This window comes from Gracilinanus agilis, chromosome 1 (genome assembly GCF_016433145.1).
Source record: "Gracilinanus agilis isolate LMUSP501 chromosome 1, AgileGrace, whole genome shotgun sequence".
Taxonomy (NCBI): domain Eukaryota; kingdom Metazoa; phylum Chordata; class Mammalia; order Didelphimorphia; family Didelphidae; genus Gracilinanus; species Gracilinanus agilis.
The window spans coordinates 753,654,296-753,709,100 of record NC_058130.1 but is presented as its reverse complement, the minus strand read 5'-3'; the positions used below and the strand labels follow the sequence as shown (position 1 = coordinate 753,709,100).

Here is a 54,805-nt window from a genome sequence, read left to right as displayed (position 1 = left end):
CTTCCTCCCTTCCTCCCTCCTTCCCTCCCTCCCTCCCTGCCTTCCTTCCTCCCTTCCTTCCTTTCTTCCTTCCTCCCCTCCTTCCTTCCTTCCCTCCTTTCTTTCTTCCTTCCTTCCTCCCTCCCTCCCTTCCTTCTTTCCTCTTTCCCTCCTCCCTCCCTTTTTTCCCCTCTTCCCCTTTCTCCCTTCTTTAAAAAAAAAAAAAAAACATCCCCAGCTCCCTTCAGCCTCCACAAGGACCTCCTCTATGCAGGACAAAAAATGAAGCAGTCCCTGCCCTCAAGGAGTTCGAGTTCTATGGGGGGAGACACCATGTTCAGCATTACAGAAATCTGCCCCAAATCAGCATAAGGCATTTGGGGACAGAAATGAAGGCTTCTCAGAGGTGGCAGAACAACCCAGGTAGAGGGAACCAACTCCACAAAGGCCCAGAGATGGGAGAACGGAGGTTAGGCGTGATGAATAGCAAAAAGGCCATCTGGACTGGGCTGGACTAGACTGGACCGCCGTGTTCAGGAAGAGGAATGATGTATAATGAGGCTGGGAGGCTGGCTTAGAGATTGAGGTTGTAAAAGGCTTTAGAGGCCAAATAGAGGAGTTTAGATCGGATCCTCGAGGTCACAAGGGAGCCAGTGCAGGTGACTGAGCAAAGGAGTGACCTGCCCCCCTTCCTTCTCTTTCCAGCTTCCCAAACTGGGATGTCTCCCCCAAAGAGAGTCCTGGTTTCCCCAGACGGTAGTTGGTGATCTCTCCTTCCTTCTCCAATTTCTGAGAGTTGTTTTGGCTTTTCCGAGGAGTTGGGGTTTGATTGTTGAAAACAAGATCACGCATAGACCTAATTTACTTGGTGTAGTTCCTCTGTGAATATATGGGATAGCTCTCTGGAAGAGGGAAGAGAAAGGATCCTGGGGAAAATTAGGGCGATGTTTTAAAAAAAGACATTAATAAGAATTTAGTTTAAGAATTGGTCCATGCCTTTGGGGTTTGTTAGAGTTCATCGGCTGCCAAGATGGTTGGGGGAGGACGTGACCCTGCAGTGGTAGAGTGGGCTGAGGTGTAGGGTTTAGACCCAGGAGATCCGGGTTCTAATCTTGCGTCAGATACTTGGTGACCCCCAGGCTGATCACTTCATGTGTCTGCCCCAGTTTCCTCCTTTGAAAAAGGAGAATAACAGCACACCACAGAACTAGCAGGGTTGTTTGTGAAGAAAGCACATTATTCACCCAACAGTCAGTGTGGCCACAGAGGAAAGCCCTGGGCTCTGGGCCTGGCTTGGCCACTTACAACTTGGGGGCCTTCGAGCAAGGTACTTCTCTGGGTTAGAATAATTCGCATTGACAGAGATTTCAAGTTTGCATAGCATTTTACAGATATTTATTCCATTTTATCCTTGTACTCTGGGAGGTAAGTGCGCTTATTGTCCCCATTTTACAGTTGAGGAAACTGAGGCAAGGTCTCGGATGAGATTTGAACTTGGATTTTTCCACTGAGCTCCCAGCCATCTCTGGGTAAAATGATGGAAGTGGACGAGATGGCTTCTGGGGTTTCTTCCAAACTCTTAACTCAGACCTGAGGGAATTGTCTAAGCTAGTGTTCTTTTTGGCCAGCTCCCCTGAGGATTATTTTAAAGGGAAGAAAAACCAAGATAGCATTCTGAGGTCATAGCTGAAAAGTTGGAAGGCCGCTCGAGCCGTCTGGGCCAACCCTCCCATTTTAGAGATGATGAAACTGAGGCTGAAAGGGGTTCAGGGACTTGGCTCTGACGAAAGCCCTGGCTCTATTGGGATGAAATAATGAGGCTACTTTTATGCCAGAGAGGGAAAAGGCAGCTTGATTCCCTCCTGTGTGCCTGATGATAATTGCTCACATTCTCTATGGCCTTCAAGGCTAAAGGAGGCATTTAAAGGAGGCAGTGGTGGGCAGCTGGGCAGGCTTTTGGGGACCCTGGCAGGGCCTTGAATTTGGATATCCTTTTCTTTTAAACCCTGATTTTTTTGCTTAGTGACAACTCTGGGAAAGAAGGACAAGGGCTAGGCAATAGGGTTAAGTAACTTGCCCAAGGTCACACAGCTAGGAGGTGTCTGAGGCAGATTTGAATCTAAGCCCTGCTGACTTCAGGCCTGGTGCTTGCTTCCTTCCTTCCTTCCTTCCTTCCTCTCTTCCTCCCTCCCTTCCTCCTTTCTTCCTCTCTCCCTTCCTCCTTCCCAGGGAGGAATGTCAACCCTAGGAAGGAGGTGGCCAGAGCTTTTGTCCATGACCTCCCCATTGCCTATAGCACGCAATGGTCTGCTTAAGGGGATGCTTAAAGGGATTCGCAGTGCTCTTGAGCGAGGGCTTTTCATGCTAAAATACATGGGAGAGGAAAAGACAGCTGGGCTGGAATTGGGCTCAGCCTAGGCCCAGAGAAGGAGAGGGAGTCCGGGGGTTCTAGGTCCTAGCTGGTCCCCAAAATAGCTTGGAAATGAGTATCAGTCTCTCTCTCCCTCTCCCTCTCCTCTCTATCTGTCTCTCTCCCTCCCTCCCTCTCTTTTTCTCTCTCTCTCCCCTCCACCCATTTGTCTGTCTCTCCCTGTCTGTCTTTCTCTCTCTCAGAGACAGAGAGCAGGAAAAAAGGAGAGTTTTATCCTTCTCATTGCCAGAATCAAGTTATTTTTAGAGGAAGTTAAAAAATATTTTAAGTACATTTTGAATAATAGCTAATTAAGTTAACCAGTTTTTTTGCTTTTATTTCTTTTTACCTTTAAGAACTTCTCTGTTATTTGGACTTGGTGGACCCATTTCCCTGCTTAAATATTTAATCAACTGCTATTATTGACAACTACTTAGCCTGGACCAAGATGGGTGGATGGGTCTAGTGTGAAGCAGGGCTGGATTTTGAGTCCAAGGATCTGGGTTCAGATGCCAGCTTATGACTTATGACCTTTATGATCTTAGGCAAACGACCTTACCCAGTATCCGTTTCCCCTTTTGCAAAATGGAGGGTTTGGACTAAAGGACCTCTGAAGTCCCAGCTCTAAAATAAGATCCTAAGATCCTGTGTAGGACAGCTAGGGGGCACGAGAGTGTACACAGCACCAGGCTCAGAGTCAGGAAGACTCCTTCTCCAGTTCAAATCTGGCCTCCGACACTTCCTAGCTGTGTGACCCTAGGTGAGTCATTTCACCCTGTCTGCCTCCCTTTGCTCATCTCACTAATGAGCTAGATTTTGCCAAGAAAACCCCAAAAGGGTTAGATGCTACTTCAGTGACTGAACAACCCAATCCTACTTGCGATCAGCACAAACCTCATTGTTCTCTAGATTTATCTAATGGGAGGCATCCATTCTCCAGAACGGATAGTTTGGGGGGGGTGAGGCATTAGGTAGTTCAATGGTTTGGGAGGTCCTGGGATCGAATGTGGCCTCAGATATGTCCTCGCTGGGTGACCTTGGGCAAGTCACTTAGCCCCCATTGCCCAGCCCTTACCACTCTTCTGCCTTGGGATGATGGATACATGGTATAAATCCTAAGGCAGAAGGTGAGGGTGTAAAAAAATGTAATTGGAAAATGTTAAAGCAACAAGATACAGTAAAACACAGATAATGCTAATTTGTGATTTTCTGGGTCAGTATGTTGGGGGTTTGTTTCTATTTGAATTCAATATTACTATTCTCTAGGAATTGATATTGCTTCGAAGCTTTGAGCCTTCATTGGTTAGAGGAATAGTATTTTCCAGAGGGTTTCCTATATCAAATAAGCCACAGTTCCATTGGATAGAGCACTGGTTGGCCTGGAATGAGGAAAACCTGAATTCAAATATGACCTTCGTATTTATGTGACCCTGAGCAAGTCACCCAGCCTCTGTTTACCCAACTGTAAAATGGGGTTAATAATAATATCTACATCCTGAGGTTGTGAGAAACCAATGAAACGATGTTTCTAAAAGCATTTAGCGCAGGGCCAGGTATACAGCAGACATCTAATAAATGCACGTTGAATTGATTTGAAATGCTGACAAAGCGGTGGGGGGGGTCTTCCTCTGTCTCTTTTTGCACTGAGTTTGCCCTTCGGTTTCACTGCAAGACCTGGATTCAAATCCCCATTTGAGATACACTGTAGATGGGCTCACTTCAGATGGCATATACCCTATTAGCCTTCATTTCCTCATCTCTAAAATGGGGACGATAACAGCACTTACATTGTCTGTAAGGAACATGTGAGATAAGGCAGCTCCAGCCTCCCAGCTTCCTCTAAGACTTTCTCAGAATTAGCCCCGGGCTAATTTATTCTACTCGTGTGTTGACATTGTTTAGTCAGACTCTTTGGGACCCTATTTGGGGGTTTCTTGCCAGAGATCCTGGAATGGTTTCATGAAGTGGAGAAGTATCTGTGGTGGGATTTGAACACCCACCCTCCTGACCCCAAGTCCAGCACTCCATCCATGGGGCTGCCCCTCGGGGGAATCTTGTATAGAACCTCTTGCCAGGGGCTCCAAAAAACCCTGGCAGCCACACCTGGACAAACCCCTCAGAGAGAGTAACCCACAGGCAGGAAGAGGTCTGCCCCAGGCATAGGGAGACATCTGGGGGAATGGATGGAGGAGGCTTTTTCTCTCAATGGCCTCGAAGGTGGTGGTGGAGCGAAGACACCAAAGCCATCCATCCCCTGCATCCTGTCGCCATCTTGGCTTTTGTCCTTCCCCTGGATTTCCAGGACTGGAAGAGAGAACGAGGCTGGTGACTGCCTCCCTTAGATCCACCTCACCAGCCAGGACGTCCCCCACAATGCCATTGGTACCCCTTAGATGTCATCGGTCCCTTTCGATGTCATCGTTGGATGTCAACCATTCCCCCATGATGTCATTGGTCCATTTGGATGTCATTATTGGACATCATTGGTCCCCTTCAATGTCATTGGTCCCCTTGGATGTCAGCCATTCCCCCATGATGTCATTGGTCCATTTGGATGTCATTGTTGGACATCATTGGTCCCTTCGATGTCATTGGTCCCCTTGGACGTCAGCCATTCCCCCATGATGTCATTGGTCCATTTTGATGTCATTGTTGGACGTCATTGGTCCCCTTGGATGTCATTGGTTCATTTGGATGTCATGTCATTGGTCCCCTTCAGTGTTATTGGTCCCCTCCCAAACCGCCTGTAGCTAGCACTTCCCTCTGTTGTCTCTCTCCTTAGAATGTAAAGTCCTTGAAGGCTGTTTGGAGATTCTCCAGGGTGAGCACCAGCCTGCAAGGCTCCTCTGATGGATTGATTAAATCAGTGTCACCTCTGCCCCCCCCCCCACCCTGGGCCTCCTGAGCATCTCAGGGCGTGGGGAAGGGAGTGAGCCAGGGAGTGTTTGGAGCCCAGGGGCTGGCCCAGCCTGCACGCCTTTCTGGAAGGGGAGGGAAGGGAATAGGGAAAAGGAATGAGCGTGAGATGCCTACTATGTGCCACCGGGCCCTGGGACTGCTGCTAGCTTTACAACATGGCACATCCAATCCTCACGACCCTTTGAGGCCGGCGCTCTTATCATCCCCATTTTCATAGGAGTGTAGAATCATTGCTGTAAAGCTGGAAGGAACCCCAGTGGCCCACAAGTTTACAGATGAGGAAACTGAGGCCCACAAGCTTATGGGACTCGTCCAAGGCCTCTGAGCCAGAATTTTATCCAGAAGCCTTTATTACAAATGCAGCATTCTTCCGGATGCCTCCCTCTGCAAACAATAGATTGAATTGGAGGCACACACAGATGGGTCTGTGTTCTATCAGCGGCACCTCCCCATGCTGTGAGATTTGGGGACCTGCCTCTCTGCCCTCCTTCATGGAGAATCCAGGCCACCTTCTGCTGGGTCTCTGGGAGCCCTGGGTATTATCCATGCACGTCTGACCTGAGAGGGCCATGAATAATCTAGAATGAAGACAGGAAGAGGGTTGGGGGGGGGGACCCATTAGCGTGTTGCTTTCCCCTCCAGCTCCCCTTTATCCATCTGAGGCCCCTGCCCTTAAGCCAAGAAGTCTAGGTTGAGTTTCCCTTTCAGAAGGCATCAGCATCAATACCAAGGCGGCCCTCGGGTGCACCCAAGCATAGCTCCCTCTCTTCCCTCTCTCCCTCCCTCCCTCCCTCTCTCCCTCTCCCTTTCTCCCTCTCTCTCTGTCTCTCCATCTCTCTCCTCTGTCGTCCCCTCTCTATCCCTGTCTCCTCTCTCTCCCTCTCTGTCTTCTCTCTCCTTCTTTCTGTCGCCCCCTCTCTTCCTTTATCTCTCTCTCTCTTTCCCCCACCCCCTCTCCCTTCTCCCATTTTTCCCTCCTTCCCACCATCTCTTTCTCTCCGTGTATCTTTTCCTTTTTCTCTTCTCCTGTCTGCCTTCTCTCTTTTTCTCCTCCCCCTCCTCTTCCTTTTGTGCTCCTCAGGGCAGTTTGCTATCTCTGCAGCAGCTTGTGCCGGCCCTCCCTACCCCAAAAAGCTCACTAGCCGGGTTCCTCAGCCATTGGAGACGTCTGCTGGGTGAATTGCCCTTGGCAAAGTTCCTGCCCAAATGAAAAACGAAAGTGGGTCGAGCTGGGCCTGGTTAAAGACCATCTCTGCCAGAGCATCACCATGGGCATGGCGCCCGGCGCCTTCTGCCTTCCCATGACCCAGATAAGGGATCCCAGGGTCTCTGTGGCAGGGGGATGGCCTGTTCCCCTCAGTCACGTGCCGTGGTCCGGTGGGAAGACGGCTAGAATTGGGGTCACAATCCTAACAATCACGGGGCCTTTAAATAGTGTTCGAAGGCTTGCAGCGTGCTTTACAAAATGTATTTGAACCTCACCACGGCGGGAGGTGGGCGCCATGATTATCCCCAATTTATGGATGAGGAAAACAGAGGCAGGCAGAGAGGAAGTGATTTGCCCAGTATCAAACCCGTAAATGTCTGAAGCTAGATCTGAGTCTGTCTTCCTGAGTCCAAGTCCAGTGGGCTGCCCCAGAGGACCACTCGTGTCATTTGGGGCTGGTCGCTTTAACCTCTCTGGGCCTTCATTTCTTAATCTTTAAGTTGAGGCAGAATCGGACCAGACCCAAGCCGGGGACTGTTGGGAGAGTTGGACTGGAAAGCTCCTCTCTTCTGCCATCTTGGCTCTGCCCCCGAAGGCCCTGCCAGCTGTAACTCCAGGCTCCTCGTTGTCTCTTGCCTGGACGCTCATTATTTTTTTAAGATAAAATTTTAGTGATAATTGTCATTTTTCCTTTTTCCTTTACCCAGATTTCTCTCTGTATCCCTCCCCACCCCCTTAGCATCATCCCTGGCGTTTTCTTCTATTGTCGTCATTGTATCTGATTCAGTTTCCTGCTGTTATTCTCATTTGTTCTTTGACCCACTAATTCTTTAAGATTAAATTATTGGTTCTTTTTTAAAATTAATTTTAATAGATTTTAATTTTTTGGTTTTTCATCACCTAAATCCCCCCCTCAAGAGCCACCCATCCCTTACCTTAGAACACGGGCAGGAGATAAGCTAATGTGCTCTGCACACTTAGATGCCAGGTGCCCGTTGTATAACAAAGACATTTTTTAAGGGGGAAAAAACTCAGCAATAGTGATCAAGGTGGGCTGCTAGGTGGCTCAGTGGATTGAGAATCAGGCCCAGAGTGAAAAGCAGGAGGTCCTGGATTCAAAACTGGCCTCAGACACTTCCTAGCTGGGTGACCTTGGGCAAGTCACTTCACCCTGTTTGCCCAGTGCTTGCCCTTTTGCCTTTGAATTGTAACTAAAACAAAGTTTTAAGAAAAATTCCGGGTGTCTCCCAAAGGATGCCTTCCATGTTTCTGCTTATCGTTCTTTAGAGGTGGACGTGGACAAGTTATTCCTCAGACGCTATTTCTGTCGCTGGTTCTGCTCGTTTCATGCTCCATAATTTCATGGGGCTCTTTCCCTGTTTTTTGTTGTTTTTAATGAGCCTGCTGGTCATTTCTTACGGCACCGTCGGGGAGGGAGGTTCTATGTGTCGCCGGCTCTGGCCAGAGGACCCCCCAAATAATCAGGATCTCTTTGTCCTCCACAGGGAGAAGAAATGGGTGACTGTAGGTGACACGTCCCTACGGATCTACAAGTGGGTCCCCGTTACAGAGCCGAAGGTAGATGACGTGAGTATGACTGGCTGTCGTCCTTCAGTAAACACATCTATTTAAGAGCCTGATTGCTGCGAGGTTCTGTGCTTGGCCCCGGGGATGATCTAAAACGATTGTTAATAAAAACAATAACAGCTAACATTTATAGAGAGCTTACTCTGTGCTCAGCTCTGCCTTTTACAAATATTATCTCATTGGGGGAGAGGGTTGGTGCATTTGTAATGTTTCCCATTTTACAGATGAAGAAAGAGAGGCACACAGGTTAAATGACTTGCCTAGGGTCACCCAGCAAGTACATGTCTGAAGCTGGGTTTGAATTTGGGGTTTCCTGACTATTCTTGACACCTCTTAAGACAAAGACCGATAACTAAGATATATGATGTTATATAAATAACTTTGCAGAAAGTTATAAAACAGCTAGGTATGTGGGGAGCTAGGTTGGCCCTGTAGATAGAATACCAAGCTCAGAGTTAGGACCCAAGTTCAAATCCAGCCTCGGTTGTGTACTAGCTTTGTGATCCTGGGCAAGTCACTTCACCCTGCTTGCCTCAGTTTCCTCATCTGTCAGATGAGCTGGAGAAGGAAATGGTAAACTAGCTGTGTGTCCCTGGACAAGTCACTTCACCCTGTTTGCCCTGCAACTGTTCCCTTCCTCTCTCCCAGGCAGCCAGCCACCTCATATAATGAAGTTGTGGAGTTTTTTGTTTGTTTGGGGGTCAGGGAATTGGCAAAACCAATCAATACATTGAAAAAAAATCTGACAGCATGAAATATCTCACCCTGGCAGATGTCTCCCATCTCTGAAGAAGAGGGAGCAGCTGTCTTCTCGTGTCTCCTCTCTGGAGCTATTTTGTAGCCCTCCTTTAGGACCGGTTGGGGTAGTAATTCTTGCCATTTTCATGGCTGTAGCTCTTTGGCGGTGCAGGGACATCTTCCAGGGTTTCTCTGTTTCCATCCCCTCCAGGCTTTGTCCCAGCCCAAGAACATCCCCTTTGCCATACGTCCATTCATAGCCCACTCCTGCTCTGGGGCTCTGCTGTGTTTCCTGGTCTTTGCTGCCATGAGAGGGACCTGTAAACGCTTTGGTGTATAAATGGAGTTTCTTTTGGTCAGTGACTTCACCCAAGCTTTGATTGAGTGCTTGTCACACCCCAGGCACTCGGCTAGGTGCTGGGGATTCAAAGGCAAGACCTAGACAGCTTCTGCCCTCATGGAGCTTCCACTCGAGTTGGTCACATTTCACAACAGTCCATTCTCCATCTCTACTTGGTAGCCACAGCCTGATTTTGACTTGGATGCCTGTCACTGGGGGCCTTTTTCCTGTATTTCTCTTTCTTTTTCTTTCTTTCTTTCTTTCTTTTTTTTTAAACTTTTACTTTCTGTCCTAGAAATATCTCTAAAATAGAAGGGCAAGGGTTAGACAAACAGAGGTTTGTGACTTGCCCAGGGTCTACACAGCTAGCTTTTTTTTTTTTAACCATTACCTTTTGTCTTAGAATCAGTGTTTAAATAATAATAAAAATCTTAAATATCAATTTCAAGGCAGAAGAGTGGTAAGGGCTGGGCAATTGGGGTTAAGTGACTCGTTCAGGGTCATACAGCTAGCTTTTTTTAAAACTCTTACCTTCTGTCTTAGAATTAGCATCTAAGTAATAATAATAATAATAAGCAATTATAATAATATGTAATCTTAAATATAATTTCTAGGGCAGAAGAGTGGTAAGGGCCAGGCAAAAGTGTGACTTGCCCAGGGCCACAGCTAGCTTTTTTTTTTAAACCTTTACCTTCTGTCTTAGAATCAGTATCTAAGTAATAAAGAATAATAATAAAAAGTAATTATAATAATAACTAATCTCAGTGTCATTTCCAAGGTTGAAAGTGGTAAGAGCTGGGCAGTTGGAGTTAAGTGACTCACTCAGGGTCACACAACTAGCTTTCTGAAAAAACCTTCTGTCTTAGAATTGGTGTTTAAGTAATAATAATAATAATAAATACTCTAAGTATCAGTTCCAAGGAGGACCAGGAGGGCAGAGCCTTTTCCCCCAGAAGGTTTGCCATAGGATAGGTTGGGGTCAGCTTGTCAGCAGCTATCCCATATAACAAATTTTATTTTATTTTTTAAACCCTCACCTTCCGACTCAGAATAAATTCTGTGTATTTGTTCCAAGGCCAAAGAGAGGTAAGGGCTAGGCAATGGGGGTTAAGGGACTTGCCCAGGGTCACCCAGCTAGAAAGTGTCTTGAGACCAGATTCGAACCCTGGACCTCCTGGCTCTCAGTCCAGTGAGCCACCTAGCTGCCCCTGTTTTATTTTTTTAAAGAAAATGGGGTGGGGTGGAATCAGTAAAACCAATCGATCCATTGAAGACAAATCCCTGAAGAAGGGGGAGGAGGCGTCTTCTCGTGTCTCCCCTCCAGGGCCATTTTCCCTGATATTACGACACTGACACCCCTCAGGCTCTCCCCCATCTCTCCCCTCCACCCCTTTCCACTACTAGACGTAGTCCCAAGAGGATCGGGGCTGCTCTCTTTCTTTTTTGACTGGGAAGGGAGAAATTCTCAGTAGGTAAATCAGGACAGACGTAGAAGCAGCAGTCCCTGCCTTCCCTGCAGGACTAAATAGCGGCTGGTGTTCGTAGAATGCTGCCCTGTGAGAAAGCAGCGAGCTCCCCACCCCAAAGGGTGCTGTCCCCATAAGACAGAGGAGGAAACTGAGGCGGGTGATCAGGGGGGACCTCCTTCCAGCCCGGGTGGCCCCCCTCTGTCTGTACAGACCATGTAGGGACACAGACATTCCTCGGGGCAGGAGCTCGCCCCCCTTTCTCTAGTGCCTGGAGCATAGTAAATGCTCCATGGTTGATTCATTAAAGAATCAGTTACCCAGCCTGGTCTGCCCCCGGCCCACAGGCTAAGTGGGAGGGGCTTCCCTTGCAGGGGGGGGGAAGGGGGGGCGAAATAGACCCGACTTGTAATTGAGGTCTTCCAGGCTCCGACGTGTTCCCACCTTGTGATTCTGACTGGAGGGGGATGCTAAGTGACAACAACAATAATCATTTTTGTTGTTCAGTCCCACTTTCCATGACCTCATTTGTGCTTTTCTCCTCAAAGATGCTGGAACGTTTGGGCATTTCCTCATCCAGCTCATTTGACAGATGAGGAAACTGAGGCAGAGCAAAGTGACTCAGCCAGGAAGAGAAGCTTCCGGGGCTAGATTTGAACTTCGTGACTCCAGGCCCTGTGCTGTGTCTGCTGCTGCTTTACCAAAAGAATAACCAGCACTTAGAGAGAGAGCTAAGGTTTGCAGGCCGAGGGCTGATCCCTCAGACGCTTGTTTGCTGGGTGACCCTGGGTGAGTCACTTCGCCTTGTTTGCCTCAGTTTCTTCATCTGAAAAGTGAGCTGAAGGAAGGAAAAGTCAGACTAGCTGGATGACCCTGGACAAGTCACTTTACCCCGTTTGCCTCAGTTTCCTCATTTTGAAAAATGAGCTGGAAAAGGTATGGCAAACTAGCTGTGTGACCCTGGGCAAGTCTCTTTACCCTGTTTGCCTCTGTTTCCTCATCCAAAAAATGAGCTGAAGAAGGAAAAGTCAAACTATCTGGATGACCCTGGACAAGTCTCTTTACCCTGTTTGCCTCTGTTTCCTCATCTGAAAAGTGAGCCAGAGAAGGAATGACAAACCACTCCATTCTCTTTGCCAAGAAAACCCTAAATGGAGTCATGAAAAATCGGACACGACGGAACAGCAGCAACAATAACTAGTATTTCTAGAGCACTTTTAAAGTTTGCAGAGTGAGCCGAGGACACGGGCTCTCGTTCCATCCTGAGGCTGGAGGAGTTCAATGGCTCCCTGGGCTCACCCATGTCAATGACCGTGTAAGTGTCCGAGGCCGGAGCCCCACTTGGGTCTGAGACTGACCACAAGGCCACCTGCTGCCCACACCTGGAGGGCACATTCTTGTTGACTCGGGCGCACTCCTCCAGGCTCTGGCCATTCTCTCGCACCTCACGGTCTCCCAGGAGCCTTTTCCAGGCTGTCCTATGTCCGGAGCTGGGCGCTTTGCTAACTGACGCCTGCAGATACATCCAAAGAGAAGCAGAGGGCCGTCCCTCCCCGCTCCCCGTCTGGTGGAACAGAACTTAGAGGCATATTTGTATAAACGAGCCCGATACAGAATACGTGGAGGTGATCCACGGAGGGTTGGGAGGTGGACCTGGAGCTGAGAATTGAAGGGAGCCTGGGGGTGGGGGGAGAGCCCCTGGAGGCCAAGATTGGAGGCAGCTGGAGCAGCTAGGGGGAGCCACACATGATGGAGGGCTTTCAGTGCTAGCCTGGAGAATTTTGCCTTGCATCCTCGAGGCAGTAGGGAGCCAAGGAGAGTGTCTGGGAGAGGCACCGAGTAGAATCTACATCAGAGGACTTGGTAGTTTGTGACCTGGAGTGGATGTGCCAGGGAGTCAAGCGTGTCCAGGTTGGAGACAAGGGAACAGGAAGGGAGCCCGGCAGAGAGAGAGCCAGGTGGGACAAAGGATGGACCCTGTTCTCGAAGAGGTGAGCTCGTGGGGAGACAGCATCCAACATGTACAAAGCAGCTCTACGTAGGATAAATAGGAAGCACCCCGTGGTGCCTGGCTCTGTGCCAAACAGAAAGGGACAGACGACAGCCCTTGCCCTCTGGGAGCTCACCCACAGCTGGGAAAGGCGGCCTGCAGACCCAGGAGAAATAGCCAAGAATCAGCAGAAGGAAGGAACCAGAGGTGAGAGGGGCCCGGGAAGGCTTCCTGTACAAGGCGGGATTTCAGTCGGGACTGGAAGGAAGCCGGAGAGCTTGGTAGTTGGAATGGAGGAGGGAAAGGGCGGCCATTGGCCAGAGTGAATGCCTGCAACTTCTTGTAGCCAGTAGGCCACTGCCACAGAGGCGGCCTGGAGAGAGCAGCAGCAGTGTGGGTTAGGAGGAAGACCCGAGTGCAAGTCCTGACTCTTACACTGAATTGCTAGATAACCCTGAACAAGTCACCGTCACCTCTTTCTCCAGGCCTCAATTTCCTCATCTGTAAAATGGGGATGATAATCACAAAAGATAGATTAGTAAAGTGGGAAAGAGCTCTTGGTTTAAGGTCTGGCTCCATCCGACTCTTCATCTCTCCAGCTGCAGTTACCTCCTCTGTAAAGTGAAAGGGCTTTAAAGAAGTGACTTTCTGATTCTTTTCTAGCCTTGTTGAGATCCATGAAGCTAATAAAACTCTGATTAGGGCTGTTGTGAATGCCAGAGAGAGGATGTGTGGAAAGGGCTCTGGGGAGGCCACTGGGAGGCTCAGTGGATGGAGAGCCAGGCCTAGAGATGGGAGGTCCTAGGTTCAAATCTAGCCTCAGACACTTCCTAGCTGTGTGACCCTGGGTAAGTCACCTAACCCGCATTGCTTAGCCCTTATAGCTCTCCTACCTTGGGAACCAATACACAGTAGTGATTCTAAGATGGAAGGTAAAGATGAAAGAAAGAAAGGAACAAAGGAACAAAGGAAAGAGAAGAAAAAGAAGGAAGGAAGAGCTAGCTCTGTAAGAGCAAGATATTGTGCTGTGGACATATCAGCTGTTAGTAATGTTGTTCCTGTTCTCCCTCACTTTTTCCATGGAATTCAGGTAGAGCCAGGCCTTTGTCCTGGGATGAGCCGCTGGCTTGAGAGTCATTTCCCTCTAGACAGGGCAGCAGACAGAACTCTGGGTCTGGACTCCAGCCCTGCTGATTGCCCTTGGGGAAGTCACTTCCCCACTCTCTGCCTCTGTTTCCCTAACTGTAAACAGGGGAGGCAGCCCCTGGGGTGCTATGGAAGGGCTCCTTATTACAACTTCATGCTCACGGTACAGGTAGATGAGAACAACTGCTTTGTGCCATCAGATGAGAGCAGCGAGCTGGACTGGAGGAGTGGCCTTGGGGTCTGGGGGTGTGGGTGTGTGTACACACTGCACCACTTTTGTTTCTTCTGCAGGGATATTATTTTGGGGAAGCTTTTCATTGTTAGTATTTATTAAATCCAAGCCCAGGGATTCAGAAAAAGGTAAAGAAAGGCAGTCCCTGCCCTCAAGGAGCTCACAGTCAGAGGAGTGATGGCAGGCCAACAAGCACTTCTGCAGGATAAAGAGGAAACTGCTAGGAGAAGGGAAGCACCAGCATGCGGAAGGGTTGGGAAATGCTTCCGCAAAGGAGGAGAGTTTTTGGGGGGCTGCAGGAGGCAGAGCGGAGCAGGGAGGAGTGCCCACGCCGGCCGTGAGGCCAGTGCCAACAAATGGAGGAGAATGTGTTGGGCCGTGAGGCGTGAGACCCTGGAAAGGTAGGAGGCGGCAGGCTAGGGAGGGTTTTGTCGTTGATCCTGGGGCACTAGGGAGCCATGATGGTGGATTGAGTCTCGGGGGTGATGCGGTCAGATTTGTGCTTTAGGGCATCACGTTGGTGGCCGCCGGGAGGCTCCATTGGAGTGGGGAGAGTTTCGAGGTGGGCAGACCCTCCCCAGCATCCAGGAATGACATGATGAGTGTCTGTGCCAGGGAGTCAGAGGAGAGGACGAGGCATAGGAGGGAGATGCTGGAAAATGCAGTCCCCAGGCCTCGGCAAGCACTTGGATGGGGAGTGAGAGGGAAGGAGGAGGCCAAGATGCCTCCTGGCTTAGGAGTCTGGGGCCTGGGAGAAGGGTGCTGCCTCTACAGCAATAGGAAAGGGAGGAGGCTGGGAGGGTTTAGGGAGAAAGAAAAGGAGTCTGTTTGGGGCCTGTTGAGTGTAAGGCGTGTGCCGGACATCCAGGTGGAGGTGTCTGTCTGTCAGGCAGTTGGAGAGGCCAGATGGGAGGCCAGGAGGAGGAGATGGGAGAAGCGTGAGGATAGAAGAGATGGTCATTAAATCTGGGTGGGCCAATGAAATCCCCAGGGGAAGCAGGAGGGAGGGAGAAGAGAGGAAGGCCCAGCTCAGCCCCCTGACGGACACCTGTGTCTGGCACCTTCTCAGCTCTGCCTCCTGGCTTCCCTCAAGCCTCAGATAGGTAGGAGGGGATCCCAGGAAAGGGGGGTGTCCTCAAAACCCAGAAATCCGAGTGTCGGGGAAGAGAGGGACCGAGCGTCAGAGGCTGCCCTTCTAGGCAAGGACAATGCGGGGATTTCCAGTTAGCGGTTCATGGGTCCAAGGTCCGGCTGGACATAACGGGTGATGGGCTGAGGGGCCGGGCCTTCAGAGGACGGTGGAGAGTCGAGCTGGTTCAGCAAGGGGACGAGGCGGGGAGCGGGGGAGTGTGTGGTTATGGCAGGGGTGACATCGGGGAGAGAACCAGGGGCTCTAGAGAAGAGAGCTGGAATGCTGACAGACGGCGGTCAGAGCAGGGTAAGGGGGCACGTGATTGGGGGCTCCGAATTCAGGAGAGACCCGTGTAGGGCTGAATCAGTCAAGATGGGGAGAAGAGGAGAGGGTGACTAATACAGGGGAGAGCGCTGAGGGGCCACATGGGGCTGAAGAGTGAGGTTCTAGGAGGGATGGGGTGGGAGGGGAAGATTAAGGTCAGAGAAGAGGATTTTGGAATTCTTGAATGGGGAGGCGTCTGTGGGTCAAGGCAAGACCAAGCGGAGAACCCTCTGCGTGTGGGGTTGGTGTGGGGTGGAAGAGGACGTCATAGGAGAACCTGAGGGGTTCAGGTGTTCCAGGGAGATGCAGGTTGTCTTTTGAAGTCCCTTCGTATGAGGTCAGGAGTTGGGGAGGAGAGAGAGATTGTGAACCAGGTGAGGGACTCGCTGAGGAAGGAAGGAGAGTGGCCGGAGGGCTACCAGGCTTCTGATGGGGGGAAGAGAGGAAGAGCTCGAGCCAAGGAGGAGGACGACGACGACAACGAGGAGAGGTTCCTGAGAGAGAGAGAACCCTGCAAGTGGCCCTGGGGAACAAGGAGGGTTCCGGCGCCCCATCTTGAACACTGAGCCGAGGGCAAGTTGGGAAGGGTGGCCGAGGAGACGGCGGGCATCCAGCCTGCGGAGAGCGGTCATCGCGGGGGGCTGGCCTCAGGGCCAAGAAGAGCTCTGTGGGCACGGCTCCCCTCGGACTTGGGAGCGGCTAGCGTTGGGCCCTGGGCAGCTCTCTGCGCCTGCGTAGTCACGACGATAAGGATGCTTTAGGGTTTCCCAGGTTCTTCTAGGCTCGCCACCCTGGTAGATGGGTGTTCCTGGGATGTCCGCTTTACCAAAAAGGAAACCGAGGCAGGCAGGGTTTGAGTGACTTGCCCAAAGCCTCGTGGCTAGTTTTGGATGTGATTTCAGGGCTCCCGACTCTAGATCCGCCAGTTTATCCATCGTATTCCCCAGCCTCTTCGGTGTGGGCGGGAGGAAGGATGGATGGATGGATGAGCAGATGGATGGGTTTATTAAGCAGAAACTGTGTACTAATAATAGGCACAGGCAGGTGCTGTGATCTCTCTGGCTGAAGGGAGTTTCCTCCTCTGGGTGAAATCACAGGTCCAGCCTGGCTCCTCTGGCCAGCAGAACATGTCACTGGAGGGTGGCGAGTATCCAGGAAGGCCAAGTCCAGTAAAAGTGTCCCCTAAATTGAGTCGCTGCTGTGTCTGGAAGTTTGCGGGTGACTGTCCTCCCGCCTTCCGTACTAGTCCCGTTGGGTGTGTTGAATTCTCAAGGATGTTTCATGGTCAGAATCTGCCGCCCGGTGCCCTGCGGTCTTTCTGCAGGTTTGTGGGCACCTGCTGTGATATTCTGGCTGTTATTATCATCATTCTAGCCGTCCTGGCTCTCCCTGGTCCGAGGGGGCCCACCCTGCCCCCCTCACCTCCAGACTTCCCCTGGGATCAGTTCCTTCCTTGGTTCTCTCCGGCTCGATTCCTCCTTCCCTGGGGAGAATGTGGACAGGCTGCATTCCTTGTACCTCACCTGGCCCACGTCTGAACTTGCTCGAGACAGACAGGAGAGCCAGTCGCTTCCCCTCAAGTCGCCTAAAATAAACAAAAGCAGAATTCCTCAGGCGTCTAGGTGCCCCGTGAGGCAGCGGCCGTGCCCTGGACCCCTCTCTACACATCTTGCCTTTCTCCTCAGGGGGCATCCAAGTGGGGTGTGGGGGAGAAGGGAGGGGACCCCAGAAGAGAACAATGAAACCCCTCCAGAGACAATCTGGGAAGGAGATGGTAGACAGAATAAATCCTCTCTCTGTGCCATCTCCCCCCTGCCCCCGGGGTATTCCCTCACACAGTCCACACAGAGTTTGGTGACGCGGCCTGTCTTTGTTTTTCCTTCAGAAAAATAAAAGCAAGAAGAAGGGTAAAGATGAGAAGTGCGGGTCCGAGGTGACCACCCCAGAGAACAGTTCATCCCCAGGAATGATGGACATGCATGGTGAGTGCCCGTACTATGGGGGCCTTGGGAGTGGGCTTTTCCACATTCCACAGAGCGGGCTTGGACACTGGGCAAGACCTGGAGTGGACAGGGAGGGAAGGAGGGGGCAGGAGGCTCCTCTGCTAAGGACACAGAGAGTCTGACCCACCTGGACACTGCCAGAGAGATGGGAAGGAGGATCACAGATGAAATCGCCTTATTTCCTTCCTCCCTCTCTCTCTCCCTCCCTCCTTTCCTTCCTTCCTTCCTTCCTCCCTCTCTCTCTCCCTTCCTCCTTTCCTTCCTTCTTTTCTTCCTTCCTTCCTTCCTTCCTTCCTTCCTTCCTTCCTTCCTTCCTTCCTTCCTTCCTTCCTTCCCTCCTTCCTCCCTCCTTCCTTCCTCCCTCCCTCCCTTTTTCCCTCCCTCCCTCCTTCCTTCCCTCCCTCCCTCCTTCCCTCCCTCCCTCCGCATTCAGAGAGTGCTTTGTGTTTGCAAAGCATTTTACAGATCTCTCATTTTGTCCTCACGACAACCTTGGAAGGGAGGCATGACAACATCTCTGGAGGTGGGTGCTATGATCATCCCCAATTTTCCAGTTGAGGAAACTGAGATAGATGAAAATGAACCACCTTCCCCAGGGTTACTGAGCTAGTAAGGGTCCAAGGCCGGATTTGAACTCCCATCTTTCTGACCGCCGGGCCACCTGGCCGCTTCATTTAGAGCTGGAAGGGGCCAGAAAGGTCATTGAGTCTAACGTCTTCATTTTACAGAGGAGTAAACAGAGGCCTAGAGTGTTTAAGTGACTTCCCCAGGATGGCCGACCTAGTGGCTCTCTTCCCTCACCCTTTGCAAGAGACCCTCGAGGGGAGGGAGAGGGATGTGCTCTGAAGCGCTGACTTGGCAAAGTCTAGGCACAATCCTTTCCTCAGTTTGTGTGGTGCCACCAAAAAGGGTTTCATCAGGCTAACAGAGCAAGGTACCTTGGCCAAGGGCACAGCATTGGCTGCTGGAGGAGACCTGGGTTCCAGTTTTTCTTCTGCTATCTGCTCCTGTAAATGGCAGCCCTTGGGCAAGTCACTTCACTTTTCTGGGTCCACGTTTCCTCCCGCCTAGAGGAGGCAGCACAGCAGGGGATAAGGGATAGTCTCTCTGACACACAATGCCTCTGTTACCCTGGGCAAGTCCCTTCTCTGGACCTCCATCTCCTCCCTTGTAAAATAAAAGGAGCAAACTCAGTGAAGAACCTGTGTGGTTCCTTCTGGCTCAAAATCTAGGATCTCATGAAGTGAGAGAACAAGCCCTGAAGCGACTTGCTCAAACTCGAAATGGTAGGAAGGAGAGGAATCAAGATTTGAACCCAAGGGGGCAGCTGGGTAGCTCAGTGGATTGAGAGTCAGGCCTAGAGACGGGAGGTCCTAGGTTCAAATCTGGCCTCAGACACTTCCCAGCTGTGTGACCCTGGGCAAGTCACTTGACCCCCATTGCCTACCCTTACCACTCTTCCACCTATAAGTCAATACACAGAAGTTAAGGGTTTAAAAAAAAAAAAGATTAAAAAAATTAAAAAAAATTAAAAAAAAGATTTGAACCCAAAGCCAGCCACAGGGTTGGCCTCTTTGGTCTCTAGGGCCCCTTGATCCATCAGGCCTGAGTTTCACTCCAGGGACTTTCTTGGAAGTCTGACCCCCAAAATTCCTTCCTTCCCTTGGGGGGGAGCCCTTGTGTAGCCTGGGATGCGGGCTCTAGCTCAAGCCTTCTCAACCAAGGAATGGCAGATTGGCAAGTCAATTGGGGGTTGATTATTCGCTCTACACGAGTGCCAGGCGCAGCAGGCTTCTTTTCCCTAATGAGCTCCCCGTTGTGCTCGTAAAATGGGATTCCATTTCAGAGACTAGGACAGATGGGCGCCTTTTCGGCAAGGAGCCTCTGCTATAAACGGAGGCACACCTGGCCCCCCGGGAGGCTCCCCAGCGCAGCAGGAAGCTCCAGCCCGTGAAACCTCCCCAGAAGCCAGGTGTTGGGTGTGACCCTGAGCACGTGCTGGGCCTCCGCTGGAAAGAAACAGTCGTGCTAAGGTGACTCCTGAGGTCCTTTCTGGCTCTCCCATCTTAAAGCATCCTCTGGTGCTTGGGGGTCTTGCAGAGAGAATTTGAGGAAGCAGCCGTCCTCCATTGGAAAATCTTCCCTTTGTCTCAACCCCACATCTTAGAGGTGTCTAGAGGCCAAAGGGGTCAGAGGGCTAGACTTTGAGTCAAAAGACTCGAGTTCAAATTCAACCTTGGACATTTACTTGTGACTTGGGGTGAGTCGTGTAACCTGTCTTCCTCAGTTTTCTCAGCTATAAAAATGGGGATAATAATAGCTCCTGCCTCCCAGGGTTGTTAAGAAATGATATCTGTTTTGATGGGGATATGATCGGGGGTGTAGACTCTAAAACAGTGGTTCCCAAACTTTTTTGGCCTACCGCCCCCTTTCCAGAAAAAATATTACTTAGCCCCCTGGAAATTAAATGTTTTTCAATTTTAAAAGCAATTAATAGGAAAGATAAATGCACCTGTGGCCATCACCACCTCCCTGGATCGCTGCAGCACCCACCAGGGGGTGGTGGCGCCCACTTTGGGAATCACTGCAGTCTAAACGATCACTCTATTACAAATATTAATAATATGGAACTATCTTGATTAATGATATGTGTAAAAACCAGTGGAATTGCTTGTTGGGTATGGGAGTGGGGAGGAAGGAGGGGAAGGAAAGAACATGAATGATGTAATCGTGGAAAACTACCCTAAACCAATTAATTAACTAATTAATTAGAAATTTTTGATTAAAAAATTAAATAAAAAGAAGAAATGAGATCTTTGTGGATCTCTCTGCCAACCCTAAACACACTAGATAAAGGCCAGCTATTATTCTTGTGGGAGGCACCATACTCTAGGGAAAGAGCCCTGGCTTTGGAGTCAGAGGAACTAGGCCCAAACTCCAGTTCTGACATTTAATACCTGGGAGACCTTGGTCAAGTCACTTCATTAACTTGGTCTTCCCTGGCCCCGTTTCCTTGTCATCTTCACCATACAATGGTCAGACTAGACAACCTCTTCGCTATTTCCTAGATCTTAAGTCTGTGAACCTGTGAGCTTCCGCCACAACAAGGTTTCCATTCTAGAGTGGCAGAGATGGGGGAAGCTTCCGAGCGCACCTCCCTTTTCAGGCTGAGCCCCGCGGGGCAGGGCCTCTCTCTGAATCGGTCCCTCTCTACCCCTCTCCCCACTGCCCAGGCCCTAGACAAAGGCTAGGAGGTCGGAGCCTGGTGCTTCCTTCCCTTGGAGTGGCGGGAAACCCCGGGGAGACCGTCTGTCCTCCCTGGGCCGCTCAGCTCCCAGCAAGCATGGGGGGGACGGGGAGATCCCCAGGGGATTCCGCCTTTGCCCCAAGAATCTTCCTCATCCCTCCGTTTCCCCCACAGATGACAACAGCAATCAGAGCTCCATAGCGGATGCATCACCGATCAAGCAGGAAAACAGCAGTAACTCGAGCCCGGTGCCTGAGCCCAACTCGGCAGGGCAGGGGGATGGCCCTGAAGCAAAGTCCGATGAGGTCCATGCGGAGCCCAAGGAGCAACCTGGATCAGAAGGTAGATGGCACATGCTTGGGAGGGGGGCGTCTGCGACCCGTCTCCTCCTCCAGGCTTCCCTCCGTACTTCCCTCGCCCCTGGCCCAGGCATCCCACCTTCCTGTTCTAATAGTCTCATGCTCAGGGTTTGATTTGTAGTCGGGTTGGACCGAGAGGCATCTGTGTGTCTCTTGGGGAGGGGGGTAGAGTCGGCCTGCAGGCAGAGCTCCCCTGCGTTCCGTTCAGGAGTGACATGGTTTTATTTTTCCTAGCAGAGCCATAGTGGTGGTTACCGAAGTGACCCAGGGGGCTCCGTGCCAAAACCTGGGATGCTTGTCTCCTCCAGAAATGTCTATTGGGATTCCGCCTTTGGATTGTTGGGGGTCCTGCTGAGGGGCCGAGCAGTCGGCGGGCATCAGGCAGTGGCCCCAGAAGCCTCCCCTTCTAGGGGCTTTTAGCTTGCCTGGCTCTCTGCCTGCTCATGCATTAAACTCGCCTCGGGCAAGCATCATTCTTTGATGAGGAGAAGATTTTGTTCAGTCCGGTTGGAATTCTGAGGTGGTGGAGCGATGCCACAGAGACTAGTGATGTCATTGCTGAAATGAGCTTTTTTTGAAAAGCAAATTAAATTTCTTTCTTTTCTTTTTTTAAAACCCTTAACTTCTGTGTATTGGCTCCTAGGTGGAAGAGTGGTAAGGGTGGGCAATGGGGGTCCAGTGACTTGCCCAGAGTCACACAGCCAAATTAAATTTCTGAGAGTATTTTGTGATGGAGCGTGGTGAGGGATGGGAAGAGAGCATGTTCTGGGGGGAGAGGGTCCACTTGAGGACTGGCTTGAGTGGGGAGGGATCAGGGCTGCACACAGCGCCATGGGATCTTTTCAGGCAGGGCCTTTTAGCATGGTAGGGAGACTTTACCTCTTAAGAGGGCTACCTGTACCGTCACAGAAGAATCCCCGGCTTTCTCTCCCATATGCCAGCAAAGACCTGACGTTGCCTCAGACAGAAAAACAATCCAGGAAACCAAAGAGAAACTACAGTAAGCCCCTTCCTCTATCCCCAGGCTGCACAAAAAGCAGCCAGAAGTCTATGGGCAATGAGAAAGGGGTCCCACCACAAAAGCCAGTTCTGGGCCAGAAAATAAATGAGCTCAAAGCCTGCCAGCACAAATCAGAGGCCCGCCAGGGCCACCTGAAACCCATCAAGCTCCATAGCCAGGAGCAGGAAGAGCGTAGTGCCCAAACGAGGAAATTCTGACATAGTGAGAAATACAATGAGCTCTGACCCAGGAGGCAAGCCAGGAGCCAGCAGGATGTGGGCCAGCACGTCTAGGGGGCTGGAGACTTGTAGCTTCTAAGCTGAGACTCGGGAACCCTGAAGATGGCTGGGCTCTTAGTGCAGACACTCTCTTGGAGGCAGAATTAGCAGCAAGTACCCGGACCTCTACATAGGGACCAAACATCGCATCCCAGAGGGCAAGGGGGACAGACCCTGACCCTGGCACAAAGTCTCAGTTCAGATGTTGGAGCTAAAGATACGATTGAGCAGAGGAAGTTGGCAAATACTTGGAAGAAATGTTAGGGATTCAGAGGTGTCCAGGAGACAAACCTAGGCTCTGCTTTTTAAAAATGACTCAGCCACAAAAACAAGAGAAGCTTGATGTATTGAAGCAATGGCTAAAAAGTAAGGTTAGAGGGGGCAGCTGGGTAGCTCAATGGCTTGAGAGCCAGGCCTAGAGACAGGAGGTCCTGGGTTCAAATCTGGCCTCAGATACTTCGCAGCTGTGTGACCCTGGGCAAGTCACTTGACCCCCATTGCCTACCCTTACCACTCTTCTGCCTTGGAGCTAATACACAGTATTGACTCCAAGATGGAAGGTAAGGGTTTAAAAAAAAAAAAAAAAGTAAGGTTAGAAGTGAAATAAGAGCTCTGGAGGAAAGAATTGTAAGGAAAATAAATAGCTTAGAACAGAGAGTGGGGAACTATCCAAGTAGCTGATTCTCAGAAAATCCAAATGGAGCAAAACAGAACTCATTAATTCTGTGAGACAACAAGAAATATTAGAGCAAAATCAAGAGAGTGATAAAGCAGGAGAAAGTGAAAAGAATCTCATTAAAAACAATGGACCTGGAAAATTTTTGACCAGGCCAAGGAGAAATAATTTAAGAATCCTTTGCCTCCTAGAAAACTTTTACATCTCCCCCCCAAAATGCCTGGACAACATATTTCAATAAGTCATCGCTGAGAACTTCCCAGTCTGCTAGAACCAGAGGGCAAAGTAAAAATGGAAAGAATCCACGGGTCCCCTCCTGAAATAAACTAAAATGAGTGGCAGCAGGTTGTCATAGAAAGATCTTTGAATATGTGACTGGACATTTATGTCTCTGATCCTCAGTTTCCTAGCTTTGAAGTGAGCATAATAATACCATCCAAATGGGACTTGTGAATGGCTGCGGTCGACGGGATTGAAGTGAACAGGCTGAGCTTCACAGATTCTAGGAGATCAGGGAAGGAAATATTAGGTGCTTCATAATAGAGCATTTATATCGTGCTTATTTTGTACTAGGTACTTCACAAATATGATGTATTTTGAGTCTCACAATCACCCTATGAGATAGACACTTTTATTATCTATTTTATAGTTAAAGAAATGGAGGCAGACAGCAGTTCTGTGACCTGCCCGAGGTCCTCTAGAGCTAGTAAGTGCCAGCTCCAGCATCGTCTCTACCAGGTCACCAGCTTCATTACTGTGTGCCAGGATCTGTGCCAGACTCAGAGCTGGGTAGACACGCGAGCTGCCACCAGTGCTATTGTTACCGTCGCCATAGAGGCCGGGATGCTGGTGCCCCAGTGTCTGGGGCAGGCCTGGGCACACCTCCTGGACCGTCCCACTCTGGTGTAACTTCACAGGGGCAACAGAAGAAGCTAGCTGGCAGCCTCCGGCATCCTGAAACAGCATCCAGGTGTGCTGTTTTCTGAGAGGGCAGGGCAGGAAGGGAAGAGGCCAGGCTGCTGCTGTGAATCTGAGTCCCCCCCCAGGCTGGGCTTCCCCTGCAGCACAGACCCGCCTGGGATCGAATTCTTTTTTGCTTGATTTGATCTCCTGGTGAAGGCAGGTAGGATCTGAAGGCTTTTGCCTCTAGCAGCCTCTTCTGGAGGCTTTTCCATGAAGGGAAACATTGATGGATCAGGGAATGGAGGGAGAAGCTGCAACAGCAGGAATAAACACGGTCCCAGAGCAGGGTGCAGTTTTTCTGCAGAGATGCCTCCCTGCGTTCTGATTTCTTTTAGGTCATGGCCCAGTTTCTTTCAAGTACTAGACTCTGTTTTTATTTGTCATGAGGTGTTAGAGAGACAAACTGCCTATGGTAAAGTAGAGCCAGGTCCTGGGCTTGAATCTGCCTCTGTCACTTTCTACATGATCTACCTTGGGCAAGTCAGGCCCATGAAGCCTCAGTTTCCTCATCTGGAAGATGAGGCATTTAGACTAGATCTGAGGGGTACAAATCTGGCCTCAGACACTTCCCAGCTGTGTGACCCTGGGCAAGTCCCTTCACCCCTGTCGCCTAGCCCTTACCACTCTTCTGCCTTGGAACCGATACACAGTATTGATTCTAAGGCAGAAGGTTTTGTTTTGTTTTTAATGGGTTTTTTTTTTTTACATTTAGCGTTTAACAAAATTTTTATTTAAATATTTCTATTGCAGTCTTTTTATTTAAAAATACAGTAAAATAGATTCATAGAAGGAGTTGGGCCTCAAGCCTTCCTGACGCCCCCTGTGCACTAAAGCCACGCTGCTTCTCTGTGACAAGAATTAGGGTCCTTATTTACCAGGGAGGGGTGAGGAATTTTTCAGGGCACCTTCAGAGCATCCTCACCGCTGAGCAGACCCACGGCCACATGGTGACCTTGCCTAGCTTGTTTACTGGTGAGTTCAGTGAATGACAGAACGTCCATGTAACTGAGAACTAAATTTAGGTTTCAGGAAAGTAATTTGCTCTGGGCGAGTTCCAGAGTTAGGCCAGCAAAGCTAAAGGGAGAGGCCTGCCAGCGCGCAGGCCGCAGTCGAGGCTCTGCTGAACCCTTTTGGATGCTGGGTCTTGAGCAAGCCTTCAGATATAATCTTTGAATCCGGAGGCCCTGTTCTGGGAGAGACCTTTAAAGCCTGGATTGACGTACTGGACTGACTTGTTTCATTCAGGTCATTCTTTCTCTTTCATTCCCCACATCAGGCCAAAGTGATAGGGGCTCTGGTGTTTCCTCTCGTTAGAAATTTCTTTGAGAAAGCCAGACCTTCACCAGTTAACAGAATATTTCTGTTTGTAGTAGAATTCAATAAACAGATTTTAGGTGAAACTGCTCCTATCCATTTCGTGTTGTCTATCAAAAACATTTCTTAAGCTCTTCCCACGTGCCAGGCTAAGGGAATGGAGAGAAAAAGAAAGGTAAGAAGCAGTCCGTGGCCTCAGGGAGCTTACATGTAAGCAGCTGTGTACAAACAAGCTACGGACAGGTGTGTAAGAGAGGACACCCCGGGGTCGTCTGACCTGCATCCCTGTGCTCTACGACTGGACGCCACGTGAATGCACAGGCGAAGCGTCTGGGCCAAAAGAAAGGCTGAAAGGGGCTGCGCTCTCTCTGTTTCCTTGGACGGCAGCATTGTAGGACACAGGCTGGGAGCAATGAGGCAGAGCACCACGTGGCAAAATTAGAATTAGATTAGAAATAGGCTTTGATCTCTATTTATCTGCTTTCTCTATTTCAAGTAAATAGCAATGAACTCTGTGGAAACTAAAAACCAGGAATTTTAAATTTAACTTTAATATAGGATAACTGGGAGATAATCAACAGGGAGAATACTTTAAGATAAAGAGGAATGGGAGGCAGCTAGGTGGCTCAGGGGATAGAAAGGCAGGCCTGGAGAGATGGGAGGACCTGAGTTCAACTCTGACCTCAGACACTTTCTGGCTGTGACCCTGGGCAAGTCACTTAACCCCCATTGCCTAGCCCATACTGCTCTTCTGTTTTGTGGAACCAATACTTAGTATTGCTTCTAAGGTAGAAGGTAAGGTAGATTTGTTTTAAAAACACAAATAATTTTGTTTGTCTGGTCTTCTTTCTGAGGGAAGAATCTGAATTTCTGAAGAAGAATCCTTCTGTGTGTTTTTTGTTTTTTTAAAAAATTAATTGCTATGATTTAAAAAAATACATTCCTTTCCGCCACCCCCACTCAAAAATGAAGGCAAATCTTTGTAACACATCGACATAAATTGAGCAAAACAAATTCCCACATCTAAAAATTCGTGTCTCCTTCCTCACCTGCAGTCTGTCACCTCTTTTTCAGGAGTGCTTCATCACAGTCTTCTGGAATCCTTTATTTTTAAAAAAATATTTTGTGAAATCCCTATTACTAACTCCTTCTCTCCCCTATCCTATTTAAGAATGAGGAGGAAAAGCTCCTTTTTACTCAGAGTCGACCAAAATTAATCCACACATTGACCTGTAAGAGGGAAAAAGGGGCTTGGGGTTGAATGTAGTAAAAGGTTTGGTTGCCAGGGGATTGAACAATTATCGGTCCCCAATTAAAGAGTAACCTCAAGTTAAAATGGCTTTTATGGAAATTTATTCACAAATGAGAAGAGGGAGAAGAAATAAGAATCTAACACAGTAGGTAATTTGCTCAGTCCCCTAGTTAATCCAGGTAGATCTAATTAACCCTCAGCTGAGGGAAACTCGGAGGCCCAGAGGTGAATGAAGCAAAAGCTTCAGTCACAGAGTCTCTTTGAAAGGGAAGTTCCTTAAGAGAAGTTCAGGAAGATTCAGTCTTAACATTCACCACATGGAAGTCTGGTCATGAACCAGAAGAGCTCCTTCAGGTCCTGTTCACAAACCAGAAGATCGAGCCCAGCTGACTGAGGTCTCTTTTTAAAGGGGCCTCTTTTGCATCACTTCCTGTAGCCTCCTCTTAGTTTATGTGTCCAATCACAACAGACGTTTTTCTTAGGACTGCCCACAAGGCAGTCAGTAAATTCTGATTTGTTACTCTAGCACACATGGGTTAAATGGAGATGTTTTCACCTTTGGTGATTAAAGATGGGCAGTGTAGGTTTAATCTAATTATCACAGACCAGAGCCAAAAATATATGGATCTTTCCCAGGTCCTTTTCCTAACAACTATGCACTCACATATAAGCTAAGAGCTTCCTTCTTAGCCTCCCCTGGGGGGAAAAAGGTATCCCCAAAAGATGCCCATATAAAACCTGACCATGTGGCTGAGCGGGGGATAGCTCAGATTACTGTCAATAATCAGAGCAGGGAAGCCACACAAAAAGAGGAAAGATAGACTTCCTCTCCTCCTTGATGAACCCCAGCTTGGGAAGCCAATGATTATTATAATGATTAGATAGTCATACCCACCCTTGTCCAAGGATACCCACCTGTTTGGTAAGAAATTGTCCCCATGTAGAAAACTCAACCATCCCGTCGAATTGGGCAGAAGCGCTTTGTTTTGATGATAATAATAATAAAGAGCCCAGCACATGATCCAATGGAAGGCATCTTTTAAAATTTTATTTTTATTATCCTGCAAAACACATTTCCATATTGGTCATTGTTTTAAGAGACACTCATACAAAACCAAAACCCCAAAATAAAACTGTAAATACACCGATGTGAAAGAGAGTATGCTTTGTTCCACATCCATCTGATTCAACAGTTCTTTCTCTGGGATAGCATTCCTCCTCATAAGTTTTTCAGGATTGTCCTAGATCAGTGATGGGCAAACTACAGCCTGCGGGCCAGATGCGGCCCCCTGAAATGTTTTATCCAGCCTTGTGACATTATTTGTAATCTGACAAATACAATGAGTAGGATACAATACAATGAAACTTCCAAAGAGTTGCCTTAGAAACAGACTGACAGAGGAGCATTTCCTTTCCTTTGGCCCCCACTTTTAAAAAGTTTGCCCATCACTGGCCTAGATGATTGCAAAGGCATTATTTCCTAGAGGACCTTCCAAAGCATTTAGGTGGAAGATCGAATGGGAAAGAAGGTGCCAGACTTCTCAAGAAGTCCAAGACAGATAAAGGAAGCAAAACCCTTGCTTGCCACCCCCAGTTAGTATGAGATTCACTGTATCCTGGTATAGATAGGGCTATTTTAAAAAAAATTTTTTTTTCTTTCTGCCTTAGAATTGGTACTATGTATTGGCTGAAAAGTAGTTAAAAGCTAGGCAATTGGGGGTAAGTCACTTGCCTGGGGTCATATAGTTAGGAAGTGTCTGGGGCCAAATTTGAACCCAGGACCTCCTGACCTGGACCTACTGAGCTACCTAGTTACCCCCTTCAAAATATTTTTTAAGGAAACATTTTACTGCTGCCTTTTGTTTTGTCTTACGAACCATAATTTCTCAGTATATTAGCTTCCACTTCCAATACATTCTCAAAAAAACTAAGAAAAACAGGCAAAGCCGCAGGGCCCAGGTGACAGCATGTGTGCCACAATTTGGGTACCTGGAGTCCCTCATCCCCCTACCTCGAATGGGGAAATGTGCTTCTTAGATAAGAGATTCTTAACCCCCTCTGCATTATGGCCTCCTTGAGTAGTCTGGCGAAAGCTGTAGGCCCCTTTCCAAAAGAATGTTTTTACTTTTCTATTTTTCTTTTTAGAATAATGTTTTTAAATGAAAAAAAAAAAACAAGACTTAGAATTACTAGGGAAACCAATGATACTAAAATAATGCCGCCATTTTTTCCCCATCAAAGTACATGGTCTCCCTTGAAATCCAACCACAACTCCTGGCTCAGAATCATCATTCTAGATAGAAACATTTTACTCCGGTTTCATTCTTTTAGGAAATATTTACTTTGTGTCTGATATGTGCAAAGTAATGTGCTACACAGTATGCCAGGGAGGAGATACAAAGTTCAGCTAGAATGAGGCTCGAGGAAAACAATACTGACTCTGGAGTCTAGGCTAGCCTCTGAGGCTTTCTGCTGTCGTTTCTAACAGGGGCCTCAGTTTCCTCATCCATAAAACGGAAGTCTCTGAATCCGATCTGCCATCCCTATTGTTTCTGTCATTTTGCTCCTTCAATGGCCCCAAAGCCCTTTCCTGCTCCAAACCTATCATCTTGTCTCAAGAGCATAATTGGCCAGAAGGAGGGAGGAGAGAGGGAACAAAACACAGCGAGATGAATTATAATCCACAATCTCACGTGTCAAGAGTGTGTCAGGAAGTCTCAGAGCACTTTGGGGTTGTTTTTTAAAATATACATTTTATTTTCCCAATAAATTGCAACAACAATTTCTAACATACCTTTTCTAAAATTATAAGATTCAAATTCTCTCCCTTTATCGCTTCCCTCCTCCTTTTTGGAGATGGTAAACAATCTGATGTGGGTTATACATGGATTATCTTGCAAAACTTCCATATTGGTCATTGTAAGAGAATAATTGTCTAAAACCAAAACTCCTTGATAATCCATGTATAACCCAGTGGAATTGCTTGTCGACTCCAGGAGGGAGAGAAGAGGGGAGTGAGGCAACATGAATCATGGAACCATGGGAAAAATTTTTTAAATTGTGGCACAGTGGATGGAGAGCCAGGCCTAGAGATGGGAGGTCCTGGGTTCAAATGTGGCCACACACACTTCCTAGTGTGTGACTAGGCAAGTCACTTCACTCCCACTACCTTTACCACTCTTCTGCCTTAGAACCAATACACAGTTTGATTCTAAGGCGAAAGATAAGGCCTAAATAAATAAATGAATGAATGAATGAATAAAACCCAAACTCTAAAATCCCAGAGCACTTTGGGTGGTTTTGCAGAATATAGACAAGTTTCCCAGGATAGGCCAGCATGGATGGGTTGTGATCTGCCAGAAGGCAAAACCCCTGTCAGTAAGGTCATAGATTCACCAGCATGCCAGAGAAATTCCCTTAGAAAGTTACAAAGCCAAGTGCTCTAAAAGAATGGCAGGGAGAGATGAGGTTGCTGACCAGAGGTGTAGGTCTGGGGATCATGGAAGGTTTCTCATAAGAGGCTTTAAGGATGGGTAGGATTTCACTCCAGTGAAGTAATGACAATCAGGGTAAACCACACGCCTCATAACTGTTAGTCATTTTTTCACTCGTGTCTGACTCTTTGTGACCCCTTTTGAGGTTTTCTTGGCAGAGATGCTGGAGTGGTTTGCCATTTCCTTCTCCAGCTCGTTTGACAGATGAGGAGACTGAGGCAAACAGTTAAGTGACTTGCTCAGGATCACACAGCTAGTTTGCCATTTCCTTATCTAGCTCATTTTATAGATGACAAAACTGAGGCCAACAGGGTTGAGTGACTTGCCCAAGGTCTTACAACTAGGTTGCCATTTCCTTCTCCAGCTCATTTGACAAAGGAGGAAACTGAGTCAGTTGTAAAGTGACTTGTCCAAGAGGGCCATAGCTAATAAGTATTCATTTGACCTCGTCTTCCTGATTTCAGGCCCGGTGCTCTGCCCACCTCCCCACCTAGTGGTCACACCATTCCTCCTGTAGAGAATTATTTATTAAGTAAGAGTTCATTAGGAAATAGAGAAAGTAGCCTAAGTTATTGATAAATGCATAAGAGATTTTTGGCTAGGTCTCTTTAAAATTTGTTTTTTGTTTTTGTTTTTGTTTTTGTTTTTTTTTAAACCCTTGTACTTCGGTGTATTGTCTCATAGGTGGAAGACAGTGGTAAGGGTGGGCAATGGGGGTCAAGTGACTTGCCCAGGGTCACACAGCTGGGAAGTGGCTGAGGCCAGGTTTGAACCTAGGACCTCCTGTCTCTAGGCCTGACTCTCACTCCACTGAGCTACCCAGCTGCCCGTCTCTTTAAAATTTGAATGGAATCTCAGATGGGCTTATGGGTAAGAGAGAATTTTCCCAGAGTGCCTTGGGAGATGGTTACCCAACTGATTTTGCACTCTGTGGGCTAATCCTATCCCAGAAAGAGATCCAAAGAGCCACTCTGTGAGATTTGAAAAATCTCAGTGTTTTCCCATCAAATATTTATGTAAAAGATCTGACAAGTGAAGGAGGCTGTTGGTGAAACATCGGTGCAAGCCCAATAGGTTTGCTGGGCAAGTGGAGAAGGCTGTGGAGATTCAAGCTGTTTGTTCATCTATTCAGCAAAGAGAGAGAGACCTAACTTCTTTCTCTTGTGTATAGTTTAGCTAGGAGAGTTTAAGGGTTTTTAGGGATTTAGATAGAATAGGAAGAGAGTAGCCCCAACTTTGCTGGGGACAGAAGAGACTCTTGCGAGTCAGCTTTATTTGGTTCGTTAGATAAGATCTATTAGCTTAGGATAAATATATTATAAGAATTCTTATCCACTTATTTCCTTTTCCTATCCCTTTTCTTTAGTCCTTTTTTTTTTTTTTATCATAACAAATATATATTTCTTAATACTCCTGGCTAAACTGGAATTCTTAGGCTGCTCCGAGAAGCCACTTTCTCAAACAGTCAGATCCAATGGCCTGTCCACACAGGACATAATTATTGGTATTACCATCCTATACCAATCATCAATCAAGGTTTAGAAACCCTTAAAACACCCGAGGAGTGTAAATGGGGGAAACCCAAATGCTCTCTAATGATAATGACCCCGGTTGGCCTCGGAAAGGAGAGAGAGAGATCCTCCTTGTTCTTCGTAAGCCTGGTGGGTTCTGGGGGCTTGAAATGCTGCCAGCTGCTTTTGGTTGGTTTCCCCAAATTGTTGGGTTTGGGTTTTTTCTTTCAGGTTTTGTTTATTTTAGATGGCAAGGTTTGGTCCGCTGGGGAAGAGGGAAGGCACGTTTTCAGAGATGTCAGCACTCTAAAAACACAAGACACCATTAAAAATATTTCTAATCCGTCGACATTTATTAAAATACCACTTTTGTTGTCGCGTAGTTATTTCAGACACAAGAGGGGAGACCCTTGGGGAAGACGGTCTTGGTAAAGATACTGGAATGATGTTTCCATCTTGGGCTCATTGGACAGATGAGGGAACCAGGGGACTTGCCCAGGGCCACCCAGCTAGGAAGGCTGTGAGGTTCAATTTGGACTCAGGAAGATGAATTCTCTAGGACCCGTGCCCTATCCACCGGGCTACCCAGCTGCTCCCAAACAACGCTTTCTTTTGTGCCAAAGAAAGGGAAACTCGGTCCCTGCCCTCGGGAGGCTTGCGGTGTCATGAGAGCCGGATGTCGAGCCCACAAGCATTTTTTTAATGTTTTTTTTGTTTTTTTAAAACCCTTATACTTCGGTGTATTGTCTCACAGGTGGAAGATTGGTAAGGGTGGGCAATGGGGGTCAAGTGACTTGCCCAGGGTCACACAGCTGGGAAGTGGCTGAGGCCGGGTTTGAACCTAGGACCTCCCGTCTCTAGGCCTGACTCTCATTCCACTGAGCTACCCAGCTGCCCCCCACAAGCATTTTTTGCAGAGCTTTGCAGAGGATACTGATAAGGGGAAAGAAGAAGTCTACGTGAGATGCTGCAGAGTTAATGGAAAGCAAGCTGAGAGGGGGATCCTTGTGGGAGGTGGGGTTGGAGCTTGGCAGAAACCAGGGAGGAGACCGGCAGGAGAGGGCAACCTCCAGCGCCCAAGCCCAGATGCCAAGACCCAGAAGAGTCCAGGGTCCGAGGATGGGAGAGGCAGAAGGGGCCAGGTGGTACAAGAGTTTGTTTCTGAATAAGAAGGCAGACTCAAGGAGGAAGAAGAGTGGGCACCAGGGCCCAGAGACCCTGTGGGGGCTGACCGCAGCCGGCTTCAGATCTCTCACCATAGGGAAGGTCCCCATGAAATAGCCACAAGTGTGAGCCCCAAAACTGGGCAGGGCAAGCAGGGCACGAGTGGGCTTGTCTGATAAACCAAGCAGCTCTTCATTGCAAGAGAAAGTAGATGTTAGAGTAATTACTTTAAAAACTGGTCTTGGGGCCAGTGGGGTGGCTCAGTGGATCGAGAACCAGGCCTAGAGATGGGGGGCGTCCTGGGTTCAGATGTGGCCTCAGACACTTTCTAGCAGGGTGGCCTTAGGCAAGTCACTTCATTGTCTAGGCCTTACCGCTTTTCTGCCTTGGAATCAATAAGTATTCATTCCAAGATGGAAGGGTTAAAAAAAAAAAAATCAAACTAAACTTAGAGAGTTGATAATGCCTAAGGATTTAGTCCTGCCAAAGCCAGGCAGTGACCAGGTTTCTGTCTAGTGTCCAGTCATGGCTTCTTTGGGTTGGCTCAAGGGTCAGGCAGGGTTGGGGCCCTGGGAGAGAAGGGCCCAGCTCAGGCCACCTGACCTCTTGCTGCCCTACTGTGTGCCAGGCCACGAGAGATATGGAGATGAGCCAGGCCAGGCCAGGCAGCTTTTCACTGTCTCGTCCTCCGAGGCCTTCACCCTCGACTTGCTCTGTTTTATGGAGTCCCAGCGTTACTAAGGGCCACTTCTTGGCTCTTTTCTCAGTAAAAATGGAGCCGGGAGCTGTGGCTATAACCTCTGGGTCCACTAGAGGGTGCCGGCCTCCAGCCGCTGGAGGAAGTGAAGCCGGCTCAGCCTCTGACACAGTGCGGCCTGCCCCAGGGGCCTCTGGGAAAAAGACCAGAGTGTCCTGGGTGCGGCCGGGCCAGCCCTTCTGAGGAGACTCGTTCGAGGGTCCCTCCTGACCCTCCGAGGGCAGGCAGTGGCTGAGGGTTCAAGCAGTCGGGGAGCTCCTAAGAGCAAAGGGGCTGCCCCGGGAGCCGGAGGGAGGACCCGACTCTCAGGCCAACCTCAGGCGTCGTCTTTCTTTCCTTCAGATACTTCCGATGAGCAGAATTCACAGTCCTCGATGGAAAATTCAATGAACAGTTCAGAGAAAGTTGAAATGCAACCCTCTGGGGACAATGACGTAACCACAGAAGCATCCAATAACTCTCAGGTACCCCCCTGCACCCCCTCCCCCAGCACCCAAGTCCCCCTTTTTCTGTGGGGGGAGGAAGGATGAGGAGGGCACCCAACTAGGCCACACTCAGAGGGATCCTATCAGGGATTGATGTCGAGGCCTTGATTTGCCTTTTTTTTCCTTTTATGACTTTGCTCTGAATGATGAAGGCCCAGGGCCTGGAGCCAGGAGTTCAAATCCAGCCTCAGACTCTTCTAGTACTCCCTGCACAAATGCCTTCACCTTGTTTGCCTCATTTTCCTTATCTGTAAAATGGGGATCAACCTAGCACCAACCTCTGAAGGGTGTTTGTAAGAATCTGATGAGACAAGAGGATGTGTACAGAGCACTTTGTAAACCTTTAAAGCCCCGTAGAGATAGCTGCTGTGACGGGGACTAACCCATAAGTCTCTTACCTGTAGCAGCCCAAGTCCTGAAGGTATTTGGGACTTATCTAGCCAAAATACTTTCCATTTATGGAATCTTTCCTTAGTTTATAACAGTGCAAAATTCTGAGTCTTGGGCCTTTTCTCTTTTTTTTTTTTTTTTTGCCTTTCCCTTTTCTTAAAAATTGTCTTAAATTTTATTTTTCCCATTTTATTTTTATTATATAATTGTTATATATTATTTATTTTCCTCATTTTTATTATATAATTATGTTTATTATACATTATTTTATTTTTATTATATAATTATGTTATTTATTTTATTATATATTTTATTTCCCCCATTTTATTTTTATTTTCATTATATAATTGTTATTTATTATATTATATATTATTTTCCCTTTTTATTTTTATTATATAATTGTGTTATTTGTTCTATTATATTTGTTTAATTTTTCCCTTTTTAAATATGTAATTATATTCACATATTTTATTTTTTATAATATTTTTATATTTTTTATATTATTTATTATATCTATTATGCATAAATATTATTATATTTATTTTTCCCATTGATTTCTTAATTTCCTGACATACCATCCTTCCCACCCCACCCCCAGACAGAACCACTCACTTCTACCAAGAAGGGAAGGAGTTGCATTTTTGCCTGTCCTCTTCTGGGCCATTTCTAAGAGACCACATGATACACTACAGATTGTTCAGTTTTGTGCAGCTCTCCATGAGCCCATTTGGAGTTTTCTTGGCAAAGATCCTGAAGTGGTTGGCCATTTCTTTCTCCACCTCATTTTACAGATGAGGAAACTGAGGCAGGCAGGGTGAAGGGACTTGCCCAGGGTCACCCAGCTAGGAAGTGTCCGAGGCCAGATTTGAGCTCAAGAGGAGGAGTCTTCCTGACTCCCATCCGGGCGCTCTATCCACTGTACCACCCAGTTGCCCCAGCAATACAGATGACAACAGGACGTAAGAGTCAGGAGGCCAGAGTTCAAGTCTAACTCCAGCTCCCACACTTATTCATTTGTGTCTGTGAACAAGTGACTTGACGGTTTGGGGTGGGGGGAGGCTCACTTCCTCATCTGTAAAATAAAAATTAAAATCCCTTCATGGGACTGTCTTGAGGCTCAAGGGAGATACTTTGATTAGAAGTCATTTATTGTGCTTTTATTCACTACAGAAATCAAGATTAGGAGCAGCTAGGTAGCCCAGTGGTTGGAGTGCCAGGCCTGGAGATGGGAGGGCCTGGGTTAAAATCTGACCTCTCAGAGGCCATCTAGCCCAACCATCTCATTTTACAGAGGCGGAAACTGAGGCCCAGCGTAACGAAGAAGCTTGTCCAAGGTCCTACAGGTAGTAAGCATCATAGATGGGATTGGAACGTAGGTACTCTGACTTCAGAGTCCTTCGGTAGATACCAAGCTGCCCCCTGAGGCTTAAAAGAATAACAACAACAACTCACGTGTATGTGGCGCTTCCAATGTGCCGGGAACTCTGCAAAATGTTGTACAAATAATATATCTCATTTGACCCTTACCACAGCCCTGGATTATCATCATTATTCCCATTTTATAGTGGAGGAAACTGAGGCCAGTGGAGGTTAAGTGATTTGCCCAGTGTCACACAGTTAGCAAATATCTGCTTAGGTTTTGGGGTTTCTTTTCAGTCGCTTCCACTCCCCCAAAACCATCTCATGTGCTACGGGTCAAAGAAAGGGGCTCTCCTCTACAATGGGGAGCTCCTAGCTCCTTGAAGTACCCCAAAGAACCCCTTGGGCCAGTGTAGACACAATCCCATTGTCTGCGTCCATCAAACCCCTCAGATTCAGGACTCCTTTTTTAAAAATTTAATTTTTTTTAACCCTTATCTTCCACCTCAGAATCAATACTGTGTATTGGTTCCAAGGCAGAAGAGCAGTAAGGGTTAGGCAATGGGGGTTAAGTGACTTGTCCAGGGTCACCCAGCTAGGAAGTGTCTGAGGCCAGATTTGAATCCAGAACTTCCACTCTCTAGGCCTGGCTCTCAGATCCATTGTGCTACCCAGCTGCCCCCATCAGGACTCCTGTAGAGAGCTTAGCCCGGCCTCACCCACTCTCTGACCTAAATGCTGCATTTTCATCCCATTCCTGTTTTCTTTCTTTTTCTTTCCCCTTCCTTCAGGATTCGGAAGGAGCTCCACCTTCTAAAAAGATGAAACTAGAAGCTTCCCACCAAAACTCCGACGACATTTAGACACGGAAGTAGCTTTTTTCTGATCCATTTTTACTGAAGGTACACCGGTGGGGGCTTCATTCTAGAACACCCTGACCTACGCAGCTTCTCATGGATGAGAACAGAACTCCTAACTTTTTAAAGTTTACCAAGCAAAAAAAAAAAGAAAGAAAGAAAGAAAGAAAAATTCCAAGGAGACCTAGGAAAGTGTGACTTCTCTCAGACACTGAAAAAAATACAAAATGGAACACTGTTTTATTTTATTTTTATTTTATTTTTTTTCCTGTGAAAGCAAATGTTCAGAAGTCCTAAGTTACTGTCTTTGGAGAGGTTGGAGTCCACAACTCAGGAGGGTCTAATGCACTGTTTCTTTTTAAAAAAACAAAACAAAACAAAACAAAGGTCCCAGTTCCATTTGTGTTGCTGCTGTATCTTTTCATTTCTCTATTTAACCGTGTAAGATATTTAAGGATGGTACAGGTCAGTTCTTTGCTTTTTTTTCTTGATTTGTCCAGCAGTTCCATCCGCTTTGTTTTTTGTGCCTTGTGTCCCTGAGAACAGCTCTCGAGGTCTGGTTTTTCCCTCCCTCTTTCCCCTTCCCAATCCCATCTCCACGCTTCGCATCTTCTTTCGACAAGTGCCCTCTTGTTCCTAGGCTGCTGCCAACTCTTTTGGGATCCCTGCCCCTTCCCTGCCCTTACCCCTACCTCGAGGCCGAGCAGAGATGGAGGAAAAGCTGAAACGTTGGCCATTTTCCCCATTGGAAAAGCCAACGGGTCTGAGGCTGTATGCACATGTTTGGGGTCTGACCCATCTAGCCCTGAGCTCCAGACCCTGGCTTCTTGGGGTCTTCGTCCGAGACTGGTAGGAATTCCCTTTGGGGGCGGTGGGAGTGTGTGTGTGTGTGTGTGTTGGGGGATTGGGGTTTGCCACAGGCTCTCCCACATCCTGCTCCGTGGCCTCCTCCCACCCCACAAGGAGGGGTTCCTGGCTGGGGATGCTCTAACAGCTCCCCAATTTGCTGCTCTTTTTAAATCTTCTCTCTCTGGGAAACTGAGCTCCATCCACTGGCCGCAGCCTGGGGATCAGGTTCATGATTGTACAAACTCCCCCTTCAGACTTGTCCCAGAGCTTCCAATCCTTTGCCCACCGTGAAATGCATCTCTCACATCTCCAAGGTGGAAAATGGCAAACAAACAAAAACAAAATGGATCTCTTCTTTGCAGGCTCCGTATCAAGATCTGAGGCTGGGGGAGAGGGAGAGCCCAGGGTGAGCTGGTGCTGACCTCCCCTTTCATAGGATGTTGCTTGGAGGTGCAAATCCGAAGTCATACGCTCTACCCTCCGCCTCCCCCAGAGGCTCCCCCAGATCCCCCTCCCCCTCCCCCACCCCCCCCAGCCTTCACCCTTCCCTCCTGTCAGAGCCAAATTCCCACTTTTTGTTTTATTTCCTCCGTTCCGGGGGAAGAGGGCGTCCTTCGGAGAGGGCATGCCTCTGCTAGAGAAATGGGTTTGAAGGCTGCAGATGATGCATAGAAGAGGTAGAAACCTTTACACCCAACCAGGAGAACAGAGGGGTAGCGTGGCTCCCCATCACCTGTGTTGATCCAGGCTCCTTTTGTTCTTAATGCAAGTGCCCCCTTCTGGGTACAATCAGGAAAGCTGGCTGACTGACTCCCTTCGACTAGAAGCCTCTTGTTCAGTCTCGGACTTGGGAATCCTCTCCTCTTCAGGCATCGTTCTCGGCATTCTTTCTTACAGCACGTCAATTTTAATTCCTTTCCAGTTGTGGACTCTCTCTGGACGTCCGTCTCTTTTACTCTGGTGACATCTCTGGTGGCTGACCGCCATCCTCTCGAGCATCTCCAGGCTTGGTTTTTCTATGACTTTCCAAAGGGGGGGGGTCTGGCTTTTCTTTTTTAGATGAATCTATTCCTGCACTTCAAGAAAAAAAAAAAGTTGAAAAAAGGGAAAAAAAAGTTCCTGCATTTCAAATACCTCATGCAAAATTTCTCCTTAAATAAAGGGAAAACAACAACTCAGTCTTGAATTTTGAGTTAGCGACACTAAATGGGTGTCTGTCTTTTTAAAACTTTAAAAAACAAAACCAGAAAGGGATCCTCGGATCCATGAATTTTTCTCCCCTGGGCAGTCAATTGTGCATTGCAATATCAAGAAGAAGAAAAAAAAAGAAGAAGAAAATAGCCTTGATTTCCCCTTTGACTCTGAGGAGGGGAAAAGGCTTTATCTGCAAACCCTGCATTGACTTTTGATTACCGCTCATCTCCATTTGGATGAAATGAAGGTGCATTTAGATCTTTTCTTTCCTTTTCTTTTGGGAGACCAGAGGTTACAGTACAGACAGCCAGAGGAAAAGTTTGTTTGTTTATTTGTTTTTAAAGAAAGGGCAAATTTCACTGGGTTGTTCACATCTCTTCAGCATCATCCCCTCTCTCGAAAGGCCAGAGGGACTTGCCCGATGGAGCGAGGATGAAAAGCTGGGACGGTCGCTAGTCTTTCTCTGAAGTGCCTGAAAATAGGAATGGACCAGCCCACATAGCTGCCACGCTCGGGGGAAGAGGGTCTTGTCAGACCCCAGCGGTCAGAAGGGCGCTCTGAAAGACATGGGCAAACAGACCGGCCTGCCCTGGGCTTGATGGTGACCGAAAAAGTTCTTCTGCTGACCACGTTTTAGAAATAGTGCAAAAATCCAGACGTGCTTCCTGGGCGGAGCTCATGGTCCTCGCCGCCCATATCACCCCATCTTCACCACCACCACCCATCCTAAAGGAGCCTGCGGATGACAGACCCAGAGGCCTTCCGCAGGGACAGAACTTGGCCAAACTGGCCCCTTCCCCTCCCAGGATGAACTTGTACTTGTTCCTTTGGGTGGGGGCCTCCTTTGTGCCAGGGACACTGCAGTGACACATTCCAAATAGTGCTGGCACTTCGTGAAACCAACCATCAATGACCCTCAGGGCAGTTAGGGTCTCTTTTTTCTGGGTGGTGACCTCCTTTCATACAAGTGTAATGGTTTGGAATGTTTGTTATCTCGAAGGACCTGTTAGAAGGTGTAAAGATTTTTTTTTTCCAATACCTAATCGTTTTTTGGTTCATTTCCCTCCCCGCCTCATGATTTTTTTTTTTTCTGGTGTGTTGTATAGAGGTATGATTTTTTTTTCCACTTATTTATTCCATCAGTAGGTATGGTTTGTACAATGTACAATGACTCCCATTTAAAAAAATAAAAGAAAAAAATTTAAAACACGAATGCCACAGTCCCGTCATCTCATTTTTGTTGAGTCAGAGGCTTCTGCGATAGGGATATTAAGGTGGAAATCCTCAAGCCACCTCCTCAGAGCTCAGGTAGAAACCCACCTCCAACTTAGGCTTCAGAGGACGAAAGTGTCCTACCCAGGGTGAAACAGCAATGGTCTTCCTGACCCTGAATCTAGCATTCTATCAATCAGTCAGGCAGAATTTATTAAGTGCCTATTGTATATTGCGCAGCAAGCTAAACCTAGTAAATATCAGAGGCAGGGTTTCAGTTGGGTCTTTCTAACTCTGCATCTAGCATTCTTTCAGTTATGTAGCATTTATTAAGTGCCTATTGTATATTGTGCACTGGGCTAAACCGAGTAAATATCAGGTGCAGGATTTCATTTGGGTCTTTTTGACTGCATATAGCATTCTATTAATTAGGCAGCATTTATTAAGTGCCTGCTGTAATACTGCACACCAGGCTATGCCTAGTAAGTATCAGAACAGGATTTCAATTGAGTTTTTATGACTGCTTCTAGCATTCTATCAGCTAATTGATTGGGGAGCACTTATTAAGTGCTTGATGTATACAGTGCTAAGATGTCCAGTCAAAGCTAGTCCCTACCCTCAAAGAGCTCACAGCCCAATAGGAGAGATAATATGCAAGCCCATCTCTTCACAGTTTGGTAAAAGGTCATTTGAAGGAGGAGGGCATTATCAAAGATGGGACTATGGACCAGCATTTATTAAGTGCCTACTGTGTACTGGGTACTATGTTATAGGATAAAAAGAAAGGAGAAAGATGATCCATACTTGGAATCACAGTCTAATAGGGGAGACCATGTATATAAATGATATATAAGATATATGGAGTAGATCAATGGAAGGTCATCTCAGAGGGGAAGGCCCTAGCATTGGGGGGGTGCCAAGGAAAACCTGCAGAAAGTAGGAGTTAAGCTGAATCTCAAAAGGATGCACAAGTCAGGCAGAGGCCAAGAGTGTCAGGCATGGGGCACAGTTGATACATAATCAAGAAATGGAGTGTCATGTGGGTAGAAGCTGTGACCTAGTAAGTGATAAGTATTGTAGTCATGTGTGTTTCGGGGGGGGGGGGGGAGGTCATCAGGCTTGGGAAAGCCCCGAGTCAGTACTGAAACTCACCCTCAAGTAGGACCAAATGCCCATGTCGGGTAAGTTCCAGAGATGTGTATACAGACAGATGGTGGAATATGTTGGAAATTTATATTGTAAAATATGTTGGAAATCTGTCCTTCCACTGTGGCTGGCTCAGTAACCTTGCATGGTGAAAAAATATAAATGGAAGGTATCTAGGCGAGTGGTGCAATGGAGAGAGGGCAAACCCTGGAGTTAGGAGGTTTGCTCATTTCAGCCATGTCCATCCTAAGTGACTTCATTTGGAGTTTTCTTGGCAGAGATACTGGAGTCGTTTGCCATTTGACAGATGAAGAAACAGAGGCAAACAATTAAATGACTTGCCCAGGGTCACAGCTATTTATGTCTCTGAGGCCAGATTTGAACTTGGGAATCTTCCTGACTCCACACTTGGTGCACTATCTACTGTGCCACCTAGTTGCCCTGGAGTCGGCAAATTTGGCTTCAAACACTAGCTGTATGATCCTGGGCAAGTCACTTAACCCTGTTTGCCTCAGTTTCCTCACTTATAAAATGACCTGGAGAAGAAAAAGACAAACTGCTCCAGTGTCTATCAAGAAAACTAATCCTTTTGCCTCGGTTTCCTCACTTGTAAAATAAACTGGAGAAGGAAATGGCTAAACCATTCCAGTATCTTTGTTAAGAAAACCCCAACTGGAGTCAGGAAGCGTTAATGCAACCAAACAATAACTAGTGTGAACAAGGTCTTTCCACTTCCTTAACTTTCTTGGCCATCTCAGATCCTGCTTAAATCCTATTCGGGGGGGGAAAAAAAAGTTTGGATTGACTTAAAGGATTGGTACTGACTATACCAGGCTGAATGCACCATACTTAGAATTAGGAAGAGTTCGGTTCAAATACTGCCTCAGAGGTGGCCCTGGGTAAATCAGCTTCTCCATGCCTTCATTTTTTACTCTATAAAATGACAAGAATGTACCCAGTGATTTCTTTTTTTTTTTTTTTTTTTTTTTAAACCCTCAACTTCCATCTTGGAGTCAATACTGTGTATTGGCTCCAAGGCAGAAGAGTGGTAATGGTAGGCAATGGGGGTCAAGTGACTTGCCCAGGGTCACACAGCTGGGAAGAGTCTGAGGTCAGATTTGAACTCAGGACCTCCCATCTCTAGGCCTGGCTCTCAATCCACTGAGCTACCCAGCTGCCCCCTGTACCCAGTGATTTCTAAAGTCCCTTCTAGCTCTAAATCTATGATTCAGGAGTGGACTCTCCACCCCCACCAGTGGGACTATGTTAGAACTGTCCCACTCCTACTGGAGCCAGCCACCCTACCCTACCTTGGGCAATACATCATCTCGCCTCCTGGCTCCGGCCTTCCTGCTTCATTCACTCTGCAATCCTCCTGTCCGAGTCATTTTCCTAATGTATTCCCACATCACTCTGATTCTTGGATAGCTACTGTCCACTCCTGTACTCCATAGCTAATTGAATCAGATTGCTGATCCTGGCATTTGAGGCTTTCCTCAGTGTGGCCCCAACCCACCATTCCAGCTTTATCCTGCTGGAGTGCCCAGGATCCCAGACAACCTGGACCTGATTCCCAGATGCTTGTCCTGCCCTCTCTAGTCTGTATCTCCTTGATGGTCTCATTGACTAGCACTAATTTTTTTTTAATTTATTTTTTATTATTGCTATTTTTTTTCACCAATTCCATGTAATAACAAACTTCCACATACGTTTCCCAAAGTTATATGATCCAAATGGTCTCTCCCTTCCCTCCCTCTTCCCCGAACTGGCAAGCCTCCCGCCCCCTTTCCAGAAGAAATATTACTTAACCCCTGGAAATTGATTTTTTTTTTCATTTTAATAGCAATGAATAGGAAAGACAAATGCACCTGTGGCCATCACCACCTCCCCTGGATCGCTGCAGCACCCACCAGGGGGCGATGGCACCCACTTTGAGAATCACTGGAGATTATACATTATTATCATGTAAAACATTTACATATGGTTCATTTTTATAAGAATAATCATATAAAACCAAACACCTAAATAAATGAAAAATTGCATTTCTACTCCAACCAATCTTTTTTTTAAATTTCTAAATATTTTTAAAATTTATTTAATTGATTAATTAAAAATATTTTTCCATGGTTCCATGACTCATATTCTTTCCCACCCCTCCTCCCAACCCCCTCCCATAGCCTACACGCAATTCCACTGGGTTTTACATGTCATTGATCAAGACCTATTTCCATGTTATTGATAATTGCACTAGGGTGATCGTTTAGAGTCTACATCCCCCATCATATCCCCATTGATCCATGTGCCAACCAATCTTTCTCTAGAGGTAGATAACATCCTTTTTCCTAAATCCCTCAGAATTGTTCTGGATCATTGTATCGCTGAGAGTAGCTAAGTCTATCACAGTTGATCATTCCACAATATTGCTGTTACTATGCACCATATTCTGGTTCTGCTTATGTCACTTTGCATCAGTTCATGTTAACACTAATTTAGAGGGGGAGGGGGTCTGGGTCTGGAAGGAACCTTTCTTTGTTGCATGGTCTCATCTAATTCTCTTTTCCACCTCCATTTTCCCATCTGGACAATGGGCATAATTATCCCTAGCTATTCCCTATCTGTGTGACCTTGAAGCAAGTCACTTTTGTAAAATGATGACCCGTAGTTCTTTCTAGATCTATTATCTGCTTAGTTAACATCCCCCCACAAACTTCCTAACCCCTCCCCAACGCCAAACCCACTTCCAGTTTTATACTCTGCTTAGGCTCTTTTAATATTGTGAAATTGTTATCTGGGCTGCCTTCTTAGAGCCCCCATAGCTCCATGATGGCAGAGAACCATGTCTTGTCTTGATGTTCCCAATGGGATTTGAGCCAAACACAGGTCTGCACAAAGTAGGTGCTTAATAAAAGTGAGGAGGGGTGGTTGGGTGGACCTGCCCATCACCCACGAAGATGCTTAAACTTTTCTTGAATCTCTTATCAGCACTGGCCACCTCCTAGAATAATGAATTCCATTAACGTAACCATCACTGTCTGAAATTAGAACTTCCTTTTACTGGATTGGACATTGTTCTTTTATTCTGTCAAATCTGGCCTCAGATACTTCCTAGCTATGTGACCCTGGATGAGTCGCTTAACCCCCATCACCTAATTCTAACCAGGCTTCTTCCTTGGAAATAATCCCAAGAATTGATTCTAAAATAGAAGGACTGGCTTTTTTTTTTTTTTAAGGGAAACTAGGGCAGCTAGCTAGCACAGAGCTTGCATTCCAATGGAGATGACACAAGTGATGGATACAGGATAAACTGGAGATAATAACATGAATTGGAAATAGTCGATAATGCTATACAAATTGGAAGTAATCAATACAAAGAATGGCACTAGCATTTGCTCTGCTCATCTAATGCAGCTAGCACGGAAGTCTGTGTCTGCTACCTTCCTGGGGTTTGGAGTCTTTATCCTCTACTGGACCGAAAGCCTGATGAAGGCAGGAATTTTGGCTTTTCTAAATTTTCTAAATTTTGTATCTTTGCCCAGCACCTAGCAGAATGCCCCCTACACGGCAGCTTTTAAGGAAGAATTGAATGGAGTTGGAATATGGCCAGCATTCCGGAGATTTGGTACAAGGAAGTCCCCTCCAAGGTGTCTGATGAATGAGTCTTCAGTCCTGACTAAGCCACGCATTCCAGTTGCCTGGTGGAGCTTATCTCCCCTGAAATAGAAAGCCAGCCCTTGTGGAGCGTGTCTTTCAGCAGCCCTTTAGCTGTGGAAAACCCTCGACGCTGTCAATACTGACATTAGACATCAGGAACTCGTCACTCCAGGCTTTGCTCCAGCCAGGATCTTCACATTTGTTCTATGGCAAGCAGTAAGTATTTACTCAGCATGCCACTTTGTAATCTCATCTTATTCCATGTGGATTTATTTAGTAAGCAGACAGTATATACTGGGCCCTGCGTTAAGATCTGAGAACACAAAGGGCAAAAATACTCTTCCTGTCCTCGTGGAATGTAGGTATAATCCAATGTCTAACACTGATTCCAATTTATGTTATTAATTATTTCTACTTTATCATGTTATTATTTCTAATTTATCTCTATAACATTGATTTTTCTCACTTTATAATATGATTTTCAATTTACCTCCAATTTATTTAATTGTTTTCCCTTTATAATTTATTTCCAATTTGTCTCCAATTTATAATGTTATTTCCACTATATTTAGAATTTACATTATTGGTTATTCTCAGTTTATAATTGTTTTTTCTAATTTGTCTCCTATTTATAACATTATTGATTATTTCTAATTTATAATATTGTTGATTACTTCTAATTTATAACAATATTGATTATTTCTAATTTATAACAATGTTTTTGTTTGTCTCCGGTTTATAACATGATTGATTATTTCCAATTCATATCCAATTTGTGGCGTTGTTGATTATTTCCCATTTATAACATTATTGATTATTCTTTATAATTGTTATTACTTCTAGTTTGTCTCCGATTGATAACATTGTTGATTATTTCTCATTTATAACGTTATTGATTATTTCCAATTTATATCCAATTGATGGTATTGATGATTATTTCCCGTTTTTAACATTATTGATAATTATGACTTTATAATTGTTATTATTTCTAATTTGTCTCTAATTTGTAACATTGTTGATTATTCTTACTTTATAATTATTTCCAACTTATCTCCAATCTATAACATTATTATTCCCAATTTATATCCAATTTTTGGCATTGTTGATTATTTCCCATTTATAACATTATTGATTATTCTTACTTTATAATCATTATTACTTCTAATTTTTCTCTGATAACATTGTTGATTACTTTTAATTTATAACATTATTGATTATTTCCAATTCATATCCAATTTATGGCATTGTTGCTTATTTCCCATTTATAACATTATTGATTATTCTCACTTTATAATTGTTATTTCCAGTTTGTCTCCAATTTATAACATTATTGATTATTCTCACTTTATAATTGTTATTATTTCTAGTTTGTCTCCAATTTATAACATTATTGATTATTTCCACTTTATATCTTTATTTCCAATTAGTCTCCAAATTATAACATTATCTCCAATTTACAATCTGATGGGAAAGACAGAATGTAAATAAATAAGTCCATAGAAGATACATAGAGGAAGTGGAAGGTTATCTCCCAGGAGAAGGCTCTGGGAGCTAGAGGGAAAGTCTTCTGAAGGTAAGCTTTTAAGCAGAGTTCTGAAAGAAGCCAGCCAAACCAAGAGGCAGAGGTGAGGGCATTCTAGGCATGGGGGGGTGGGGGTGGCCAATGAAGGGTCCAAGAGATGGAATGTTGTGGGAAAGGAACAGGAAGTAGGCCAGGGTCTCTGGATAGGGAAGTGGGGGAGTAAGATGCTTGACAGCTGGAAAGGTAGGAAGCACTCAGAGGATATGAAGGATTTTAAAGACCAAAAAGAGGATTTTCTTTTTGATCCTAGAGGTAATAGGGAGCCACTGGAGTTTTTTGAGTGGTCACACCTACAGTTTTGAAGGTTCACTTTGTCAGCCAAGTAGAGGATTGGAGAGGGGAGAGCTTTGAGACAGAGGGAACACCCAGATGTGTGGAGTGGAATTCTTGGGGGGTGGGGGAGCTCATACCCTCAGAAATCACTCTAATGAACAAACAGGAGACTTGATAAGATGCTGGCAGAGAAAAGCTGCTTTATTTGGAGAAAATAGTAAACAGCAGGGGAAGGGGAGGAAAAGGAATTCTGCCCACACAAGCAACTTGCTTGGGGCCAAAATGTCCTCTCTTCTTCTAGGTATAATCACAGACTTTTATAACAATCCTGATGCAAGATTCTCCTCCCCTCTGTCCAATCCCATAGAAAGGGGGGGAGGGGGATGCTGTGATGTTTACAGTCTTAAGTGCATGATTTTCAACATTACATATCCCTAAAGACCCCCATGATCCAGAAAACCCAGTGATATCATGGGATTCCTAGGCTGAGACCATCATGATACCTTGGAGACTCCCTCTACTTTCCCTCCTGCAGCTTATCTTATAGTTGGCTTTCTTCCCAGGGGACAGATAAACTCTTCTCGAGGTTTTTGAAAATAGGTCAGGAAAACCAGAAGTTTTATGGTGAGGGGAGAGGCAGGCAGTTTTAGTCTAAGGAATAGTGACACTAAGGGGTCTTGAGAACTGGGATTAGTTACAAGCCACATGCTACTCTGAGAATTACACACTGAATCTCATCCCATACAGTCCTCCCTCTTAATTTCAGAGTTGTGTAATTCTCACCTGCCTCAGTTTCCCCGTATGCAACAATAACAACTAATAATATACATAATTGGACACTCTTCATCTTTAGAAATCATCTTCATCTGGCCTCTGCTCCTTCTCTTCTAGGTTGCTTGCAGAATCTTGGGGGCAGGATCCTCCTACTAATAAAAATTCTTTTGCAAAAGCTAACATTTTATAAAATAAATTCTTCCACCTCAGGTTCTATAGGAGATCCAGAAATTCCTGGATCCCTAATTTTTAATCTAAAGTTTAGCTTCTCATAATTACTTCTACGTATTTCTATAGAATCTCAATTACAGATCAACCTTTCCTCTACTAGTCAACTTGCTTGATCTGAAAATGGAAACTTTCCATCTTATAATTTGTATCTTGTGTTGATCCTAGGAATTTGTCACAAAAGAAAGGCAGGGAAAATGATCTTTAACTGTCCTTACGGTTCTTTCAAGGACACAGAACGAGTCTGATTTCATGTACAGGTCAGAGGTATCACTGGTTCATGCCATAACTGTTTCCCTCAGGGACCATCAGAATCTGGGGTCCCTTACCAATTCAGAAGGATCCTACCTCAGTTTCAGACTGAGATCATCCTCTCCACTTCCTATAAGGACTTTCACTTGTCCTCTGAGTAGCTTCTTATCCTCTTCCAATGGTGGTTCAATTATCAGGAATTCCAAGTTCATCATAATATCAGGTGCGATTCCCATAAATCTTTGTCTTAAATGACAAAAATCCTACTCGTCATAGTTGAGAGGAAACCTTTTCTCTTAGTGTTCCAATTTCATTCATTTCACACAGTTTCAAATAAGCTTCCTGCTTACTTATTCTAATGGTTTCTAAAACTCTTACTTGAAATGTATCTAAAATAAATGTTCTTCTCCTTATCTTCTTCACATAGTAAATGACAATTCTATATCTCTTTATTCTATACCTTATTTATATTTGCCTTACCATGGTCTTCAAAAGCCTTTCTCTTACTCTGTCCACTTAAACTTCCTCAGGCTCTAAACATCCACTCTTTTTCCCTTCAAGTCTTCTGCTTCAAGCAAGATCACATTCATTATTCCCCTTCTGACACCTTCACATACCTACTTACATTGTTCCTACAGCATGTCTGCCTTCTGGCCCTCATAAAGAGGCTCCAAATTCTATTGTCTCCTACACCTTCCATCCATCTTTCATATACTTATTCTACACCTTTCTCTCCTTCTACTGCTTGTTTTTGCCATCACTCAACTTCACTTCCACCAAGTACTCCATCACCTACAATTAATGGTGTTAGGGGGTGAAGGGATGAAGGTAGGAGGATTGGAGGAATGATGGATGGGAGAAAGGAGAGAGGAAGGTTGGAGGAAGAGAAAGGATGGTAGCAGTCCCCAGCCCCCACAGGGGGAAATTGACCAGAGCCCTTTGGGGCTCAAATAAAAGATCAGAGAGCAACTTTGGGTTTAGAATAGCTAGGTTTTATTTAGATTAGAAAAGGGAAAGTCTAGGGAAAACTAGGAGGTAGATAGAAGGGGAAAAAGGTGCCAAGAGAGAGAGAGATCAGGATCTGAGAGCCTCCAGGGTAGAGAGCCAGAAAAGGCACCAAACTTTCTCTTTTTTAATACTTTCTCTGACACCTCCCACAAAGGAAGTGGGAGGTGTCAGGGGAAGTTGTAGCAGAGAGCCCTGGGAATTGTAGTCTTCCAGGGCTTACAACAATTCCAAATGGCACAGTGGCTCAGAAGAGCCCTGATTATCATTCTTCTTATCAATTGCATCATCATTCACATACATAATTTATATATCATATCTTTACATATTGTCTTATCCAACTCACCTCAGAAATTAGTTTTCTTCACAGTATAAATTAGATCCTTTGTGTTCACCCAAAATAACATTTTACAGGCCAGTAGATTACATTTAAATCCATATTTACATTCAGTAATAAAATCATTTTTACCCAAGGTACATATTTTGGTAACAATTCATATATGCCAATCAGTTACCACAAATGTTTACAAATTCAGATTGTCTGTGTGATATTAGAAATTTGGGGTCCTTGATCTTAATATTGAGGTCCATGATATTCCTGTGGATGTTTACATTTCCCATAATTCCTCTTACATAATACAGGTGGGCAGGAAGTGTGATTACGTAGACAGAAGTATAAAGTTTCAGAACTTGATTGGGACGCTGTCTTTCCTATGAAGCAGCGAGAGTGAAGGTATGGAGGGCATTTTGAGTTAGATCTTAGCAGGCACATGGCTTTCTTAATTAGCAATATGGATTACAATAAACCATTAATATTTTAAAATATGCCCTTCTATATCAATATTATACGTAACATCTGATGTCCCTCTCCTACATGGAGTTCATACTTTTTGTTCACTTCCTCTGACTCTATCAGTAGTGATCCTGCATCTTGATTTCTCAAAACAGTGCCCATCACAATATTAAAAATTCCAGCAACGGAGGGCAGCTGAGTGGCTCAGTGGATTGAGAGACAGACCTAGAGATGGGAGGTCCTACATTCAAATCTGAACTCAGACACTTCCTATTTGTGTGACCCTGGGCAAGTCCCTTAACCCCCATTGCCTAGCCCTTACCATTCTTCTGCCTTGGAGCCAATACACAGTATTGACTCCAAGATGGAAGGCAAGGGTTTAAAAAAAAATTCCAGCAACCACCACAATTCTTTGTCCCACCCCCATCCTCAAAGTAGGGGATCAAAAAGTAAGGCTGTGGGGGCAGCTGGGTAGCTCAGTGGATTGAGAGCCAGGCCTAGAGATGGGAGGTCCTAGGTTCAAATCTGGCCTCAGACACTTCCCAGCTGTGTGACCCTGGGCAAGTCACTTGACCCCCATTGCCTGCCCTTACCACTCTTCCACCTATAAGTCAATACACAGAAGTTAAGGGTTTAAAATTAAAAAATAAAAAAATAAAAAAAAAAAGTAAGGCTGTCCCTCTCCTATAAGGAGTCTAATTCTTTGTCCCATCCCATTCTCAAAATAGGGGTCATAATGTCCTTGAGTTCAGAGTTCTTGGCTGCTTCTTTTCAGGCTATCAGTCTTTTCAAAGTAACAGTTCAGTTTGCTACCGTCTTTCTCACAGTCAGCTTCAAAGGCTGGTCAGCGGAGATCTCAGCTGTCCAGGCAGTCGAAAGTTCGAGTCCAAAGTAACTGGATCTCTAGCATCAACTTGATGAGTTGTTTCTTTAAATCTTGGCCACCTTCTCACTAAAGGGGAGATGCTTGAGCAAAATTTTGGTTACAACCGACTCTGGGAGGTGGATAAGCCTCTGTCCAGAATGTCAAATGATCTACTACAATGAAAAGGTACTTTGCTGCGGTACCCTCTCAGTAAAATCTACTTGAATACTTTGAAATGGCTGAAGCCCTGGAGCCCTTCCCCCATGGGATTGGCTTCTCAAAAAAAAAAACCAAAACCCAACATTTTAGGTATGTCCAAACATTCAAATCTCTAACCTTTGTTCACTTCAAATCTCAGTGAGAACTCACAGTTCTCTCACCATTAAGTACAGCTTCAATCTTATCTGGAATCTTATACAACTGATTAACAATTTTCAACACTGAGTCACTTTACAATCATTTCACGCAATTCCACGCAATACATTTCATAATCATTTGTGTTTTCCAAAACCGTATACATCAATCTTAAAAATTAATCCTAATTAAAAGCCAATCAAATAGTGGGATCAAAATTTCCCTTCTCTTGTTCTAATCTCCCCCTTTACCCCAGGCCAGCTGAACAAGGGGGAAAAAGAAAAGTCTTTTTTGGCTTTGTCCCCTATTAAAAGTAGGGGGCAAAGTTCCTTTTTCACTTAGTTAGATGATCTTAGAGTGTAAGAGGTCCAAAACTTCCCATTTCTTTTTGAATCTCTCAAATACATTCTCTGATCTGTCTGTTCTCCCACTTTCTAGAATGATGGGAGACAGAAAGAAACAGATTTACCTCAAGATCACTTAAAGGGTTCTTTCCCAGCCCTCCTTTTTGTGTGTACACATGACAATACAGGGTCACAAACAACAAAAATAGATAGCAAACAGTTAACATAAACTTTGAAAGCATGCTTCATCAGTAATCCCAGGAACAGGAGGCTCTAAAACCTCATTCAGCAGTTCTCTCACAGTTGTGTCTTCAGGAATAGGAGGACAGCCTCTTGTCCCTCTAAGCTTTGTCCTTATCTTCAGTAAGGCTAAAGGAAGATATTTGGTCCCTAGCAATTGAGTTTCCACTATCAGCTTGGTATTCATTCTCCCCACCTTCCCCAAGGCCTCACCATTGGGACCTCCTTCCTCTTCTGAGATTTTACACTATGCTCTCATAGCTGCTCTTCTAATCTGACCTCTTTCTTCCTCAGTGAATAATTGCCTCAGAATTGCCATCTCGTCTGGCCATGAATATAAATTTGACCCTAAAAATGGGTCACGTTCCAAACCTCAAACTATGCTCAAAGGGCTTTAAAAGACTGTCTGGGGGCAGCTGGGTAGCTCAGTGGAGTGAGAGGCAGGCCTAGAGACAGGAGGTCCTAGGTTCAAACCCGGCCTCAGCCACTTCCCAGCTGTGTGACCCTGGGCAAGTCACTTGACCCCCATTGCCCACCCTTACCACTCTTCCACCTATGAGACAATACACCGAAGTACAAGGGTTTAAAAAAAAAAAAAAAAAGACTGTCTGCCTTTTGATCCAGCCATACCACACTGCTGGGTTTATACTCCAAAGAGATCATAAGGAAAAAGACTTGTACAAAAATATTTATAGCCGCTCTCTTTGTGGTGGCAAAAAAAACTGGAAAATGAGGGGATGCCCTTTGATGGGGGAATGGCTGAATAAATTGTGGATTCTGCTGGTGATGGAATACTATTGTGCAGAAAGGAATAATAAACTGGAGGAATTCCATGTGAACTGGAACAACCTCCAGGAAATGATGCAGAGCGAAAGGAGCAGAACCAGGAGAACATTGTACACAGAAACTGATACACTGTGGTACAATCGAATGTAATGGGCTTCTCTACTAGCAGCAATGAAATGATCCAGAGCAAGGCTGAGGGATTTATGAGAAAGAAAACTATTCACATCCAGAGGAAGAACAGTGGGAGCAGAAACGCAGAAGAAAAACAACTGCTTGATCACATGAGTCGATGGGGATATGATTCTAATTGATCAGATCACTCTAGTGCAAATATTAATAATATGGAAATAGGTCTTGATCAATGACACATGTAAAACCCAGTGGAATTGCTAGTTGTCTATGGGAGAGGGGTGGGAGGAGAGGAGGGAAAGAACACGAATCATGTAACCATGGAAAAATATTCTAAATTAATTAAATAAAATTCTTCAAAACCAAAAAAATAATAAAGTTCCAAACCTCAGAGGCACCAAGAGGGGTGCTAATATATCCTAGCCCATGTCCTGCTGGTGCTTCTCTGAGTGGATACTGCTTAGCATGTCCCCCAAAAGGGAAATTCATCTGATCCTCTAGTAACCTCTTAACTTCTCTGTTCCCATATTCATAGAGGTATGAATATGGAGGAATAGCTGCTGCCTTTGCTGCTTCTGCTCTGGGTTTTGGCAGTGGGGGTGCCGCTGGTACTCTGTCCCCTTCTACCTTTTCTCTCATCACCAGAGTTTCTTCCTCTGGCCACCATAATGCAGCATATGCATCTCCCCATCATTTGTCAAATGTCTCCGTTAAGTCTTATTTAGGTTCTCACAGACCATAGAATCATGAGATCCAAATTTTGGCCAGAGGGTGAGGGTCTGTATTGTAAAAATCAAAATGAATATACAATAACTTCAAATATTGTATTTTTAAAAGATTTATTAGTAGTCAATAGTAAAGGAATAAGAGGCAACAAAATAAAACCATGGGCCCATGGATAATCTGCAAGCAACCATAGGAAGGAAAGAGAGCTAGCCACGGAAAACCGCCCAATTTATCCCGTCTACATCGGCACAGCACAGTAAGGAAAGGAAGTCAGTGGGCTCCAGGGAAATGTAGTTCAAAGGCACAAGATTTAAACCCATTACACAGTATGTCAATCTCCAGACCTGCCCACCGATGTCCCTATCGAGGGGAATTTGTCCAAGCATCCAATTTAGCCCTTAGAGGATTATCCCTAGGAATGGTGGTCCCTTCTCTCTTGTATGGATCCGTGCCCTCTATTGTGGGCTTCCTTTTTCCTCTGGGGTGAGCCTTTTTGCCCCATGTTTCCGTCTTGAAATTTCTAATTTTGCTTTCTTTTCCGGCACAGCTTAACTCCACGATCTGCCGAAGACCATCGCCCTATCTCTTGCCATTGGTCTGGTGGCTCATCTTCAAAAAGAAGAAAAACAGCAGCTTGATCACATGGGTTGATGGGGATATGATGGGGGATGTAGACTCTAAACGATCACCCCAGTGCAAATATCAATAATAGGGAAATAGGTCTTGATCGATGATACCTGTAAAGCCCAGTGGAATTGAGTGCTGGCTACGGAAGTGGGGGGGGGGGGTAGGGGAAGGGAAAGAACATGAATCTTGTAACCATGGGAAAATATTCTAAATTAATTAAATTTCAATAAAAATTTTCAATTCAAAAATAAAATTTAAAAAAGGGGGGTTACTTTTCAGTGGCGGGCTCCCTGTAAATACTGGGGACCACTTCCGTTTTCCTCCCCGAAAACTGCTCTTCCTCACGACCATACCCGGGGCCTCGGACAGGATCTCCAGCTCAGACGGCCTCATCACACTTGCCGAATCTTTCTACCCGTTCTTCGAAGCGGAAGGATTTTGCCTTTTGGAAGCGCCAGTTTTTCCCTTATCCCGCCTGGCCATTCCCCTTCCGTCTCCAGCTTCCCTAATTAGAAAAGGGAACTCTTTCTCCTGCCTTGGCTCTTTCCCTGGAGCTCCTCCACACATCCAAACAAGCGCCTTGTCCCGTTCCCAGCTGTCTCCCCTGGCGGAGATACAGAACGGTGACACTAAGGACTCCCATCCGCTTTGCTGGGTCTCTGCCGGCGGGCTATTCAAGCGGCGTCCATTCCCGCCCGAGCTTAGAGAGAGAGGACGCCTCCCGCCTGGAGGAACGGGCTCCGCCTTAGAAGAGTTGCCTTGAATCTTTTCTCTTCCATCTATCCGTCCCGATCTGCACTCTTGCTCGCGGAGTTTCTTGGAAGGGCTCAAATTTGCCCAGGTGGCTAAACTGAGGCACTCCTATCATTCTAGAATCCCGGCGGGCCCCCATCTGTGTGGAGTGGAATTCTGGAAGGGGGAGGCTCGTACCCCCAGAAATCACTCAGAAGCAGACAGGAGACTTGATAAGACGCTGGCAGAGAAAAGCTGCTTTAGTCAGAAAAAACAGGCCACAGTAGGGGAAGTGGGGAAGGGGAGGAAAAGGAATTCCGCCCACACCAGCGACTTCCTGGGGCAAAAAACGTCCTCTCTGCTTCTAGGTACAACCACGGACTTCTATAGCAATCCTGAAGCAGGATTCTCCTCCTCCCCTCTGTCCAATCCCACAGAAGGGGGGGGGGGGGGGGTGGCGTTTA

The 54,805-nt window shown here is 46.3% G+C and overlaps 2 protein-coding genes across 2 annotated transcripts in view; both read left to right on the top strand.

The window, feature by feature from the left end:
- Window positions 1-5,633, top strand: part of CFAP251 (cilia and flagella associated protein 251) — a 146,244-nt gene extending 140,611 nt beyond the window's left edge. Inside the window, exons 21-22 of the mRNA XM_044685409.1 lie at window positions 5,172-5,210; window positions 5,526-5,633. Of these exons, the coding sequence (XP_044541344.1) occupies window positions 5,172-5,210; window positions 5,526-5,633 (147 nt within the window). The remainder of the gene's footprint in view (window positions 1-5,171; window positions 5,211-5,525) is intronic.
- Window positions 5,634-7,958: 2,325 nt separating this feature from the next.
- BCL7A (BAF chromatin remodeling complex subunit BCL7A) lies at window positions 7,959-37,940 on the top strand. Its single transcript, XM_044685407.1, has 6 exons — window positions 7,959-8,102; window positions 17,356-17,452; window positions 20,895-21,062; window positions 33,831-33,952; window positions 35,655-35,706; window positions 36,514-37,940. The coding sequence occupies exons 1-6, from the start codon at window positions 7,959-7,961 to the stop codon at window positions 36,537-36,539; spliced, it is 609 nt and encodes a 202-aa protein (XP_044541342.1). The 3' UTR covers window positions 36,540-37,940.
- Window positions 37,941-54,805: the final 16,865 nt, after the last annotated feature.

What these genes read in the sequence shown, in the direction of transcription:
- BCL7A (XM_044685407.1), top strand. Translation starts at nt 7,959, where the DNA reads ATGTGTCGCCGGCTCTGGCCAGAGGACCCCCCAAATAATCAGGATCTC. An exon ending in AAGCATCCAATAACTCTCAG is followed by an intron (nt 33,953 to 35,654) that starts GTACCCCCCTGC and finishes CTCATTTTACAG; the next exon opens with AGGCGGAAACTGAGGCCCAG. An exon ending in GCTTGTCCAAGGTCCTACAG is followed by an intron (nt 35,707 to 36,513) that starts GTAGTAAGCATC and finishes CCCTTCCTTCAG; the next exon opens with GATTCGGAAGGAGCTCCACC.